Source organism: Nuphar pumila, chromosome 12 (assembly GCF_984573655.1).
Source record: "Nuphar pumila chromosome 12, dmNupPumi1.hap1.1, whole genome shotgun sequence".
In the NCBI taxonomy this organism is placed as follows: Eukaryota; Viridiplantae; Streptophyta; class Magnoliopsida; order Nymphaeales; family Nymphaeaceae; genus Nuphar; species Nuphar pumila.
The window spans coordinates 103434241-103501902 of NC_143260.1; the positions used below are offsets into that span (position 1 = coordinate 103434241).

Genomic DNA, 67662 nt, shown 5'->3' on the forward strand with positions numbered 1-67662 from the left:
TTTGGATCCGAACTATAACTAGATCTAGATTCGAATAGCAACCAGATCTGGATCCGAATAGCAATTGGATCAGAATCTGAATAGTAACTAGATTTAGATCCGAACAATAATTGGATTTAGATCTGAACTGTAACTAGATTTAGATCTGAATAACAACTAGATCAGAATATGAACTATAACTAGATTTGGATCTATATCTGAATAGCAACTAAATTTGGATTTGAACAGTGATTGGATCTGAACAATAACTAGATTTGGATCTTGAATAAGAATCAGAACAACAACAACATTTGGATCCTAGATAGGGATTCAAACAACTAAATCTAGATCCTGGATAAGGATCTAAACAATAATAAGATCAGGATCCTGGATAAGGATCCAAAGAATAATAAGACTTGGATCCTGGATAAGGATCTGAACAATAATAAGACCTGGATCCTGGATACGGATCCCAACAACAATAAGATCTAGATCCTGGATAAGGATCCAAACTGAAATCTCAAAACCCAAAAAAGAGAGGGCAGAGCTCGTGAGAGAGGGAGAGACAGTAGAGCTCGTGGAGAGAAGAGAGCACTCATGAAAAAGGAGAGGAGAGGAAAGAATGAGATGAGAAAAATGGGAGAGGGTTGGGGCTTATAAAAATGGGTCCAAATGACCCTAAAAGGGTCAAGTTCGACCTTAACTGAGTCAAATGGTCAATGGTCAACAAGTCAAGGATAAGGGCGGCTACTGAACCATTTTGGATTGTAATTGTCCATACAAAAACGTAGGGTATGGTCCAAACAGATTCGTCCTAAGTACTAAAAAGATAAGTTAAACCCAAAGCTAATATCCTAGATCCAAGATCCAAGATCTAAGAATAAAGTGATGCACAAGCTCAAGATCTAATGCCCTTGAGGACCTTTTCTTTTAAGACACCACCCCTTTATATAAGGACAAGAGTTTTCTCCAAAACCTTAAATGTGAGACTAAACTTTTGTAGAGAACCTATTACCCACAAACATAGGAAAAAATAAAAAATAGAAAAAATACATAGAAATAGTTTTGAGCCAAATTCCAACATAGTTCACCGTGGTTGGTTGGTGCATATGCATATATCCCTTGAAAAGAGGGAGACAACCACTAGATCGATCAATGAAAAAGTGGAAGAGCCAAAAAAGGAGTTGTGAAAACAAAAGAAGCTAATCGAGGGGTGAGACTGACTTATGAGGCTTTGTCTTGGGTGATGAAACGGGTTGAGCTCAAGCTTAAACGGGTTGAGCTCAAGCTTAAACGGGTTGAGCTCGAGCTAGCTCAGTCTGTTGTGCATCCTTAGATTTAATTTGCAATAAGAAAGGTTGATACAATTTTCATCTTTCATCAGAGGAAATAGATCTAAGGGTTTTGATCTGGATTGATCTCTCATTCACACGGTGCTAGTTGAGCTATCGATGGCTCACACTAATCGTGGTTGTGAGCAGGTCAAGGCACAAGACCTGCTAATCATGGAGAAGAATTATCAAGAGATGGGGTCGAACAACCAATGCAGTCGAATAAGAGCCTCTCATTCCATGCACGCATAAACATTTTTATGGAAGAAATTAAGGAGTTGACCGACAATGAATAAACTTGGTGAGAAGCTATCCAATGCATTGCCATTGGTTCCACATTGGACACTAGAATGCACATCATATCTTTTTGGAAAAAAATAATGAAATAGATAGGGTTGAGCTGGTAGCAAGGCTGGGTACGATGATGGGCGAGAGAGGGAACCTCGAGATGGATATCAGGAAAAGTGACCTCCGATTTTGCCCATGACTTCCTTCCATTCACGTAGCGTAGGTGACTTCATTTTTTTTTATCCAAGAATGAATTCGCCTGACCACAACGTGAAGGTGCCCACCCACCTTTCTTTACTTTCATTGGAATACTGCCCAATTCCATGATTAAGGCTTTAGGAAATAAAACAACCCTAAAGGTTTGGTTGGTCTGGTTGTTTCCCTGGTCATAGCCAGAAGCAGCCTGCTGACGCTCCTTCCACTCGATCCTTGTTCACATGACAGCATTACATGGGGCCCATAGCTACATAGTGCAAAGTCCACATTAAATGTTGTCATGTGATTGCCAGTGTCAAATAACCAAGGCACTTAGCTGCTCTTTGGATGCCTTCTCCACAAATAACCCAAGGAATGCTCTTTTTCTTTTTAAAGTACACAGAAAAAAATTAAAAACAAGGTAGGGAATGGGACTCCATTCAAGTCCTATCTAATTTCATAAACTCCTAACCGAACATTTTCGTCATCATAAACACAAAGATCGGTCAAGTTCAACCTCAACCAAATTATGGCTCTATTTTGTTTAGGAGGAGGAACCCTCACTGAGAACTGGGCCCCTTAATGAACTTGCTACCAATAAGGCAAACTCTGGGTGGGGCCCATGACCACCTTGCCTTACGTAGCCAAACTAAGGCTCTGGTTATTTCCCCTTCTTAAGGGGAATATGGTTTTAGTCATCTCTATCTTCGTACACCTCTTTGGGACTTCATTGATGCAAATCCTTTTTTATTGAATTGGATTCCATAGATGCGATCTACATCAACCATTTAGTAAGACCACCATTTAATTCGCAAGCATCCGACTTTGTGTGCAGGTTTTTTTGGGAATTCAAAAATCATAAGCTGACAAAACAAAATTTATAACTTCAAAAATCATAATTTTTTCCATAAATGAGGTACCATCCAAGAGTTTATTCTTATTAAATCAACTCAGATTTGATCAAAACAACTTACATCAAATAGATACGAGAGAGATATGAAGTTGGGGGATGGCAAAGAAAGTTTGTTTTGCCATGCCAAGGGGGGGCTCCACTTGTCTGATAGGAGTAGCTAGTGCACATCACCTTGTGTTAAGATATTGAAGAACCCAATGGTATAGTTGTATAACTGGTAGGGGTCTGCGCCATTGTTGAAGAACTGAGGTAGCCCGGCTAGCTAGTATTGTGCATCAATATTTTTGAACATAAATCCAGAATTTTAATGTATCCCAAATAAGCCTTGAGATTAATGTGAGTAATGGCTATCATAATTCAGCATATTTTCTAGTTATTTTATCTTTTCTATATAAAATAACTAGATCAATTTTGGTTTAGGCCTATTTTCAATTATTACATTGTGTATTTCTCTTCAATCTGACTACTCAACCTCGTAATTATCCTTTTAGTGCATAAATTTTTATTTATTCCTCAAAAAAAGAAAAAATTTCAAATAAATACCAAACTTTTGGATCTAATTCATTTGCACACCAAATTTTTGGGGGTTTCAATTATGCACCAAAGGTTTGTCATTGTTAGAAAAGTGATTTGGTGTCCTCACCGTCCACAATCTACACAAGGATCATGAGGTCCTTATGGGATGAAACAATGGACAGTGAAGATATCAAATCACTTTCTTAAAGTGATTTGACAGATCACTTATCTCTCACTATTCATGACCTCTTAGTTGTTAAGACAAGGAAGTTGTGCACGATAATTCAAGTACAAGATTTTGATGATGAACAACTGAATTTCAGTTAAGGCAATAAAACAAGATGACAAGAATTGAAGAATTCGTTGAACAATCTTTGAAGACAAGTGTGCAAATGTAAATTTCTTTAAAAGTCTTAGATTCTTGTAAGAGCCTTACTTTGACTGCATATCTTACTTGCATTTCACCTAAAAATACTTTGGAAAAACTTTTCTAAAAGAACCCTTAACGGAAATCTTTTTAGAAAGTTCTTTATTCACATTTTTTGGTTTATTAGTTGACCAATAGACTCATTAGTCGACTAATTTTTTTGCGCCAATTTTTCAAAGTAAAACAACAACTTTTTGATTAGTCGACTAATCGACTCTTAGTCGACCAGACAGAATGTTCAATTTTTGAAAACTTTAGCATAGTCGACTGAAAGTTTTTTCAATCTACTGATGATTTTCATCAGTTAACTAACTTTTCTTTAGTCAACTAAGATTCAAAAAGAACCAGAATTTAAATTTGTTCGGCTAGACACAGTAGTCGACTGACTTTAACTGTCAGTCTGCAAATATTTGATTTCTGTCGACTAATAACTATTTCAGTCGGCTAATATAACCATTTTTCGAAACTTTTAAAAGGTGCATCTTTTCAAATTTTGAAATGATTTGACTGTTCAAAACTGACTATTTTTTACACCCTTTCGTACCTCCAATGTATGGAATTCCTCAACTATAAATAAGATTGTTATTTACACTCAAAACAATCGAATTACATTGATTTGAAAGATCGGATTTCTTGTTTTTCACTCCTATTCATTCAAGTATTTGTTTTCTCATTCACTAACTATTTTCACTATGGTTTTTCACTCCAATTCTTTTTATGAGTTAGTAAAATTGTGACTTGAGTATTTCAGCAACCTTAGAAGCTTATTTCACTCCATTTGCATTCATAAGAAAGGCTTGTAAGTTGATTATTTTTTTCTGTAAAAGAAAAGGTCTCCATGGTTTAAAGGAGGTGTTTGCTTTCAGTAGGGTTGTTGCTGAAAGTGAGACCATTTTGGTCTGTTTTTTCTTGTGGTGACACAAGTGTGATAATGGAAATCTCAAGCGGGTTTTGCTTGGAGACTAGATGTAGGTCTGAAAGACCGAACCAGGATAAAATTCTTGTATTCTTTGTGTGTGATTCTCTTCAAATTTCAAAGATGGAGCTTACAAGCACTATTCACCCCCCCTCTAGTGCTAGTTGCATCGATCCTACAGTACTTTCATTTGGTGTCAGAGTAATGTTTGCTATCTTTTGATCTTACCATCATCTAGCATGGCAACAACATCATCTTCTTAGCACAAAGAGGGATGCTCCTAAGTTCATCTTCCTCTCTTTGACAGAACAAACTATGGTTATTAGAAAGTAAGAATGACAATATTTCTGCAATCCATGGATCTTGAAATTTGGAGAGTCATTTTAGAAAGTACCAAGCACCATCAACTGATTTCAGCCTATGGATCGATGAAGCAAAGAAGATTACTTCACTCAACGCCAAAGTTGTGAATGCGCTATATTGTGCCATTGATAAAGTAGAGTTCAATCGTATCTCTCAATGTTCTACTGCAAATCAAATTTGGCATACTCTTCTCGTAACTCATGAAGGTACGTCAATGGTAAAGGAATCTAAAATTGACCCTTTAGTTCATAAATTTGAGTTATTTAAAATGAAGCAAAATGACTCAATTTCTGACATGATAACTAGAATGATCGATATTACTAATACTCTCAAATCCCTTGAGAAAGAATATTCGCAAGTGGATTTAGTTGGAAAAGTCTTGAGGTATTTAACTTTTCAATGGGAGAGAAAGTCCACAGCATTAGTGGAAGCCAATGATTTAAACACTCTTTTTCTTGAAGATTTAGTTGATAATTTGATGGCATATGAAGTCCAACTTCAAGATAGACAAGAAGAAGAACCAAAGAAGAAATCTCTTGCATTCAAAGTCACTTCAGATGAAGATGAAGATATTGCCCTTATCACTAGACAATTCAAAAGATTCATAAAAAAAAGAAGATTCCAAAGAAAGGTGAAAAAATTGAACCTTTAAATCCTGATGAAGTCAGATGTTTTAACTGCAAAAAGGTTGGATATATCAAAAGAGATTATTCACTTTTCAAAATTAATCCTAAGGACCAATTCAAGAAGAAAAAGACATTTCAAGCAAGTTGAGATGAAAGTGACTCTTCTTCCGATGAAGAATCAAATGAAGAAGTCGCCAACATGTGCTTTGTAGCACAAGAAGACTCGATAAGTCAATTTGATTATGATGACTTATTAGAAGCTTTTAATGATTTATATGCTAAATTCAAGAGTCTAAGTTCTAAAAAAAAAGAGTTGAAAACAAAAAATTTGACTCTTGACTCTAAGAAGAATTTATTACTTTAAGAGATGAAAGATCTCAAGAAGAAAAACTTTTCTCAAGTATCTAAGATAAAAGAAATCAGCATTAGAATCAATGTCTTACAAGAAGAGATATCTAGTTTGAAAGAAAAATCTAATGATTTTCTCTCTATAGTGACTAAGTTCACTAATGGTCAAGAAAATCTAGAAAAACTTATTGGTTCTCAAAGATGTTCTGTTAACAAAACTGGATTTGGATATAGTTTCTTTGATACTCAAAATAGACCAAACTATGTGGTAAAAAATTAAAGTCAAAATTCTCAATCATTGGTTCAAAGAACTCAGTTTTCTAGTCATATATATCATGGTAGAAACATATCACATCATGATACTTTCAATGCATATAAGCCTAGACATGATTATCCATCTTATCATTCTAAAAATGCTAAATCATTTTATGATAGAAAGAGTAATTATTCTCAAAGAAAACCAAAATCCAAATGAATATGGGTTCCTAAGACTAACTCTCATGGACCCGAAAATAAAAAGGGGTCAAATGCTTTGTCTTCGAATTTTGTTATAGGTACACAAAATAAGGAACAAGTGGATCTTGGACAACGGTTGTTCCAAACATATGACTGAAAGGCCAGTGTTATTTTTCACCCTTCAAAGTAAGGATGAAGAAACCGTCACCTTTGGTAACAATAATAAGGGAAAAGTAATCGGTATTGGTAATATTGGTAATCCAAAATTTCCCTTGATAGAAAATGTTCTTTTAGTAGATGGATTAATGCATAATTTGTCATCTATTAGTCAATTATATGGCAAAGGTTTTCTTGTCTCTTTTGAACATGATTTATGCTTAATTTCTGATTCTTGTTCTAAAAAGACCATCTTTAAAGGAAAGAGAAGGAACAATGTATATAAACTTTATCTTGACAAGTTACTCACCTTCAATGAAAAATGCCTTATTGCTTCAAATGAAATTCAATGGTTATGGCACAAGAGACTTGGACAAGTTAACTTTAAATTAATTTCTAAGTTATCCAAGAATAATCGTGTCAGAGACTTACCTAGAATATCATATAAAAAAAATCATTTATATGATGCTTGCCAAATGGGTAAACAAATCATGAGTTCTTTCAAAGCAAAAGATATAGTTTCAATAAATCATCCTCTCAAACTTTTACGTTTAGATCTATTTGAACCATCTAGAATTCAAAGTTTGAATGATAGTAAATATGCTTTTGCTATAGTAGATGATTATTCTCGTTTTACTTAGGTGATTTTTCTGAAAAGCAAAAACAATGTTCTTTCTGAATTTTCTAAACTATGTAGAAGAATTACAAATGAAAAATCTACCTCTATTATTATTATTCGTAGTGATCATGGAAAAGAATTTGAAAATGAATCTTTTCTAAAGTTCTGTGATTTACATGGAATATCTCACAACTTTTCTTTTCCTAAAGCAGCTCCCCAAAATGGAGTTGTTGAAAGAAAGAATAGAACATTGCAAGAATGTGCTTGAACCATGCTTCAAGATAAAAAATTATCAAAATACTTTTGGGCTGAAGCAGTAAATACAATATGTTATGTTTTAAACAACGTTCTTATTCGACCTCTTTTACATAAAAACATGTTTTGAATTGTATTGTGATTGTATACCAAAGATCTCATATTTCAAAATTTTTTGTAGTAAGTGCTTCTTGTAAAATACCAAAGATAATCTTGATAAATTTGATTCAAAATCAGACGAAGCAATATTTCTTGGATATTCTTCTAGAAGCAAAGCTTATCATGTTTTTAATAAAAGAACTTCTTACATTGAAGAATCTTTACATATTGTATTTGATGAGAATTGTGAGCAGGTTATACCTCTAAGCGAAGGAGAAGAAGTTATACCTCAAGGAGAACCTTTGATAGAAAGCACTTCATATGAAAATATTCCTCAAAATCTTTCACCGGTTTGGAAAGAACTTCCTAATCATCCACATAAGCAGATTATTGGAGAAATAAAGAGTGGTGTCCAAAATAGAAGGCAATTGAAAGAATATATTGCAAATTTTGCTTTCATATCGAAAATAGAACCAAAGAATATCAATGAAGCTTGTGATGAAGAATTTTGGCTTTTGGCCATGTCTGAAGAACTTAACCAATTCACTCAGAATGATGTATGAGATCTAGTTGATAGACCAAAGGATCATCCGATAATTGGAACGAGATGAGTCTTCCAAAATAAGCTCGATGAGAACGGTGAAGTCATTTGAAATAAAGCAAGGCTAGTAGCACAAGGCTATAACCAAGAAGAAAGCATAGATTTTGATGAAACCTTTGCACCAGTGGCTCGATTAGAGTCAATTCAAATGATGTTTGCTTTTGCTAGCTACATGAATTTTAAGTTATACCAAATTGATGTTAAGAGTGCATTTTTGAATGGATACATCAATAAAGAAGTTTATGTAGAACAACCTCCAAGCTTTGAAGATGAGAAATATCCAAAAAGAGTCTATAAATTAAAAAGAGCTTTGTACGGACTCAAACAAGCACCAAGAGCATGGTATGAAAGACTACGGAGTTTTCTAGAAAAATCTATTTTTTTCATCGGTTGGGTAGACTTCACTCTATTTATTAAAAATCTAAATTCAAATATTTTTATTATGCAAATTTATGTTGATTTGGTTCTACTAATGATTCTCTTTGCAATGATTTTGCTAAAGCTATGCAGGAAGAGTTTGAAATGAGCTTGATGGGTGAATTGAACTACTTCCTTGGACTTCATATAAAATAAATAAAAGAAGGAATCTTCATCAACCAAGCCAAGTATACAAAAGAACTTCTTAAAAGATTTGACATGGACTCATCTAAATCAAGAAAAAATCATATGGGTGCAACTACTTTTATTGATAAAGATGAAAACGGTAAAAATGTAGATACTAAGCTCTACAAAGGTATGATTGAATCTCTATTATACTTAATTGCTAGTCGACTTGATATAATGTTTAGTGTTTGTATGTGTGCTAGATGTTAAGCTAATCCGAAGGAATCTCATTTAATTGTTGTAAAAAAATCTCTTCGATACTTAAAAGATACTTCAAACTTTGGATTTTTTTACCCAAAATCATCTTCCTTCGATTTAGTTTCATATAGTGATACAGATTTTGCTGGAAGCAAATCTGATCGCAAGAGTACTAGTGGAACTTATCACTTCTTAGGACATTCCTTAGTCTCTTGGTTTAGTAAAAAGCAAAATTTAGTATCACTCTCAACTACTGAAGCGGAATATATAGCGGCTAGTTTAACATGTTCACAAGTACTATGAATGAAACAAACCTTAAGAGATTTTGGTTTGAATTACTCCACAACAACAATTTATTGTGATAACACTAGTACTATAAATCTTTTGAAAAATCATGTTTAGCACTCAAGAACTAAGCATATTGAAGTGAAACATCATTTTTTACGAGATCATATTTTAAAAGGAGATATTTTTTTAAATTTTATACCCACAAATGCACAACATGCTGACATCTTTACTAAACCACTCAAAAACAAAGATTTTATGAGAATTAGAAGAGAACTAGGCATTTGCTCATTATTAGATTTATAATTTATTTTTGAAATTTTCATTTTTCTTGAAAAAATGTCAAAACAAAACTTTTCAGTCGACTGACATTTATCTATTAGTCGACTGATAGTTGGTTATTTTTTTTTTAAATTCAAACCCGATAATTTACTTGTTTTAAAAACAAAGGGTAGTCGACCCTTTTCTTTTAAAAGCCCCATCATGTTTCTCTCACTCTCACTCTCACTCTCTTCTATAGCAACTGCTCTTTTTCCCTCTTTTCTAAAACCCTCCGTGAATTGGCATCCCTCTTCCACTCGCCGGATGACATCGCCACTACACCGTCGGATTTCTCACAGTGTCCAGTCCTTCACTATGGCAACGCTCTTCTTTGGCAGGTTCATCTCTTTTGCCCATTTCTTGACGACGATGCCTCGTCAGAAAATCGCCTCCGGACATGCTTCCCCTTCCTCATCCACACCCACAGCTAAGGCACGACATGGATTTTCTCTTAGTCTTCTTCGAAATCCTCTTATGTATGATAGGTTTGGATCTATATCTGCCCTTCCGATTTTATTTGGTCGAAATGTTCTTTTTCATGTCTATGAACGATATAATCTCAAGGCATTGTTTACAGGAATTTTACATATTTTTTATGCTTCTTCCGATCGTGATTATTATCCTTTATTGATCCATTTATTTTACACAAATTTGCAAATAGATCATGATACATATTTTCTTTCCTCTCTCGTTAGAGATGTTGAAATCGAATTTGATTACAAACTTCTTGGAAAAATTCTTAATGTTTCATTTTTTGGCACTCTTTTTAATTCCATTGAACTTGAGGATGAAAAGATTTTTGATCAAATACTACTTTCAGGCGCTCCTCATTGTGCACCTTTTCAAAATACAAATCTTTAACCTCGCGCACGAATTGCAGAAAGAATTCTTGCTCACAATGTTCGTACAAAGACATGATCTTTTGATTATTTTTTCACTGATCTTTTTATTGCTCTATATGTCTTATTTGGAAATATATCTGCAAACTGGGCACATGTCTTCTTTACTACTTTATGAAAGCAAAAACCTTTTCTTCCATATGGCTTAATCCTTACTCAAATCTTTAAATATTTCAAAGTGCCTCTGGATACTGAAAAGTCTGTTACTCAAAAGAAAATCTTGGATGAAATTGTTCTTAAACGAATGAAACTTTCCTATTTAGTACTTTCATCTTCTGGATCTCTTGTATCTTGTGAACCATCACCATCTCCTATATTATCTCTATCTCAAGGCAAAAAAAAGAGTTTCTCTACTGAAAAAGATGATGATGAAATTCTAAAACGCATTGAAGCCTTAGAACTTCAACAACATACATTTCGTGAAGATGTTACTCAACAAGTTTCATCTATTCAGTCTGATATAGCTGAAATCAAGAAGATGCTCAAGCAACACTTCTCTTGAACTTTGTTTACTGATATTGCTTTGATAACTTTTTTTTTAGTTGTAATATTTTGAACTTGTATTTGCATTTTGTTTATGCTATAACTCCACCTACTTCTTTTGATCATGACAAAGGGGGAGAAGAACAACAATATGTGATATATGGGGAGAAGAAAAATAATATACATGTGCACAATGTGTGATATATAGCAATCAATATGCATATGTGATATATATGCTAACTTCTTATGTTTTGACAGCATATTGATAGGGAGAATAAATTCTTTATCTATTTATCAATGTTTTATCTGTGACTAGTTTGTCATCATAAAAAAGGGGGAGATTTACTAAGACAAGAAAGTTGTACACGATAATTCAAGTATAAGATTTTGATGATGAACAACTGAATTTCAGTTAAGGCAATAAAGCAATATGATAAGAATTGAAGAATTCGTTGAAGAATCTTTGAAGATAAGTGTGCAAATATAAATTTCTTTAAAAGTCTTAGATTCTTATAAGAGTCTTACTTTGATTGCATATCTTAGTTGCATTTCACCTAAAAATACTTAGGAAAAACTTTTCTAAAAGAACCCTTAACGAAAATCTTTTTAGAAAGCTTTTTACTCACATTTTTTGGTTTATTAGTCGACCAATAGACTCATTAGTCAACTAATTTTTTTTGCGCCAGTTTTTCAAAGCAAAATGTCAACTTTCTGATTAGTTGACTAATCAACTCTTAGTCGACCAGACAGAATGTTTAATTTCTGAAAGAATTAGCATAGTCGACTGAAAGTTTTTTCTGACTACTGATGATTTTCATTAGTTGACTAACTTTTCTTTAGTCGACTAAGTTTTAAAAAGAACCAGAATTTAAATCTGTTCAGCTAGACACAGTAGTCGACTGACTTTTACTGTCAGTCTACTAATATTTGATTTCAGTCGACTAATAACTATTTCAGTTGGCTAATATAACCATTTTCTGAAACTTTTAAAATGTACGTCTTTTCAAATTTTTAAATGATTTGATTGTTCAAAACTGACTGTTTTTTACACCCTTTGGTACCTTCAATGTATGAAATTCCTCAACTATAAATAAGAGTGTGATTTACACTCAAAACAATTAAATTACATTGATTTGAAAGATCAAATTTCTTGTTTTTCACTCCTATTCATTCAAGTATTTGTTTTCTCACTCACTGAGTATTTTCACTCTGATTTTTTACTCCAATTCTTTTTGTGAGTTAGTGAAATTATGACTTGAGTATTTCAGCAACCTTAAAAGCCTATTTCACTCCATTTGCATTCATAAGAAAGGCTCATAAGTTGATTGTAAGTTGATTATTTTTTTCTGTAAAAGAAAAGGTTTCCTTAGTTTAAAAGAGGTGTTTGTTTTCAGCATGGTTGTTGCTGAAAGTGGGACCGATTTTGGTTTGTTTGTTCTTGTGGTGACACAAGTATGATTGTGAAAATCTCAAACGGGTTTTGTTTGGGGATTGGATGTAGGTCTAGAAGACCGAACCATGATAAAATTCGTGTGTTCTTTGTGTGTGATTGCTTTGTAAGATTCAAATCCCTTCAAATTTTAAAGATGATGCTTAAATGCATCGATCCTACAATACTTTTATTAGTTTGTCTTTGAGGTAACTATTGTTAAGAAATTATTTTACCTTTTGGCAATTGAACTTGTCTTTTCTTTGTACTTACTGTTTCACCTTTTAGTATTAAATTCAAATACCTCTTAGTTTGTCGTTGAGTTAACTCTTTAGTTATTGTTAAGAAGTTATTATTTTACCCTTTTGCCAATTGAACTGCTCTTTTCTTCCTACTTGATGAAAATTACCGTTTTTACCTTTTACTATGAAAGTCAAATACCTCTCATTATCCATAATTACTATCTTACCCTTATTGCAAATGCATTTTTGCCTTTCCTCCATGCTAACTAGCCTTAGACTGGAATCAAAACGGGTTAAATATGAGCTTAATTAGATCCCATATGAATTCATAACTTCCTGTGAAGTTGTGATGATTGAGTGGGATCTGGATCCAATTTTAAACCCGTTCTCAAGAATTCATGTTTAACCGGTTAAGAAAATAAAAACCCAAGCCAGATCCTTATAGTTTGAGGAATTTACTTTCAATTAAAATAGAAAGTCAAGCTGGATATTTTGACTAAATTCATAACCCAAATCCAACTCGCATATTACTTGTGCCCTACCCATTGATAGTCATATCCTTCACCTTAGTAATAAAAAGGGTTGAATATGGGCTTGGCGAAGCCTTGACCCAAAATTAGATCCTTATTCATGAAAACATGTATAGATTTGGATCCTATTTGTCACCGTTAAGCAAATACATCCATGGTTGATGTTGGGTTAAGATCCCCTACTAAATTACCAACTGGGGCTCCGCTTGTCTGACAGGAGTAGTTAGTGCATGACACATTGTGTTGGGACATTGCAAGTTCGAATCCCAATGATATGTGATTGTATAACCGATAGTGGTCTCCCTAACCCCAGCTTTCTCTCACCAAAAAAGGTGGTGGCAATGAAATTACCATGTTGCTCTCACAAGAAGAAAATGCACTTTTTTTTTATGTTCAGTACAAATTTTATTTTTCTACTTGTAAGAAATACCAATTCTTGTTTATTGTCATTTGATTGTTGAATATTAAAGCAAATAATTTTTTTTATTTTGTCTATGAGTTTTGCTGTTTGTAATGATGATAACCCGATAATGACGAGCTAAAAGAGTTGAGGTGGTTCGCCGAAGTAAGATTGTTTCTACTTAAAAAATTTATATAAGAACTCATCACAACCAGTCTGGGTGGTGTAGTTGGTTATCACGCTAGTCTCACACACTAGAGGTCCCCGGTTCGAACCCGGGCTCAGACATTTTTTATTATTGTCTTTTAAAACAATTATTTCATGGAACTGATGCAACTTTTTTAGAATATTCTAATTGCAGTAAGGAATAAATAAATGGTAATTTATGCACTACTTTTCCACAATAATGCTAAGAGTAAAACAAATACAGAAATTCTTCAATTCTTTTTTCTAAGTATCATGTCATTAGAAAAAATAACCAAGATATAATTTTTTTGAATTACATGGCTCCCCTCTGAATGTATCAGTATATTAACCCCTAATATCTATATGGGTTTCTGTTAGAACGATTTGAATCCATATCCAGAAAGGTCTATCCAATTCGTTATTTGCTTAATGTAATTGTTTATTATATATGCACATATTTTAGGTAAAGTGCGAATCTGAGTTGGATTCAGGTGCAACCAAGAGTTGGCTAGATCCACCCGAATCGGGCAGGATCTGGCCAATCAAAATCAGAAATTCAAACAGTAGTTCTGAATCCAGATCCGAATCCAAATCAGATCCCATGAGGTGAGGTTGAATCCAAATCTGAAATACATGTGGTGATATTGAATCCGAAAAAAAAGGAAAGACAAGCTACTTACATGTAAAAAAAACAAAACAACCCAATCATATTTTGATTCAAATCAATTCCAGATCTGACTTAACATACAAGTCCGAGTAATCTGATTAAAAAGATCTGAATCCGATCCAAATGCACATTCTGAGTTTGCTTAAAAGATCCAAATCCAGAAGTAACTATGTCGGATTCAGATCAAATATCTGATCCGTTTGCAGCCTTACTCCACCCAGACCCATTTTTGATAATCTTTCATGAAGCAATTAAAATCCTCAAGCGTGACCCACCTGACAGGTGGACCAAATTTGGATCTGGATTTGGTGGTTTGATCGCGTCCAACGAATGCATAATTTCAGGATCATGTAGGGAAAAAATGGCATGCCTTTTCATTTGCCACGTGTAAGTTTTTATTAATTTCTTCCACAATAACCTTCATATTCTGTTCTTTTTATCCTACATTCAGACGTGGCAGAAAACGGTTTTGTGCTTGACTGCTACGTATCCATTCTGGTCAAGTCTGATATTTAGTCAATCAGACTCTTGCAAGTGGGTTGGATTTGGTTAGATTATTTTCCGGTATAGATCAACTCTACTACATTGGATCTAATCCAGGTCCGTACTTGATTCTTGTCTAAATATGCATTTACATGATCCAGATCCTGTCCGACCCGTTTTCACCCCTAACTTTTGAACCGTTTCCATATCTATGTCACAAAGACACGTCGACACAAGGAACCCTAACGTGGTTTCGACTTGTAAGCTTGAAATTTGTTTAAAAAATAAGATGTGATACGGATTGTTTTAATTAATCAACAAAAAACTTGTTTTTGATATTTTAATATAAAAATGTATTTTTATTGAAACAGTATTTAAATTCATTTAAAAATAAAACAATACTAAAGTATGACAACTCGTGTCCATGTCCACGTGTGCCATCGTGTCTTCAAGTATTGTCATAGACACGACCCCAAAATATCGTGTCCCCGAGACAATGTTCCATATGATTCGTTCATTCAAGTCCAGATTCATGGTCGTTCGATAGATGGTCTTGGTTCAAATCTCATGGGTGTCGCCCTTTGAGCAAGCCTAAGTGTGGTGACTCCCTAAGGGTAAGAGGTAAGCCCACAAAATTTTAAGCGGCCAGGACAATGATTGTATGGTAGGCAGTGCCGACGATATGTATATATATATATATATATATATATTCAAAGTTTAAAATAATAAAATTTGGGTCATAAACTTGCTAAGTCAAGCTCAATGTGACAAATACCACGAGAAATACCATCAGATAGAGAGTCTCTAACACCCCTAAATATTTAACTAAAAAAATTAGAATAATTATTTTCTTGTAAAAATATTTGATTAATCTCTCAGTCAAATAATTTGGGCGAGTTACAAGTGATAACACAACTTTAATATCATTAGGCAAAATAAAGTCTTGTCTTGAATTATTACAAGTCATACAGATAATATAATTAATGAATTCAGTTATAATTCCTCAGGACATCCACAGAAGATATGATCTCATGACACCACCCACGGTGATGCCCACAATTGCTCTGATATATTTATCTGCTACCTGAAAAATAATAATTAATATGGGGTCAAACTACTAGTTGTCTGAGTAAGAAGCATAATATCAATATGAATGTACTCAGTGTAATGTGTACAAGTATATGTGCAACACATTATAATAATGATAATAAAATAATAAAATTCATGTAGGTTCTATGAGATTCATCCAATACAACCAACTTGTGGTTTGGGTACATAAAAAAAAAACATTACTGTTATGCATCTCATAAATAAACCACAACTATATTATAACATATGCATTATCAAGCAGTGTATGTACTTAATAATATTTAAAAGTAAATTGACTTTATGTTTCTCTTATTAATTACCCTATGGATATGCACAGGCATTCGACATCGTAGTGGGTTGAGACCGCATGAAAGTCTGCTATGTTTTTCCAATTAATACCATGTTGTATGGATACCCAAAGAGAACAATTCGCAACCCAGAGAATACTCCCAAATGGTAAGAACTAGAAATATGATGAACCATGAACACTTATGCAAAAGACTTAGATCTACCACCTAGGACATATTGGTAGTCTTGACCCCCTAACTTCGAGGACTAAGGACCAGGTGAGACACCTTACTCTTACAAAAATATATTATCCTATAGAGTTTGTACCATCTACCATCTCCAAGGTAGAACATGGATTCGATGACATACACCGACTTTCAGGTGTATCCAAAACCCTGAGAAATTGGTAACATATACCGTCTTTTAGGTATACCCAAAATCCTAGGAAACCAGTAACATATACCATTTTTCATATATACTCTGATTCCCGCAGTTTAAGATATATGTGCATATATTGAATTTTGTTTGTTTCTTCATACAAGTCATTGCATCATAAGAGATTTTCAGAATCTCAATCGTATACTCAGGGTGAATCTCATTATTCTCTTCACTCTTACCTTTTCTTCTAATTATGCACACATGGTAACCCCTTCAACCCTCTTCCAAGAAAATCATGAATTTGGAAGAAGGAGGATTTCCTTCCTAAATTGTATCTTGACCTTCCATTCTCTTTTCAAATTCCAAATTAACTCTTATAGTAAAAATGTTTGCTAATTAGAAGAATTTTATTCATGTTTCTGAAATAAAGATTTCAATTTCAAAAACCTTAATTGAGTTTCTTATTTTAGAATTTTTGACTAGCTTTTATTTTTCATAAATAAAACGTATACTCTTGCCACTTAATTCTAGATTTTTGTCAAAAAGAAATTATAGTGAAAAAAATAAAAATCCATGTGCATGAGGGATTTGAACTTGGATCACTCCCAAAAAAAGCAATGAATATCACAACTACACTATTGATCATTTCATCACAACTTAAGTCTCCATTAATTTATTTGTATCCATATAGGAGTTATAACGTTATAGTAGTTTTTTTTGTCAAAAAGAAAATGTAATGCCTTTTTACTAAAACCGTGCGTGAGTGTGTGAGGTGGAATTTGAACTCCGATTACCACTCAAGGAGGAAACACACCTCACCACAATGTCACTTCATGTATTGTTGCAATTATGTCTTCATAAATTTATTTATATACTTAATTTTTTTTTCTAATGGTTCTTGGATTCGTGTTGGATCTTCATAATAATTTGGATCTTATGAAACTCCTTAGTTGGATTTCAAATCTTGATTGGGTCACACGCTATTTTAGATCCATTAAGAATCCAGTCAAACTCTAACTGGGTTTTAGATCCATCCGAGATTTAAATTCACTTGCTATATCTAAATCTATGTGTTGGATTTGATATGACTCTATTCAGATCCAAGATCCATTTGGATCCAAGATATTTAATATAATATTATATTATCCTCTATATTCTGAAGAAAAATTTCCTTATATTTATTTCTATTTTTTTTTTTAAATTTACATCCTTTTTCCATTAAAAAAAAATTTGTCTCCAAAATTCATTACAATAACTAAACAACTAGACTAGGGTATCTTTCCTGAATTTCAGATCTAGTTTTTTTCTTGTATGTTCTTCAATGAAAATCTTTCAGGTAATTTCAAGGGTCAAATCTATTTTATTTATTCTATACATGTGTATATATATATATATTTCATCACTAAATATAAATTCTCACTTATGACTTATGCAAAAATTCTTATAATGCTCATCTATGTAGTATCCTTATAACTATACAAGGGATCAAAGTATGCGTGTTATTCTAAATGAAAACTTTAACCCAAATAAACATTTAAATCTTGTGTCTCATTTAGAGTATTTAGAGTCCTATTCAGGATATCTAAAACCCCTTTCCGAATTCATAATGACATTGCCTTTATCTAACATGATGTTAAATATGACCTAAAGATTTTAATTGAGTCTAATATTATTCGGTATTCAACTCATATCTAAATTTTGATTCGTTAGATCTTGTATCTTTGGTAGGATCCAATTAAAGTTTGGTATTGGATTTAGGATCTGTCTTTAAATAAGTAAAGTCTACATACGACAAAATGTAGATATTAATGCATAACACTATAAGAATTTAAATTAGTCAAATTCAAGTGCTAAAACTTATAATCATTCAATTGAAATTCAAATCCAAAATATATATTTTTATTTTCAAAAAACATAAATAGCAAAAATTCTCAGTTTATATATTTATTCTAGTTCACTATCCAAAGATTCTTCATCATTCATCCTCACTTAGCATTGTGGTTGCTGCCGCAACTACTAACGGGGCTGGCCTTCCTTGGTTGCCCGCTCTCTGCCATTTGTTTGCCTTCTTTGGCTTCCAGTGTGTTTAGACATATTTTATTTGGGTAGCTTGTGAATTGCTTGAGGTACTCCCTCTTATTGCTTGTGCGCTTCGGCTTTGACTGAGCATCCTTCACCTCATTTGCTGTGTTACTGAGGAGTTCATCCCTCACTTATACATTTTGTAAATTCATGGAGTTTGAGGCTTTAGTGGTGAGATTCTCCATTGTGATCCGCTTTTTAAGATCGGCCTGCTTCTTGCGACACTCACGAAAGAAGTATCTTGTCTTGTAGTAAAAAAGGTCACCTGTATCTCGAGGGCACAATTGTCCCTTATGGACATGATGTCCCTTCTAATAATAATGTTGATTTAGCCTTAACTATGGATTGTCCCCTGTTCGCTTGTACTTGTTAGCGAATGTGGTAAACCTTTTTTCACTGTTCTTTTGATACTTGCTGGCCTCCAATCTTCTTCTTGTGATCCAGTGAACGGTTTTCCCTGTAAATATCCAAAAAAAAGATTCAGATCCGAGTTCAGAAAAAAAAATCTGTGGCTGGCGGAGACCGAAACAGGATCTGGGTCCACCATGATCCGGTACAACCACAACCCGTTTGAGGTCGGCGCGTACAAAGCGAAAAAGAAGAAAAATTTTAAAAGTCCAAAAAATAGAAAAAAAACTGCTCCGATCGTCTTTGGAGTTTCGGATTCCGAACGTTTCATTTCCTTCCCTGCGGGAAGATTGAACGATCGATCGATCGATCGAGTAGGGTTTCTTAAGGGAAAGATAGAGCGGGAAAGGCCAATCTAGGGTTAGGGTTTTTCTGCCTTCTGTTGGAGGATCGGCTAGGGTTTTTTGGGTTTTTTCTCTCTTTTGTTGGAGGATCGGATTGAGTTTTTTGGGGTTTGGAGGATCGGCTAGTTTTTTTTTTGTTTTTTTTTTGGGTGGGGAGGGGGGAATTGAGGAGATGGATTGGGGGAATGTGACGGCGGAGGATCTGGCTGAGGCGCTGAGGGAAGTGGATTGGTCGTCGCCGCCGCGGCCGCTCACTGAATTCTTCTCGAGGTTCACTATCCCAAGATCCTACGCCAAGTGGAACAGCCGCCTCAAGTGCAATCTCTACTAGTAAGCAACCCCCCTGTCCTCTCTCTGTTCAAGTTCGTCAGGATTCGTAATAGTTGTGTTGATAATTTCTTTATTGTTGTCAAGCTCAGTGAAATTATTGTTTCCGACGTTTGTTTCGCAATTCACATCCGTGGGGAATCGTAAAATTTTCGGTTATACAATCTCTCTTGGTTTTGAACCTCGGGAATCCATAATTGTTGGGTTGTAATGCTTGGTTTCTTTATTGTTATCGAGCTTAGTAGAATTAAGTAATTTTTGTTTGTTGTTTGTTTGAATTTTCCACTGTGTTATCTCGATTCTATGTGGGTTTCTTGTTTTTGGTTGTTGTTGTTGTGGAAGTTTGGGTTCGGATGGGTGATGACACAAACAAGGAAAAATTTGCGTAATCTTGGTTGTGTTTTGTCGCTTCTCTAGCGTTGTGTTTATGGATTATTTTGTAGAGAATTTGGGAATTGGCGTTTATTGTGGGAGTCATTTAGTTAGGAAGTGTGAAAATGTTGTGGGATGGGTTTTATCTTATGAGCATTTATAATTTACTATTAAGTTTGTTGATAAATGATCGGGTTTAAGGACCTTGGATTTGTACATATCCGCTAGGATTTTTATCTTCTTCTAATTTCTTTTCAGTGACGTGGATTGCTTTGATTTCTTGAGTTTCATCTGTTGGTGTTCTCTCAAGAGTTTATGATGTGGTCTACTCACAGTGACAAAAGTTCAAAACAGAAAGATAATAGCAGTTGAGTTCTCATGAGAATTTGGAACTTTTATCTTGTATTTTTTACGGACAAAATATTGATAGATTAATTAAAAGATTAGGAAAATGTAAAAATAAAATAAAAATAAAATAAAAATAGAAATTCATAAAAGATACAATACACCTTTCCCTGGGAAATAGCCACGTGAGGTTTACTTTTAAATAATAATATTGCAATATTTTAGACGTTTAAAATGATGACTAAAATATCTTTTCTCATGATATTTTCAAAATATCACCGATGCTTGTCATTATGGTGGTAGCAAAGAGGCATTGCACTTTGAATCAGTGCCTCTCGGACTCTCCAACTTCTATAGAAGCGAATATGGTTGCAGGATATACACATGCTCTCTATGTCCAATTTGTCTTAATCTACCAGAGTAGGAAGTAGCAACACTCTATCTACTATAGTGTTCCAATGAGCAGTTGCTACAAGTCACATACTACTCTGTTGTAAGATTGCAATTTCTAAGCTTAGAATTACAAGGAAACACCTTCCTTAATGGGACCTTTTGTTGCCTTTAGGCTTGTTATTATAGACAGAGATTTGTTGAGGTGGATATAGCTGTTTAAATCAAGTTTTTCATTTGCAAAAGAAAAATCAGGTTTTGGAAAATCAGGCACCAAACCTGTATGGTGAACGGTTGTTTTTAGTAGTTGGTTCAAATTGATCAGTGTCATGTTGTTATAAACACGTTAACCAAATTCAGGAATTGTTTGTATAATAATATCGAGATCCACCAGGAGGTTGCATGGAATGACTTATATAACATAGAACACCAAATTTGCATAAAGGGGCTAATTTGTCCTGAAGTTATTCACTCAGGACCGCGTTTACCTAGTTGTGTGTGTGTATGCATGTGAGATAGTGAGAGATTTTTTGTCTTCAATTTGCTCAAACCAATTAGGCTTTCTCATTCTTTTTCTTTGATAAATCCTAGCTCTACTTTGCTTTCATACTTAACTCTATATGTGGTCCTCCATTCTTCCATACTTTACTCCAACTTGTGGAAGAACCTGATTTTTACTGTTATCCCTGTCCTACCTCTTTTGTGGTTTTGAGGCCAAACCAGCCAGTTCAAGCAGTTCAAATGTTTTTTATTTTAGAAAAAGTGGTTCCAAATATAGTTACCTTCATTTTGACTATAAAATCTCTTTCTACTTATGCTAGTATGTACTAGGTTAGGTTTACAGTCAATTTGTTGTTTAGCTGATAGTTTTTTTTCCTGGTCGACTGAACTTTTTATTTCTAATCTCGCCATTCTTTTTTATGCCACAGGCATGGAAAGTCGTTCATCTGGTAATGCCTTGTGTCTTTTGACTTGTTTTTGCACTATTCATTTTATGATCTGCGTGACTTTTTCATTCAATCAACATGCTTTTGCTTTATGATGATATATATTTATTTTTTCTTATCTTGAGTTTGCATACTTTATGAGTGATGCTTTAATCATTATGGTTGGTTGACTTCTGGTTTCTGATATTGCATGCTTTGCAGCTATCGGACTAACTACTTCATTATGATAACATTTATACTTGGTAAGATTAGCATAATACTCTCTCTCTCTCTCTGTAACTTAGATGCTTTGTTTGACATGAACTCCTACTAACTCTTGTTTTTCTGTTTTCCATTTGACTGTAGGGATGGGGTTTCTTAGGAAACCAATTGCTCTTGTGGCTGCTATTTTGGCAGGTTTAGCTATTGCCTTCTTGAACGATAGGTAACTTTCACCTCTCTTAGAGGTTTCCTTCTGTTTCCACTTTGCACTTTGGCTCAAAATGAACTTGACATACTTGTTTCTATTGTTCTAGTGTTTCTTGTGTCAGAAATGTTGGTTTCAAGGGTTGATCCAGTTAATCCCTTTTAATGTTGTATGAGTTTGTCCTTTTTTCACCTTCTAAGGTTTTCATCTAAATCTCCTTTTGGCCATTCTTTTGAGTGAATCTAATGTTCATCAGTTGGAATATGGTACTAGCATAATTTAGGATCAGATTTTATCCTACTTATCAGGCAGGCTATCGAGTTGTCTCTGAGAAGCCATTTTGGCCAAATTGTTTCTAGTAGAAAAATACCAGAACAAGCAATTTCCTTTGTACCTTTGGATATTGAGTTATCATTTGCATTTATTATGTTACATGGTGAAAATGTCAACGATTCTTGTATGTCGCATAATAGGTCCCATTTTTCTACTTCTGTTTGTTTCATTTCATTTTGTGGGTAGCAATTTATTTAGGCTGCTGATTTCCTGGATATCACTGACACATTAAATTTACAGCTTTGCAGTTAGTTTTAATGAGAAGGTGACAAGAACTATGAGACGATTCTCTCCACATTTGGCTGCAAAGATGAGACCCCCAATCACGTAAGCCTTCTTGTCCGGTTTCTTATTTGCACTTTCTTCCATTTGAGTTCAAAAGTTGGTTGTTCTAATGCATGAACAAGGTCATCAACTCTTTATGGATGCTGCAGCCCTGTTATCCGTGGACGTCCATCTGTGAGGAGAACAATACATATCTGTGGTCGACCTCGTTGGATGTTTGTTCTGGCTCTATCAGCTGGTATGCAAATTATGAACTGTGATTTGGTTAGATGAAGATTTAGTTGTTGGAGCAAGTTGAAGAAAACATTAATCACTTAACTATTTGAGCTCTCTTGTTCTTTTTGCAGCAAGTAGTACCCTGTGGTTTGTTTCTTGTGGTATCATCACTGTGCTATGTGCATTTCTTATAGGCCTTCTAGGTAATGCTTTTGTATCCTTTGTATTTTTTGACTTGATCCTTTTTTTATTGCAATCTCTTATAACCCTTTACATTTGAACAGCGACTTTTCTTCACGCAAGCTTCAGAACACCTAACTTGAAAGCTCGTTTGAATACATTCCGTGAAGAATTCAGGGCAGTGTGGCGGAATTATAGCGAGTTGTAGTGTGAAAATACACTCAGTGGCTTATATATCTATGTAAGTCACTTCTTGACCATGTTAGTTTGCATTAGCATGGAAATTGGTTAAAAGAGTTATGTACATTTCTTTCTTAGATTTCATTAAGAGCTTTAGCTAGGATGCATGTAAAATATTATTTTATCCATGTATCAGTGTTACATAATGTTGGCTGTTAGTGTGGTACAAAATTTTCTTCATTTTACAAGGATGATGGCACATCATTTTGCTGGTTATCTGGCATTACACTTTTTCAGATGCAAATATTTATCAGTATTGTCTGTTTGTCTGGGTTACAATAAAACATATGCATATGAAATGTACTGAGTTCTAGTTTTAAATTTCAAACAATTCATTGATAAATGCTATTTTTTACATACGAAATATATTTTTATATTTGGTGATAATACACTTAACAATCACTTGCGATTTTGATTGCAAGATATTTAACTGCTTGATGTACTGCTCTGGTTAGGGACACTGCCTTTTTCTCATGGTTGGAAACTTTTGCTTCACTTATTTTGGGCTTTTCTTTTCTCTCATATTTTTCCTCCAATATTATCCACTTCAAACGTTTACTCTCAGATGCTTGATATGGCATGGGTCTTATCTGTGGGCTATGAATACAGTAATTTTGGCTACTTATTCTAGGAAAAATAGTCTGTGCTTGTTCACCCATCTTATTAATTTTTAGAGAGTGTATGAACTGGTTCTGCAATGCAGGTTATTTACTTGTGAATTTGTTTACAATGTGTATGAGCACATAGCTATGTCAAACCCCTTCTAATGTATATCTTGCATTCTACAATTGTTCTCATGCACAAAGCCAAACTAATGCTTTTACCCTTTGTTGGATTTACCCCATTTCATGCTTTGACATTTTAGTTGTTTTGTGAAGGCTCAGTTGAATTGTTTGGTCGACATGGTGTCCGTGTTGATTGATTTACTCTTTTAACTGGTGGGTTCTGTAATGAAACAAGAACAAGAGCAAATGAGTCTCTCTTATAAGCTTACAAGACCACAACTAAATCACAATGGACTGCTAATGGGTCAATGCACATCACCCACACAAGGGTCAAGAGGATGAAAAATAAATGCTCTTTGTATTACAAATGCTTGAGAAAGTATAGAGAGATACAAGGGGAGAACCCCTATTTATAACAAGAGAAACAGAGAAGGGGGCAGCCCAACTAGCTGTTTGGCTGGCTCCCAACGGTCGCATTTGTGACTGTTGGGAGCAGCTCCAACAGCTAGTTGGAGTTGTTCCTATCATGTACAACAAAAAATATAAAAAGATAAAAAACAAAAAATAAAAGGACGCAATCAGCCCCTAATGGGCTGACCACTATTATAAAGTAAAATGAGTGAAACACCTTTGATGTGTATTTCGGTTTACATACGTATGAACATATATATATACACACAATCTTAACATCCCTCCTCAAACTCACGGTGTAACAACCGAGAGTTTGCCATGTAGGAAGTGAAAGCTAGGTAACAAGAGTGCTTTAGTGAAGAAGTCTGCCAGTTGATACTCAGATGGTACATATGGCAATGTGATGGTCTTCTTTAGAAATTCCTCATGAACGTAGTGGCAATCCGTTTTAATGTGTTTGGTCTTTTCATGAAATGTATGATTGCTTACCATGTAAACTACGCTCTTGTTGTCGCAATATAATCTTGAGGGTTCTGCAATGTGAACTCTCAAGTCTTCTAACAATTGTCTCAACCATACTAATTCAGGCGCAGTTGTTGCCATGGCACATTACTCTGCTCCAGTGGAAGAGAGTGACACCTTTTGTTGCTTCTTGCATCTCTATAATATTAGAGAATTACCTACAAAAACACAATAACCAGTCATTGAGCATCTATCGTTCACATCCCTTCTCTAATTAGAATTAGAATATGCAATAATTTCTAACGAGAAAGAGGATAAAGGAAACATCCCATACTTTACTCATATGTACTGTAGTGAGAGCATGCTTGAATTGACTAATACATTTCGTAACCGAAGAGTTTTTTCATGTGCTAAACTTAATCTTGATGCGGGATCCATGTAAACTTTCTCATTGAGATTACCATTCAAAAAAATATTTTTTACATCCATTTGGAAAATGGGCAATTTTTTAATTGATGCTATAGAAATAAGAGTTCTTACAATAGTCATGTGAGCGACTGCGGCAAATGTCTCATCATAGTCTATTCTATATTCTTGACTATATTCTTTGGCTAATAGTTTTGGCTTTATATCTTTCTAATGTCCCATGACTTTTAGTTTTAATCTTTTAGACTCATTTGAATCTTATAGTTTTCTTCCCTTTAGGGAAAGATTGAATTTTGGCTTTTATAAAGCTTCCAATTCATCATTCATTTCTCTAATCCATTCTGGATAATTTTTTTGCATCATGGTAAGACGATGGTTTTACATATAAGTGCATAGCCATTAGACATATTCTATATTTGGGTTAAAAAAAATCATATGATACAAATCTACTAGAAGCCTTTGAAATTCTCATAGATCTTCTAATACTAGAGGAATCTAAATCTTGATTTTGAGAATGTCTTTCTAAAGCACATGGATGATGGTCTTTGGTACGTCGAGTATAGATTTGAATTTGACTATGAGGTTGGTCTATATTATCAAAATCCTCATTCTCATTCACATGTGCATCATGAGTGTCCTCATTGTCACTCTCATACACATCATGAATGTCATCACAACTTACATGCTGATTGACAAAGTAAAAAAAATGAATAGTCACAATGTTCTTGGATTTTTTCTTTTCCAAATCCATTTTCGTTTTCAAGAAGCATGACATTTTTTGAGATATATAGTTTCATCCTTTTAATTTCATAACAACTATATCCTTTTTGATTTTCGACATAACCTAGGAAAACACAAATACAAAGTGAGACCAGCTCTACTAAGCTTGGAAGCCCACTCTTAAATGGAGACAGGGGTCAGTTATATGTTATGGTGTGCTAACAGTGCTTCATGACTGTAAATCTATGGTTGACATCATCAGAGGTAAGGGAGACAGTTTACTTTTTTGGCATGACACATGGTGCGGGGACAAGCCATTGTCCATTAGATTCCTTGAGTTATACTCCCTAGCCAATCACAAGAAAACTTATTGAAGGACAACATGATGGAGACTTGATGGTTCAATTCAGTGGACCTCTCAACAGGTTGGAATATCAACAGTGGTTCGACTTGTTGCAAATGCGCTCTTCTCATCACACAACCTTTTTGCCAGACATAATAAGCTGGAGATGCGAAAAGCATGGGATTTTTTGTCTCCTCCATTTGTGCCTTGAGCTATGCAGAGCGTAGTCCATTTCCAAAGCAGTCATTGTGGGGTTTTGGACCTTTCCTTAGAGCCAGGATACTTGCTTGGCTTGTATCACTGCAAAATAATCTTAAGAAGAAAGGAATCCAATTGGATAGCTATCTATGTGAATCATAAGAGGAATCAATTCCTCACTTATTTGCACAATGTGAAGCTTTTCGATGGATCTTAAACCTGGAGTGACCTGGAATCTCGCACTTGACTGAGGAGGTCGATCCTATTCGAGTTCTCATTCTTGGGCCTTCGTGTGCTCAGCACAACAGTAAATGGTGTTGAATGGAGCTTGTTCTCTGACCATGTCAATTCTGTCTAAGATTATTAAGGACGTCCTTGTTTTTGTATGCATCAAGTGGCCAGGTTGTGACAACAGGTGGATCAGGGAAAACAAGCTGGGATGTAATCCTTAGTCGATCCATATAGATCAAGGTTTTACAGTACCATATCATTACCCATATCGGTCAGATCCAAAATAAGATACTCATCGTATCGTAAAAAATCATAAATTTATAATAATTAATTTTCAAAATTTTAAAAAAATCCTGAAAAAAACATAGAAAAAATTTCAAAAAAAATCATAACACATGAGACAATGATGAATTGCACAATATACAACTATAACATCACATATGAAGCATTTATGTATCTATGGGCTGCATAAGATATCATAACCAAGTTTTTTAAAAATAACACATGAAACAATAACCAAGTTTTTTAGAAATATACCATCAATCATCATCATTATCTTCTTTTTTTTCTCCTCCGACATTCACATCATCTCCAATGTACGTGGAGTCTCCATCATCTACGTCTTGAGTTCCTTTTACGTTTATCCCCTCTCTCTTGCGCACATATCAGTCCCCAAATCGCTCTCACGAGCCCTAGGGTGTGTGGATACCTTTCCAATAGCTTCTATATAAATGAGAGAGTCGGCCCTCAAGAGGTCTTTAAAACCCAAAAAGGAAAAAAGACGATTTGGCACTTTTTTAAGTGCGCCAATACTTCGTATCGTACGATACACCCATTACAAATACAATATGCACTCGTATCATGATACGAGTGTGTATCGTATCAATATTTTTCATAGTAACAATACATATCGTATACATACATTATTTTTCTTGGGCATTCTGAAATCACGTGCGTGACTGTGGTGCAAGAAATGGTTAGGGAGTTCTGTTTTTAATCTGCTGAACAATTGTAAAACCTCTCTCTGGGTTTTGTACTCTGCTTTTTTTCTGGCAATGCAACACCTCATCGTCTGGCTGGTAACTCTATTCCACCGTGTTGCTCTTTCTTCTCAATAAATTCATTCTATTCATAAAAAAACAATTATATGCTTGTTTCTTTTTGTAGGCTTTCCTCATCAATAATGACAAAATAAATAAAATGTTGTAAGGCATGCATGTGAAGGCATTAACTTTCTGTTGTTTCATCTCTTTGATTGGTAAAAATTGAATTGAGCTCAAGATCCATCCCCCCCTCATTAAGATCTTGTACCTCTGGGAAGCTATCTATTTATGAATTCCAGTCACTATGTTTCTGGTGCGGCTCATAGAAAACAGTTACGAAGACCAGCTTTCTTCTAGTTTCTGTTTAGGGTTTGCAACAACCAAAACTTAATTTTTTGTTGAAAGAAGGGAATTTCTATTATTAGAATGCAGACTGCATTTGACCTTTTGAAAGATTTGTAATGAAGTATGCAGAAATGTGTAACAAGAATGCTTATTCACAAGGTCCAATAATGGACAAGCACTAACGCACAAAGGAGAATATAGAAATAGTCCACTAAGGGACAATACAAGAGGCCTTAAAAATGGCTACACATAAAATATAGACTTTATTGAATGGGAGCTCAAAGAGCCATGAAATACAAGAGAGGGGAATCCCCTATTTATACAAGAAGAGACATAAAGGGAGCCATTGGGATTTGGGGGCTCCCACATATTGTCGTTGGGAGCCCCCAACGGTCATATGACCGTTGGGGGTCCCAACGATTATATGTGAGACCCCCAATGCTTTGAATAAAAAACATTTTAAAAAAAGGAAAAGATAAAAAATAAAAAAATAAAAAAATAAAATATCCTATTTAACAAAAATAGTTGTTTCTAAAACAGCTATGTGAAATTACAAAAATATCCCTATCGGGTATTTCACACATTATATATATATATATATATATATATATATATATATATATATGTGTGTGTGTGTGTGTACATATATTTTAACAAGATTATGATTTATATTGATCTTCAACAGCGTTGGAGGCGGATTACACATGAATTATAAGGTGTTAGAAGACTTTTTAGCTGTTTTTTTTTCCTGTTTAATACTGTGTACTTAATGCCATGAGAAATTTCCAGTGTCATCTTGAATCTGTAGGTCTCGAGGTTGACTGCTGGATTTATACCAAGTATCCTCTTATTTTATTTAATATAATGCATCTTAGCTGGTTAAGATCATAAAATGGTCGCTGTTGCTTTGTGAGTTTTGTATGCATTTGCTAAGCTAGCAAAATGCAAGCTCTCCTAGATTCTGAAATAAACCAACTGTATTACGAAAGGACTAACTTCACATGGTTTTGCCAAGCTAAAAAGTACTCTTTTCCATTTTCTGGCTTATATATTTTTAGAAGAAAGCTTATCGTCGGAAGTCTATAAAGGTTAGAAACTTTGGTTTCGTGCTTCCATCTGCCATCTACATGATTTGAGTATCTTCCTGAAAACTCCTTGATCCTTTGTCCTCTTCATTGAAATCATTAGCTCTGTAATTTGAATTTTTCATGAGAGGGCTGGTGTTGCATGGATGGCTGCTTTGTGATACATTGTAAGGGTAAAATGAGAAATGTAGATGTAACCACCCATCTTCTATCTTATCTATCTAGAAGTGCTTCCCCGTGTTTACGAGCTAAGCAATGTCTAGGCGGCTTGTTGAATGTAGTTGCTTGGAATGAGATATTGACAATTTAAAGTATTCCATGTGATGGCAAATTTGTAAATCCTACCAAATCAGAGAACCTAGAATAACACCAATGATGGCTATCAGGCAATTTTCTGAATACATGTCAATGGGTCCATAATGTTAAATGCAGTGAAAGATTGGAAGCAGTTATCGGCAGGGATCTTTTAGGTCATGTCTAACAGCCAATTTTGGACACTGCAATGCATGCTGCGAGCATCATCACTTTCTAAGATACTGGGAAAAGAGAAAGGCTATTATGTACCACGTGCCAGCTCCGAGGCTGAAGGCTGTTGGTAGCTAAGGCACATTAGACATCAATGTGGCATTGCAGTTGCATATTCAGATTTGTTATTCACCACATTGCATAAAGGCACATTAAACATCAATGTAGCATTACAGTTTCATGGTTATATTTGTTCTTGGTCACATTGCATAAGGACAGATTCTTGCATCTAAAGAGATGAAGGGTTTCTACACTGGAGCTACTAAACCTAACATGAAGTTGGCTGGCAATGCCTTTGGATTTGGTTTCTCTGCGACTGTTTGTGACTCCAAAATGATGGGAAGCGGTTGTTTGAATTTTAATCATGGGTTTTGAAGACCATACATATATTGTTGGCTTTTCGTTTCTTTGTTTTTTATTTAAAATTTTGTAATTCAATTAGTTAGGCAGTTTGAAGTTCATCATCAATTGGACGAGGCATGTTTGGGATCTCAGTCACCATAAAAAAAAAGATCTTCATCGCTGTGCTTGCATTTGCCATTCATTCTTTTCTAGTGTTCACCTTTCTGTTTAATTTATTTCATTTTGTTTCTCCTTATTCTTTTTCAGGCTCATTAGGTCACGAGTCATGACAATGGCACTTGTTTGAATCTTCAGTAATCTGTGATCACGATGAATCACTACAGGAGGTTATGAAGCCTGCAAATATGTACAGAGATGGTCTGTAAGTCATGGTCATGTCTTGGTAGGATAAATTTTCTGTAAGATTGGTTTGATTAATGAGCAACATGATCTATCGTACTTGGTTGTATTTCCTTAATTTGTCAATTATTAACCAAAAGTAATTGCTTATATTAATTAATGGCATGGCCATCTATCCAGTGCATGTTGTCCTTTACTACAGCCAGTAGATACTCTGGATTGGCACACTAAAACTTTTGGTAAGTGGTTTAGTGTAGTGTGGTTCTTCTTCTTGGGTATTCTAAACCTGAATGGAGTGTATGATTTCTTCATTCCATGGATCTAAAGAAATGCTATAAAAAAACATCTTCAGAGTTCTTTATGGTTTATCTAATTTAACCATGTTTGAGTTGGATTGTTGATTTCAATGCTGTTGTACATGGTGGGGCTACTTCAAACCTTGTTTCGAAGCAGCTCTCTTGAGTGTTGGACAGAGTCACTATGAGGAATGCATCTGTTGCTGTTCATAGCAAGATGAATAGTTCTCGTCATTAAGATGGTTCTGGCTTTTTTAATTCTGTCAATCCTAACCGCTGCATTTCAGTTGAGATTTATTTTGGAACTTAGGTTTTTGTTTTGTTTGAGATCTTAAGCTTTTGATGAGAGGTGAGATTTTGATTTCCATTTGTGCCTCATTTCTCACATGCAAGCAAACTTAAGAAAATGGGGTTTGTGGGATTCAAATCACATTTGTGGCCATTTTACTCACTTTTCATGTGATTCTAGATCGCATTGTCCACCTTGTGGTTTGGAATCTTATGATTTTCATCCAAATCAGGTGATCTCAGATCACGAGATGTAAACAAAGGCGCCTAAACATAAGTTGTCATATTTGTGGTGAAAGCTATCTAACATGTATATGTTATGTAACAATATCAAAGGGGGAAAAAGGGGAGTAGGATCCAATGTTGTGAAAATCTGTTTCACTAGTGAATCAGTTTCTTTAAAAAATGAAAAAAATCTAATCGATCTTGAATCGGCCCTTTTTTACTGTCAGATGGCATTAAGTAAATAAAAAACAAAAAAAAACTAAAAAAAAACTAAAAAATTAACCCCCTTAAAATTATTTAAAAAATATAGTAAACTTATTAGACCTTGAATCGGCCCTTTTTTACCGTCAGATGATATTAACTAAATAAAAACTAAAAAAACTAAAAAAATTAACCCCTTAAAATTATTTTAAAAATATAGTAAACTTATTAGACCTCGAATCGGCCCTTTTTTACCGTCAGAGGTTCACACATTTTAAGAACATTCGCAATAATGATATGCAAAGGTCGTAAAGGATGTTCTACATTTTGAAGACATTCACAATAATGATATGCGGGGAGATCTTTCCATATTTGTGAATGTCGCATTCCTATTAAGATTTGAAATTTGTCAATGTAAAAAAAATTTAGAATATTGTTTTACTGACTTTAGACCGGAACTAGTTTATATAAACCTTATGAGATTAGGGTATGGTTTTTCTTGTGAAAGATCCAGTCAAACCAGAATCTGAACCAAATACCAACACCTCTTAGTAGGATTCGGGTTTGAACTCACTCATTTTGGTGGGCTCCAACCCGTTGTCAACCCTACCTGTGCATACACACAACAGAGCAGAGCTCCATCTTGTTTCAAACCAAATCTGACCTATATGGTTGGATGCAAACAGTGTATATCCAAACACAAATGGCATATCATTATTGTGAATATGAACTTTTTTTAACTAAATACTCACGATGTACGACCTCCGAAAATATGATAAGAACTTCATAGCCATTAGTGTGAATAACGTTAAAATGCACAAACCTCTTTTAACTATACGTTTGCATATCATTATTGTGATACTATGTTCTAAAATTTCATAAATCTTGGCTCATATAATAATTAGACCTTATGACTCTGACCTGGATAATCCATTGGACCTTTTCTTTTGTTACCAAACCTTGACCCTGGTGGATGTGGTAAAAGTTGGGATTGAGTCATACCCAATCCATTGACACTCCTAGTTTGAGCCTTTGAGGGATGAACAACATTTTTAATAAGCTAACAAAAAAAAATACATTTTAAACTCTATTAAAAATTCCTTTAAATATTATATTATTTGAAAACATATATAAAATAATGATCGTACTATTCTTAGAGGTTGGTAGTTAAACAATAAACATATATAAGCATTCCTTGTCATCCTACCCCTCTCCACCCTCGTGATGAAACTCGAGTTGGATCCAAGTTTCATACGAAAATTCATAAAGCATACCTGGCCCATATCATATTCGGACCTTAAGTCTCCTACCTGGATAATTCATTTGTTTCCAAACCTTGACTCTATTGGATCCGGTACAAGTTGGGATTAAGTCATACCCAACCCATTAACACCCCTAGTTTGAGGGCTTAGCAATATTTTTAATATGAGAAAAAAAAATACATTTTAAACTCTATTAAAAATTCCTTTAAATGTTATGTTATTTGAAAACAAATATAAACAGGAATGCTTTTTATTATGCTCATTCCTCTTCCTTTTTACTCAAGAGGACATTTTACAATAAAATTATTTATTAGAAAATATAAAAATAGAAAAACAATAAAAATATAAAAATACAAAAAAATAGGAAATTATAAAAATTAAAAGTGTTAATGCCATTATAAAATCATGATATTTTAAAAAATGATGACGTGTGAACATCTTTATTTTGTTAGGATTGTTTCATTTGTTGAACATATAACAATAAAATTATGCTATTTTAATTACTTTCAAAATATCACTTGCATTTGTTACACTGCTTATGGTGTCAACATGCCAGGTATCGGACCCATCAGTCTGTACCCAAACCCACTCACGTAACTAATTACCAAATTTGAGTTCGGGTCGGGTAAAAAAATCTCAAACCTGGATCTATATAATTTAAAGAGCTTAAGGTCCACTAAACATATAAAAACAAGTCAAACCAAGTCTGATTGGATATCTAAAAAAAAAAAACATAATCCAAAACCAGGTCTGAACATTATTCGGGTTAGGTTCAGGTCAACCGGAACAATATTCGGGTCAGCATTTTTTGACCCATACCTGAGTATTCAAATTCGGGTAGGGTTGGGTCGCTCAGACAATGAACTCCAGACTTCTAATCCATTTACGGCCTCGCCATGTAGTGATTGGCGAAGTCACAAAGACACGGTAAGACCGAATATGTGACTCGAGTTCAGACACACATGTTTGATTTTGTTTTTTCAAAAAACAAGACACGGCAATGTTGATTTTCTGCATATTTTAATTAATAAAAAGCTATTTTTTGATGTTTTAAAATATAAAAACATAATTTTAATAAAGCATTGTAAATAAGTAATCAATAATATTTAAAAGATTAAACTAATGTGTGCACTTGTTATAATTATGGTTGTGTCGTACCGTGTCCGATTCGTGTCACTTATGATGCCTTTAAACGAAGTGTTATTGTGACATTGGTGTTGGGGGACAAAGCACCCAGAGGGGCTCGCGTGGCTTGAACTTTGTTCTGGGGACGTACACAACTGAGCCCAGTTTAGGAGTGTCAATGGGTTCGGGTTTTACCCGGACCCTACTCATACTAAACCCTATAAGGTCAAGGTTTGGTGGTAAATACGAAGGTTCAATTAGAATCCGGATCAGACTTGAAGGGTTCGACTAACTTACAGAGCTGGGTATGGTTTGTGAAATTTCATACTATACCCAGGCCCGACCGGAGTTCCGACTAAGATCCTCAAATTTTCAATGTAAAAAAAGTTTAAAAAATATTATTTTAATGGGTATGATCTGGGTCTGGTGGTTCATGTAATTTTTATAGGATCCGGGTATGATTTTTTTATCTCGGGTCTTATTAAACTCGGGTCCAGACCCGGTACCAGCATCACAAATCTGGTATGGATCTGGTTCTACCTGAGTCCGAACTAAACCCGACCCGTTGACACCCATAGCCCAGTTGCCTCTGCAAAGACTAAAGAAGAAAAGAAAACCGATTCTCCGGAACCAAAAAGTCAGACCTGGGCGAACTACCGCCTTCCTGAACTCCACTCCGCCGATCGGCGTTTTCCATGGGAACTCGCTTTCCCTGATCGGAATTTCTAGGGCACAACTTGTGGAGACATCGGCCGTCTAAAGAGGATATTTTTGTTGCAGAAGAGGTCGTCCTCTCTGTAATCTTCTTCGTGCTCGTTTCTCTGCAGAATGCCCGCCATGGAAGAGACGTACACGAGCCTCCCCACCAGCCGTTTGCTCGGCTCCGTGCCGGTAAGCTCATTCTCTTTCTTTTCTCACTCCGAACGGAAGTTCTTCGTCTTCGTCGATCGATCGATCGGCGGAATGCGCGAGTTAGGTTTTGTGATTGTTGTGTTGCGTGGAAGAGATCGATGGATTGTTTGCTTGATTCGTCTTTTGTAGCGATAGGATTTGATGCTGTGAAGTTTAAATTTGGTCTGGTTTTGTTGATTCTGGAATTCGGCTTGCGGTCGGTTTTCGATCGCTGTTGCTTATCACAGTGAGTCGTAGAAAAAAGGAACTAGGACGAACGATTTCGATGAGTTTTTTGCTTGCTTCTTCTTGTGTAGGGATATGATTTGATGCTGTGAAGTTTAAATATGGCTTAGTTTTCGATCGGTTGATAGTGAGTTGTGGAGAGAACGAACTAGAAAGAATCGTGCGGTTTGTAGCTTTCTCTTAGGATTGAATTCGAGGAGGGACTCGTCTTAGAGGAGGAACGATGTGGAGAATAGGGAAGGGAAGGGGAAAATAGAGGAGTGTAAGGGTCGGAAGAGGTAGAAGCAAGGTAAAGCAAATGAAGAAAGGACGGATGGGAAAAACGGAAAATTTGATGATTTGCGACTGATAGTGGCACTATATACTGTCTGATCTATGGTTCAACCATTCTAATGTAATATGTTGTGCAAGTATGAAGTGAAGACTAAACATGCTATTCTTTTCGAGCTTTTAAGTTTTATACATGGAGAACGATGGAACTAGATTGATTCTGAAAAAATGAGTCACTTTTTCTCGAGGAATGTAAAATTAGATGGTGACAGTGCGGAACTACAAAGATAGAAAATTGAGAGGTTCTTTTACATTGCTTGTAAGCAGGATCAAATTTACTTTGAGTCAGAAATGCAAAAGCATTTTATATAAAACCATTTTACTGTTTCTAGTGGCAAGGGATACAAATCCTTTTTAGTTACTCTTGCAAGGTGTTGGCCTACATGCCATTAAATTGGCCTGTCATATGATTGTATGCGACATTTGGAAATGATGCTTGTTGTCAACATTATTTTTCAAACGGATCTGGGTTGAGAAAAAAAAACATTTATCTTCTTATCTGAACATGGGCATGGTTTATGTATTTGCTAAGTTTATATATTCTTTGATGAAATAGAAGGATGCATAATCCTGTATCCAACACAATCCTTCCCTGTTATTCAAGTTCTAGAGTCAACCGTATGTACATTTTTTTCTTTATCTAGAATGAGGCAGCACGCAGGTGTTGCAAACCTCAAAAACCTAGTCCTGTTTAGTGCCATGGGCAACGACTGTATAGAATAGACCTGGACCTTGCCATATCCTTATCATTTTTCTTTATCTAGAATGAGGCACCACACAGGTGTTGCAAACCTCAAAAACCTAGTCCTGTTTAGTGCCATGGGAAACAGCTGTATAGAATAGACCTGGACCTTGCCCGATCCTTATCATGTGTTCTTTCACCATCTTCTGGGGATTACAGTTGCTATTATGGCAGATATTGTTGTCCTCATGGGGGGTCTTTCAGAGGTTCTAATGTATCTTGTATTTTAGAAGCTCTTATGTTATTTATTTTCATCATTTTCCATAGGGTAGGTGAGAAAGCAAAAGTGATAGAACCTTGGGGATATAAGATTTGGTATACAGAAATAAATAGGAATAGGAATGGAGTAGGGATTGTTATGAGTCGTGAGTTTATAGATAATGTAGTTGAGGTCCGTAGGAAGGGTGATAGGATTTTACTTATTAAATTAGTATTAGGTATTAATATTATTAGTGTTTATGCACCTCAAGTAGGTTTAGATGATTCCAGTAAGCGTCAATTTTGGGAAGATTTAGATGGAGTAGTACAAGAGATATCTTATGGAGAAAAACTTTTCATCGACGGTGACCTTAATGGACATGTAGGCATTAGTAGGGATGGATTTGAGAGTATCCATGGAGGCTATGGTATAGGAGAAAGAAACGAAAGTGGAGAAAGGATTTTAGATTTTGGTTTGTCCTATGATATGATTTTAGCTAACACTTGGTTTAGGAAGAGGGAATCTCACCTAGTAACATTTAAAAGTGGGATTAATACGAGTCAGATAGATTTTTTCCTACTTAGAAAGAGAGATAGGGGTTGTTGCATCCATTGTAAGGTTATACCGGGAGAAAGTGTAGCTACACAACATAGAGTCTTAATTTTAGATCTTAGAATTAGACAATGCCGCAAAAAGGATAAACATAGGATAGATCCTAGAATTAAGTGGTGGGCACTGAAAGGAGCTAATCAAGGAATGTTTGTAGAGCAGGTAATTAAGGAAGCTGATTGGTGTCTCGAGGATGATTCAGAATCATTGTGGAATAAGATAGCGGGTGACATGAAAAAGGTGGCTAAGGAGGTATTGGGTGAGTCTAAAGGCGGTGCACCGCTAGGTAAGGATACATCATGGTGGAACGAGGATGTCAAATTAGCTATTAAGGTTAAAAGAGAGTGTTATAGGAATCTGAGTATGAGTCATGATAATGAGAATTTGGAGAAATATATGATAGCAAAGAAGGAAGCTAAAAAAGTAGTTCAAAACGCAGTGATAAGGTATATAAGGATGTTTATGACAAGGTGGATACCAAAGAGGGAGAGAAAGATATTTATAGGCTTGCAAAGATGAGAGATAGGAAATCGAGGGATCTGAGTATGGTTAGATGTATCAAAGATGAAATGCAAATGGTTTTAGTCAAAGATGATAAGATTAAGGAGAGATAGAAAAATTATTTTTATAAGCTATTTAATGAAAGTCATGCTCAGGATCTTGGAAACTTCTCCATTCCTTTTCATGAGATGAATCGTAACTTCATGCGCAAGATTCAAAAGAAAGAAATTGCAGAGACTTTGAAGAAAATGAAATCAAGAAGGGTAGTTGGCCCAGATGGTATACCTATCGAGGCTTGGAAATGCTTGGGAGAGAAAGGTTTAGAATGGTTGACAAATCTTTTTAACAAGATTTGGCGGACAAATAAGATGCCTAATGAGTGGAGGAAGAGTACTTTGGTGTCTCTATATAAGAATAAGGGTGATATACAAGATTGCACAAACTATCGTGGTATAAAACTCATGAGTCATACTATGAAACTTTGGGAGAGGGTGATTGAGTCTAGGTTGAGGAAGGTTGTCATGATATCGGAGAATCAGTTTGGTTTTATGCCTGGAAGATCAACTATGGAAGCTATACATCTTCTTAAACAACTTATTGAGAGATATAAAGAGAGGAGCAAAGATTTGCATATGTTTTTTATTGATTTGGATAAGGCATACGATAGAGTACCTAAGGACGTTCTCTGGTGGACAATGATGAAGAAAGGTGTTTCTCTCAAGTACATTAGTATAATTAAAGATATGTATGAAGGAGTAGTAACCAATGTCCGCACTTGTGGAGGGGGGACAACCAATTTTCCTATAACGGTTGGGTTACATCAAGGATCTGCTTTAAGCCCTTTCCTATTTGCTATAGTGATGGATGAGCTTGCGAGATCAATTCAAGAAAATGTGCCGTGGTGTATGTTGTTTGCTGATGATATTGTTTTGATTGATGAGTCTAGAGCTGGGGTTAATGCTAAGTTAGAATTATGGAGACAGACATTGGAAGCAAGAGATTTTAAGTTGAGTAAGAGTAAGACATAATATATGGAATGTCGGTTTAGTAAGCAACGAAGTAGTGATGAGAGTGTAGTGAAGCTTGGTGAACAAGAAATACCGGTAGATGATTGTTTCAAATATTTGGGATCTATCATTCAAAAGTATGGAGAAATTGATGGAGATGTAAATCATAGGATAAAGGTTGGGTGGATGAAATGGAAAAGTGCAACTGGAGTGTTGTGCGATCGTAGAATGCCATTGCGGTTGAAGGAAAAGTTTTATAGGACTACTATTAGGCCTGTTTTGCTATATGGTACAGAATGTTGGGCTGCCAAGAGACATCATATTAAAAAATGAGTGTAGCTGAGATGTGTATGCTTAGATGGATGTGTGGAAATACAATAAAAGACAAGATTCGGAACGAGGAGATACGTAAGAAGGTAGGCGTTGCATCCATTGAAAATAAGATGAGAGAGAATCGTTTACGGTGGTTTGGACATATTCGGCGAAGGCCTAATGATGCTCCAGTTAGAAGGATGGAGAAATGGGAAAATATATTAGTTAAAAGAGGTCGGGGTAGGCCTAGGAAGACTTGGATGGAGATGATAGGAAAGGATATGAATGCTTTGAACCTCACCGAGGACATGGCATTGGATAAAAATGATTGGAGGAGAAGGATTCATGTGGAAGACCCATAATGATTTTCTTTTTTGCTTCATATCGCCGACCCCAATTGTTTTGGGATGAAGGCGTAGTAGTTGTTGTTGTTGATTTTCCATAGGGTAGATCTGAATGCCAATATTGTAAAAAGATGGGAAGAGCTGTGTAAATTTTAATATCTTAGTTATGTTACAACAGTTATGCAACTACAACACTATCTGAAGAAATGCCTAAAATGCCATAAACCATCATCTGCATTGCACATATTTACGATGTGATAAAACCACCAAAAATGCCTCTGTTAGTCATGAAAGCTGCTGGCCCTCCTTTTGGGACTTGGATCTCTGCATCGCTTGCAGCTTTTGGCATGCTGCATATGATACCTTGCAAAACTGGGCCTGTGCTTGTTAATATATATTGCATAGATAGAGTCTAAATCTTTTGATCTCACATCCCCTAGGCTGGTAAATGAGCTGAATGAGCCGAGCCTAGCCTTTTCAGGCTCTGCTCATTTACCATATAAGTCGATATTTAGATTTACTTTTCACAAATTTTAGCCAAAATGAGGCCAATGAACCTTGTTCTTATCCATACTTAAGTTGTCACCTTGATGAAATTCTATAATTTCCTATGTAGTTTTTGAAGTTACTGTACTGCTTTGGTTTATCTGTTGCTCTTTGAATCAAAATTACAAGAGGTCCTTCTATATGCATAGAGATTCAGATCCTGGAGGGATTAAGATGAAAAAGACACCACGAGCTGAATAGTAAAAGCTTCGAGACGTTTCCGAAGGTTAAAATTAGGCATAAAATTCATTTAATAGGGCCAGTGAAAAATGAATTCTGAAGCATTTGACCTTTGATTTAATGTCACATGGTTGAAGGGAATCTGAATATTGGGTTGAATAAATACTCAATAGGGTAGTCAATTGCAGCTCAAGGGTCAGTAGATGCCTGAGACCTGGGATGCTGTGGCTTGCAGGCTGTGACCCAAAGTGCACTTCCTAATAACTTTGGAAGAAGCAAAAGAATATTAGGTATGTAGTGACTAGAGTATCAAACATGCTCAAAATTCATCCTGTAGTATACTTTTTTGACTATATAATTTGAAACTATGTCACATAGGTGCAGGTGTGGATGCGGGTGCGGCGATGCAGCACTTTAAAAAAACTTGGGTGCGGGGTTGCATGGAGGGTATATATATATATATATATATATATATAAATAAATAAAAAATTCACTAAAGATAAAGAATGAAAGTTTGGGTCTAGAATCTGGACCTGCTTTGTAACATGCACCAGGATTTTCTCAATAAAACCCATATACCTTATGAATTCACCCAAGGAACCCTAGCTGATATCATCACAGACCAGATACTTTTGATTATTGTTTAAGCTTAAATTCTGTTTCATATTTTTGGCCGAATGCATTTTCTTAGCATTCTCAACATTCTGCTTTGTGAAAGCTCTTTATTTATTACCTTTTGTCCTCAACTTATTTATAGGCTGCAGTTTCACGAGAACACAAATCTCCAAATTATGAAGGTAGATTTGTTTTATCAAGTTTCAACATTTTGATGTGTTAAATGCTGTTTCTGTTATTTTCCTAGATTTATTCATAATTGTTTCCAGACAGCATCCTTTGTTCTGGTTTTCATCATGATATATTGTTGTACAATTCTTTTAATCACGGATTAAGTTGCTCATCTACTTGAGCACTTCTAATTGTTGTGGTGATTTTGTGAATATGCCTTCAGTCTTTGCTAATTCCTAGAATTCATTTTCATCGTTGGACACCTATACAGTTCCAGAAGCAAACTTGCAGATATTTCCACCTGCTAATGGAGGCCACCAAGGAAATGATCCTGGAACTTCATATGGTATGAGTATATGCCTTATTTCCTATTCTTTTGGTATACATATTAGATTGTGTAGATTAGCAGTTGTTTAACATGCATTTCAAGTCAGAGCACTGGTTTGCAGTAATGCACATATGCTATATAGGTTCATTTTTGTTAATTTATTTGTTCATCATATGTGCCAAAAAATTTATAATTCTTTCCTTCATGTGTAATCAAAGAGCTGTGAAAGTGCACCAAGGCAAATAGAGTGTGAAAGTGAGGGAATAATACCATAAAAATATTATTTTATTAATAATAATGCTCACACAAATCACAAATCACAATGGGTTTGAAATCACATTTAATTAGATACAAGAAGGCATGAGCTAGCTGTTAGAAGTGTCTAATGGCTAGTTCAACTACTATATTACAAAAATAATAAAAAAAGAAAATAAAAAACATAGAAACAAAAATACATGTTTTACATATTATATATTTTATATATACTATACATATGTATATACATACATATATAGTATATATACATATATAAATATACAATATTTAACACACACATGCTCTCACTGAAACAAGGCATGTGTAAAAAATGTTGAATCGCAAAATAGAATGGATATTAAAATAGGAATATAATGTAAGAGGCCAAAAGTTAATAAATACTGGTATTAATATTCCAGAATTTTCTTTGATGATTCCTTTTTTCTTCGAGGAAGAGGAAAATAAATGTTGAAAACCTCAAATCTTTGGTTAATCAGCTAAAACTGTGAATATATGGTTTCAATATGAAGCCATCAGGATGCTTGTAATTTTGGAAACTACAGTGCTGACCTTACATAATGAACTTAAAACTGAAGCGGCAGTCATGGACACAACTAACTGATATGAGGCTCCAGATAATCCTTTTGACCCGACATTGAAGGGTGCTGAAAGCTAGGAAGTCTGTAAAAGTGATTGAGGTTTGGAAAATGTGTCTGGGCCAGAGTTACCAGAAGCGCCTAGGTAAGTGGGGAAGCGCGAAACGTCGCGCTTCCGAAACGCACGGGGAAGTGCCATTTTTAAATGGGAAACACTTTTCCCTTTTATGGAAAGCGCACTTCCCTTTAATGGGAAACACACTTCCCTTTAATGGGAAGCGTGCTTCCCATCACGCTTCCCCCATTTTTTCCAAATTTTTTGTATTTTTTATTTTTGTATTTTTATTTTTTTCGCTTCCCCCTCGCTTCCTAGGTCGCTTCCGGTTCGCTTCCTAGGTCGCTTCCGAGACGATTCCTGATTCACTCCTAAGTGGTCCCACGCTTCCCACTTCCTAAAATTTTGAAAGTGCCTCGCTTCCCCCTCCCGCTTCCTGTATCGCTTCCCGCTCCCGCTTCCTCAACTGGCAACCATGGTCTGGGCTCATTTTCATGCTTAGAAACATGACTTATCACATCTATTTTTCTCCCCACCAAGGTAAACTGGAAGCCTAAAACTTGGAATGTCAGGTTTGAACTTTGATGAGCTTTTGTAAATGGAAAGCAGAAACTTAATGGATTTATGGTGTCTATGGCTTGCAGAACCCATAAGGTTAATGTGCTATCTTGAAAGAAAGCCTGGCTTTGGAAACTGAGCCAATTAATAGTCTGGGTCAATTTCAATCCCTTAGATCTTTTATCCATCATTCAACCATCAGAGTCAACTTGTGCTTTTTCCAGCATGAATTAGTGGAGGGTGTAGCCGCTTTACTTATATGCTTTGTTTCCTACGTAATCAATTTCTGAGTTAGTGGTGGCACTATCTCAAGTAGCATTGCCATGAACTCATTTACTATCCCTTTTGTTGTAGCCACCATGCTCATGTCCCAGGGGCACCCAGACTTGGGTCTAGGGCGCTTGAAAATTTGGAGTTTGTAAGACTATGGAGTTTTAGTTGCAAATGCTAGATAGCATCTAAGATGAGGTGGGTTTTAGTTTTATATTTGTGGCAGGAACTTGCGACTAGCCATGGTTCTTATTGGCTCAGCTGTGTAAACAATCTGGTCTGGAGCCAGGCAGTGCTGGACTTATGGAATCACCTTTGCTCATGCTCCACCCAGTTACATGTTGCCTTCCTCCATCTGGGTGCTCATCCTGTGCTGGGAACCCAAAAGGCCATCAGGTGCTTGGCCAATGTCCACACTAATGTTGACCTTGAAGTACTGTTGTATGAGAAAGAGATGCATTCTATACTTTTTCAAAATTGTTCTTATTTTTGTGTTAATGATATTTATGAAGGTGTAGGTGAAGCTCCTGAAAGCAAATGGAAGGGAGTCTTCAGCATTTCAACTTACAGCCCCTACTTTGATGTGGACACTGATATTGTCCTTGATAGAATTGCAAATTCAGTGTATCCACTTCGAGGAAACTTCTTTAGCAGAATTGAAACCATTCCTGATCTGTGAGTTAATTTTCTTAAACAGTTTCTTTCCAAATTTAATATGCATGCTGAAAGTATGGATTTTTCAGGATACACATTTATCCGTCTTATTTTTGTAAGTTAGCCTCCTCAATTCCATATGTCAATTGTCCATAAGAATGATAACTACTATAAATGTAATTTCACTAGATATGTTTTTTGCAGCATTTATGTATTGGTGTGTGACTTTCATTCATGTGCAGCATAGAGTACGTAACTTTCACGATTTCTTTTATGTTTTGCAGGTCTATATTTTGCTAATATGAAATTTCTGGAAATTTTATTTCCAACTTGAAAGGATGCCACTGCATTCCTTGAGCAAGTTCCACAGGGTTCAGTTGTGTGACTGTGTGCTTTGAACCTTAATGACATCTGGGATAAATGAACCTGATTATTTTGGAGTCTCGCTTGGATTCTAAGCAATGTTAAAAAATCATCATCTAGCATCTGATTTTTGGAAAAAACTAAATAATCTACTATAATTGTAACCCTTAACAAGCTACACTAGGCAGTTGGCATGCATTTGAAGTCATGATATTATTCTTGTGCAAGCTTTACTGTTTGCTTGCATTGTCACAAATAAAATTGTTTGGTGTATGAGACATGAGTAGGCCTACTAATAATCTTAAATAGTTGAAATTTTTTGTTTATCTATTTAAGTTTCTATGTTTAGGAAAGCAACCAGTGGATGTGTACACAGGTTGTTTCCCGTGCTAATTTTGGATGAGAAACAGTGTCAGAAAAAGCAGATGTTAAAGGTGATTAGTGTGAAAAGTGCCAGCCAAAAGCAACAGTTCCCTACAGGTTATTACTCCTAATGTGTGCAGGGAATCTATAAGATAGATACTCTGAATTGTAAGCCAAGTGGTACTCATGCACTTGTAGGTGCAATGAAAACTCAGGTGCTCCTGGAGTGGTCATGCACGAATATAACTGACTAGCATATATTTCTGTCAATTAAAGATGCAGTGATGTTCATGCACATACTCTTCTGAGCCCTGAAATGCTTTTCCCTTTCTAATCTCATTTAGGTGTAGTCGATTGGGTAAAAGTCACGCCTTTGAGGAAAAAAAAGTGTGAAAGTCATGCTAATTATTTTTCTAAAACAAAATTAATGCTGTATGAATCAGGTATGGCCCTGTCTGGATATCCACTACCTTGGTTTTTGTACTAGCTGCAGTTGGAAATTGTGCCATGTATCTGATGCACAAAAGAGAGGATTCTTCAACGTCATGGAGCTTCGATGTAAGCTACATTAATTGGGCAGCATGTGCTGTTTATGGATATGTGATCTTGCTCCCACTTGGGTTCTATTTCTTGCTTCAGTACTTTGGATTGAATTCAAGCTTGATACGCCTTTGGTGTATGTGGGGCTACTCCCTCTTCATCTTTTTACCAGCTTGTGTAAGTGAAATCTTTCTAAATTTCCTCTGTATATCTGAGCCACTGCCTGAAAAATCTTCTGATAATTTCTCTTCTTGATCAACTGTTTCAGATTCTGTTGGTTATTCCTGTTGAGTTTTTGCGATGGATCATTATCATTCTAACTGGTGCAACGTCAGCTTGCTTTGTTGCTCTGAATATAAAGTCTTATATAGAAGGAAACAATTTGACTTTGCTGGTTATATGCTCCTTGGTGCTGCAATTTGCGTTGGCCCTGTTTATCAAAATCTACTTTACATAAGACAGAAAGATCAGGTTATCTTTTTTACTTCCCTTGGTGTTAGTCTTTGGATTGTTTTATGATGGTCTGTGATTTGTAGTTTGAATGGTGAAAAATCACTCTCAGGCATGGATATGTATCTTGATATATCCGTGCATCCTAAGAATTTTTTGATATCTGTAGTTTTTTTTACTCCTGGTACTCCACAATGATCAGTGGCCATATGCTACAACTTGGAAATGCCCATACATCCTTGTAATATACCTAGAACAGTTATCCTGTGGTTTACCTCCAGAACACTGTTTTATAGTTGAAGGCTTTATTCCATGTAATCGACTGCATCACCCATTGAAAATGATCCCAGTCAAAACCATAGTAACGAATCTCGGTTTTGGGATTTCCTTAGCAAGGCATAATCTCGCGGTATTTTAAAAAAATGTTTTTCTCAATAAAAACAACTAGAGAAATATGGATACATTTTCTCGATTTTAAAAATATATAAAAATATAATAGAAAACATAAAAAAACATATATAAATATTGCATTAATAATGCAATAATATCGTCATAAAATTGTGTTATTTTTAGAATAGGCATCTATTTTGAAAATATCGCATGTTCATGTTTTTTGGGGGGATTATATCAGGTTTTTAAGGTATTATGATATAGTCACGATATTTTGAAAATATCGCTGTTATTTGTCACCCTAGTAAATACATAGAAGTTTTTATCTTCACTGCAGAAAAAAAATGGAAACCTTGATGACCAGATCACATCACACTGTAGTCTTACCTACTGTTGCCAATTATACTTGTATGGTTCCTTGCCAAAGTCTTCAGCGTGCGTGTGTTTAACCAACTTTTCAACTTACAAGCATATTCAGGCGTTTCTTTCAAAAAAAAAGTAAAAAAATCATGCATGTGGTAGCTCACTCTATTAAAAGAGTAAAGAACCTGCTCTATATGGGAGGTTATAAAAGAAAACTGGTATGCTAAGATAATCTTGTTACGTAACCTGATTAAACTCCAGAAAGGCAGAAAATATGGATATCAATGAAGGGTTTCAAAATTGTAATTGAACAAACCACAATAAGTGGTAACTATGAAGGGGTTCACATTGTAACTGAATAAACCACAATAATAGGTACTTGTCAGTTATCACATCCCCAGGGCAAAAATGAAAAGGGAAACATCACTGTGCACAAAAGAAACAGACCAATCAGGCCCTCAATGTGTACTTCTTGCCGGTGAAAGCCTGGAACTTGGGCTCTTCCTTCTGTGGCCGTGGCTGATTGGTGTGTTTCATGGCAACCTATTAAGAAAAGAAGTATCATTATTGTAAGTGAAAGAGTTAGACATAAGATTTTCCTTTTATGCTTTCTATAAAGCTTATTACAAGATATGTCTATTAGTATTTTGGCTACCTTTCACACTATCACTTTACCTGTTGTGCTTCTCTTGTATTATGGTTTTTATTTGAGCCAAAGAGAAGCTTCCCTGAAGTAACCCTTGATAAGCAAGACACTTTAGTTCTTTGCCAACCATTGGAAGGCTCATCTTGGCTTTCTTTAGGATTTGAGTTAGAGGCAGGCACTGTTGTATGAATCACAGGCTTCCCATCTAGCCGCCTTGCAATGCCTGTAAATGGTTTGAACCTTGGCTCTGGTTCAGATGGTTCTTCTTGCTCTGCAAAAGAGATGCATAGAAGTTCATAATTAAACTTCATAAGAAAATCAAAACACTACTAATCTTCATTTTTACCATCATGTTGAAGTTGGGAGTACATTTCATAAATGTAATGAATCTTTTATACTGCAGTCACAATGTCTCTTTTTTATTTTTAAACCAAGCTAGGAATGGTGGATATGGCATTTTGTGTACAAAGAAAGTTTTATTCTAATAAAGGCGCCTAGGCAATGGAATGCCAAGTAAAAAATAAAGCCTGTATTTAACGAGGGAGGATCAGGTGCAATGTGATTGCACATTTTTAGTGTGCTGCTGCATTTGATCACCCCCATCTTTGGGATACTGCCTTTCAGTTGCGGGGAACAGCAGCAGATGGAGGGTGATCAGGTGCAGCGGCACACCATAAGTGTCCCGTCACATTGCACCTGGTCTTCCTTCGTGTTTATTTAATGCTATTTTGGAAAATAAAAAAACAGTAGATGTTATTGTTGGAAAAAATAAAAGAGTCTGCAGTGATAGATGCACCAAATCTGTATGATGGGGAAAGAGCAAAAACCTGCACCAGGTGCATTGCTTGATGAGGCAGGGGATGCTAATCTTTCTTGCTCCTTACAGTCAAGAGGAGGAGCAAAATCCACCTCACAGTCTGTTTCAATGATGTTCACTGCTGAAGCTGGCTGCACATCTACAGTATCTATGTAATACTTCTGGTTGTTATAGGCAATCATAATAGTGTCACCGGTAGTTAAGCATGAGAAGTTACGTAGCTTCATTTCCAAGCTGCAGAAAACAAGAATTAAGTGATCACTCAGGGCATCACCATTCACATTATGATGCAAGTTTAAATGTAATTAAGAAAATAAACATGCAGGCAAGCACATGCCCCACACACACATACACAGAGGCACATGCAAATGTATCATGACAAAGATATAAATTGCAACATATAAAGAAAAAAACACAGATTTCAACACATTGATCACACTTACATGGCCTTTAGGTTTGACATGTCCAAAAAATCTTTGGTATGAGGTTGCAATTTGACATATGTTCCTTTTGCAAGAGTAGCATTCCTCACATGCACAATATCTCCCTCTTGTAAATACATGTTTTCCATCATCTATTGGTTGCAGAAAGTAGAAGTAAAATAAGATAAGAAACAGATATAAATGTTCTCAAGAGACACATTATTTAAATTCCTAGATATCAAGCAAGCTAAAAAAGACTTGCACAAGACCTCTGGACACCAGACTAGCTGGGTCGATTTGAGGCATTCAAGTTGAAGGACATCACAAGTTCGAGAGGTGTGCATTCCCTTGTCGCAAGGTCAAAGCCAAGGAAAAACTACCCCCGAGGAGTACTGGTGGAGTTCTATATTGCGGACACTGAAACAGGGTCATGGGTAACATGGCACCTCCCAGCTCGCAATGAGACGAGCGAACCAAAAATGGTGTTTTCGGCCCACAAAAAAGAAAAAAAAAACAACTAACAAAGATGTCCACTCAGTGATGCATACCCAATGTGGCAGGTATATCATGCCTTCATCAGCAGTGAACTCCAGCACACCACAATGCGAAACTCGCTCAGAGAAAGGATTATGAAGCTCAAACAACATTGGGTAATCAATGTTTAGATATGCTGCAGGTTGAACATCATTAGTAACATAATTAAGAGATCAATGAATTTAAACAAAAAGGATCCCGTTGACATAGGATGAGTTCAATCGGATGGCTCGGATCAGTCCATATCTAGGTAAAAATATGAACCAATCTTAGCCGTTGATTGGAAGGCTACTATTGAATGTAGGATGGAACCCATCCTATGTCAAATGATGGGATCCGTACTCGAATTTAAAGTATCTAAATGTCAATTCAAGTGACCAGTTTCCTTACCAAGGCTGTCAAGAGCTGAGGTAGGCATTATTACTGCAATCAAAGATAAAAAGGAGAAAGAAAGATAAATGATTGATAGGAGTGAGGAGGCATGATTACTGGAGAATGAAAAAGGAGTAACAAATGAAGAGGCTTCAATGAATATATAAGAGAAGACTTACTTTTGTCACCATTCTCCAGATGAGACTGCAATAGAACAGAGAAGAAACATCAATTAATAGAAGGAATAAACCACCAAAAAAAAGGATCCTTCATGGAAAAACAACAGAAATGAACACTGTATATATGAAGAAATATAAAAAGGTGTAGCAGCAGATGATTCCAAGGGGCATACAAACATGAAAACCAAGCACGTAATGTACAAGAAGCACACCAAAAATTGCTGAGGGAGTTGCACATTTCATCAGTGTTTTGCTCTGTTCTAATAGAATTTTGCTTCATTTTCAAAATAAAAACAGTACAACAAGCAACACACAAAGTAATTTGGATTTCAAAATGTGAAAAGAAAGTAGGTCGGGTTGGTTTTCACAAATGAGAGGGCTTTATTTTCACATAATCAATGGCTCATTAATCTGACCCAAAAGTCTTGAAAATAGATGCTGCTATTATAGCAAGGAAAACATTGCCCAAAAGGAAAAAACCACTTAAATTTTAGGACTTACAAGTGCTTAAAATGAACTATAAGTTCTTATACAAAAATGTTAGTTTCAAATGGGAACAGGAGTAACTGAAAGATTAATGCAAGAGCATACCTTGTTGATTAAAGATGCCGGATAACAGCGATATGTCTGTTGAAATGACATTCCATGGTAATCATAGTTCTGCAAAAAGATTTATCCAATAAGAAAACTGCCAGTCCAAAGTTATCTTGGATATTAGTCAATGCAATTTGTCAGAAAAAACAACATGAACGCTACTCTGTTTTCACAACATTACTAAGAGGAGCCATTTGTGTCGTGTAGCATCAAGGCTCACAAAAAACAAATGCATCTGTTATAAAGAGCAGTAGTACATGTCCATGTTAGGACAACTTCCACTACAGCGACCTACATATGCTGTTTACTTGTTCTAAGCCTAGTCTAAAAATCAATTAGATTTATAGTACCCATGACAGGCCTGATCCAACAAGTCATGCATGAAACTGGTCAACCCACTTGGTTGTGGCATACTTGATCTAGGCCACATCAAGACACCCAGTCAATCAATCATGCATTGAATACGCTTTGCAAGAACGGTGGTATGACTAAAAGTTGCAAGGTAGGTATGGCAGGATGAGCCAGTGCGATCAAGTTTCTTCCGGTTCTAAATAAAAAAACAATGAAAAAAATGAAAAAAGAAAAAAAAGTAAAAGCAATTACTATCAATTACCATTATTACATCTACCTCACTATTTTCCTTTTCTTGAAACATGATCTCACTGTTTTCAATTCAAATAGAAGGAAAAAAGAAAAAGGTATGACAAATCCAACACTCAATCATCCTCAACAGCACTGGAAAATAGAGAAACCATATACATTTTTTTTCTTCTATATCACAGTCATGCATGATTGATGGACTAAACTTATACATGCTGTCATAACATAAAAAGAGCTACTAAATCAGAAACTAATTGTTGGTAATCCAGAAACAGTAAGAATATGCATAAAGAAGCCAAGATTCCACATACCATCGTGTCCATATCGAAGTTATGAATCAGCGAACAAGCACCCTAGAAACAAAACACCAACATCCAATCATTGAATCAATCACTAGGCAAAAAAAAAACACACACATCATGGGTACAAAACCCTCCAAAACTATAAGAAACAAATAATGAAGATCGTAAAAAGTCTTCAAACTTTTTTTTTTCAAAAGAATGTAAGTCTTTGACTGCTTAAAAGAAAAACCATAAAGGCTAAAAAGAGAAAGGATAAAAAACAAAGAGAATCCTGAACTTAGGATTACCACGTAATGGAAACTGGAAGAAGCTCCTATTCAGTGTGTAAAACTTTTAGCTTCCATGCACCAACCAATGCACTTATTTATAGGGTGGTGCCTCAGTTTTGCTGTTTTATGGGAACTAAGCAATCAACTAGAACTAGGAAAGGAAACACTTATAGTATCTTAGATAGAACAAGACGGGTTTCCAAATTCTAAGTGAACCTCTCTCTCTCTCTCTCTCTCTCTCTCTCTCAACCCACATTATTGTTTCCAATTCCAAGTGAAACTCTTCCCTCACCATGATAACAAAGAACCCGTCACTTATTGGGCCCGCCTTCCTGCAAGGTAAAACTCCGGGTTGAGAACTGGACCACCTTGCCTTACGTGCCCCAACAATGAATCCATGTCAAAGTGGACTCTTTCTTAGGTAAGTGAAAATGGATAGAGCTTGGGAGGATCCAGATCCAATATTCTTTCTCGGGTTTAGATTTATTATTTGATCTAATTCATCTTTTGAATCAGAATTAAGTGTTTTTTATCTGGTGATTTCATATTCAGTTTGGACTTGAATCAATGTTTTTATATCCAATTCATACAGATATTTAGATCGTCCAACCTTTTTTTTTTACTGGATCCGGTATTTTCATCAAACCGGACCAGATGCTACAACCTCTTCGATTCTATCCCTAATCTTGACCCAAATTTGGATCCATAGTTGTGATTGGTTCTGCAAACAACTATAATCTGACACGAGTCCAACTCATTTCCATCACTAGTTCTGACTTTGGCAATTCCGGTATGGATTGGATTAAGTTTGTGTTTAGAAACCAGGTCTCTATCATGTCTAGTGGGCCCAGTTTGCTAGTTTAAATTACTTTCTATGTTCTAGTGATATACGTTAACGGGTCTGATGTAATCTGGCATCTGACCTGAATCTGAATCTGAATCCGATTAGTCGGATTTGGCATTGAGTTTTGCATCCAAGTCTGACACCAAATCCAAAAAAATCCGAATCCGATTATGTCTAAATATCCAATTTTAAGCTAGGAAGATTCAGATTCGGTTTTTTAATATCCGATCCGACTATGTCTAAATATCCAATTTTAAGCTAGGAAGATTCGGATTCATTTTTTTAAGATCCGATCGGACTTCAACTTCAAATCTGAATCCGATCATGTCAATTCCGATTAGGTCGGACTTGGTAATGATTAAATCCAACCGGTTTATATCCCTATCACATAGAAAAATCAACAGGTACAGGTTGTCTAGTTGGATTCATCTAGCTACCCAGATCCAAATCAATAAATCTTTGGATGATCCAACTTTATCCCGAGTGCATGTCCAAGCTTTAATGGCAGACATGCTGGGTATCCAGTAAAGTCTGACACGGACTCCTTAAGTGGTCGTGGGTGCATACAACCGTTTTGGTTTTGATCCATCAGCATTTGCTGAAACACCACTAGACCCAAATATGTGAACTTGGGGCCATCGAATCCAAAAATTGGATAACTAGTGCAGATATAACTCTAATTAGGCTACTGTACAATGCAATCATCTGGTTACAGTATAGAGCTAGCTAATCACATTCAAAGCTAGTGATATGTCTCCCCAAGTCCAATTTCCCATGCTATAACCAATGTATTCAGGTCCATAGGATCATATTATACGTACATCTGAACCGATCCAAACTGTTTGGTGCTGCAATTACTGATGCAAAAGGGTCAGATTTGGTTTGGATGTAGGCTTTTACTGAATAAGACCTAATAAGATTCTACCTAATTGGATTTGGATTCAGATAAAAAGGAATAGTGCCAAATCCAAATCCAACTAGCTCAAATGGTTGGATATACTTTTGCAGATAATGTTATTTGGATACCTGGAGGGATTAAGATCCAACCAACTCGTCTGAATCGAAGTTTTCATAAAACTTCAAATGAATACGTCCACGAAGACCCTATTCTCTCTCTTGAAACGTTGGAAATGAGGGGCCGATCCTTCCAGTTACAATTCCGACCAAGCTGACTTAGGACTCTATCCTTAGCTAATCTCCTAGAGTCCAGATTTACAAGAAAACAAGACTCTCTTAATTATTCTTTTATTGGATGTTTCTAGATGATTCTTGATCTTACTTGACGGATCTTGACCACAAAACTTGGATGGAAGACTTCTCCATCGTATGAAAGTCTTCTTGAGTCTTAAATAAATTTTGATGAGTCTTGGACTCTTCTTGAACCTTGATCTTCGTGGACTCTTTGATCCTGATTATGGGTCTTCACATGATTTGTTTATTTAATTGATTTAGAATACTACAAGAGAAATATCATCTGACTTCAGCATCTATGGTGGACCAGAAGCTAGTCCTGTATTGGGTATTCCAGCAGCAGCTTCTTTTCATCATGAATATAATTCAATGGCTTGAACAGTGAAAATTGTAGATGGAAGGCAAGCTTCCAATTCTTTTAGGGATAAACAACAACAACAACTACGCCTTCATCCCAAAATATTTGGGGTCAGCGATATGAGCCAAAAAAGAAAATCATTCTGGGTCTTTCACATGAATCCTTCTCCTCCAATCATTTCTATCCAATGCCATGTCCTCGGTGAGGTTCAAAGCATTCATATCCTTTCTATCATCTCCATCCAAGTCTTCTTAATTAGGCCTACCCCGACCTCTTTTAACTAATATATTTCCTCATTTCTCCATCCTTCTAACTGGAGCATCATTAGGCCTTCGCTGAATATATTCAAACCACCGTAAACGATTCTCTCTCATCTTATTTTTAATGGATGCAACGCCTACCTTCTTATGTATCTCCTTGTTTCAAATCTTATCTTTTATTGTATTTCCACACATTCATCTAAGCATACGCATATAAGCTACACTCATTTTTTGAATTTGACGTCTCTTGGCAACCCAACATTCCGTACCATATAGTAAAGTGGGCCTAATTGTCGTCCTATAAAACTTTTTCTTCAACCGCAATGACATTCTACGATCGCACAACACTCCGGTTGCACTTTTTCATTTCATCCACCCAACCTTTATCCTATGATTTACATCTCCATCAATTTCTCCATACTTTTGAATGATAGATCCCAAATATTTGAAACAGTCATCCACCGATATTTCTTACTCACCAAGCTTCACTATACTCCCATGACTACATCGTTGCTTACTAAACCGACACTCCATATATTTTGTCTTAATCTTACTCAACTTAAAACATCTAGCTTCCAATGTCTGTCTTCATAATTCTAACTTAGCATCAACCCCAACTCTAGACTCATCAATCAAAACAATATCATCAGCAAACAATATACACCATGACACATTTTCTTGAATTGATCTGGTAAGCTCATCCATCACTATAGCAAATAGAAAATGGCTTAATGCAGATCCTTGATGTAACTCAACCGTTATAGGAAAATTGGTTGTCACCCCTCCACAAGTGTGGACATTGGTTACTACTCCTTCGTACATATCTTTAATTATACTAATGTACTTGAGAGAAACACCTTTCTTCATCATTGCCCACCAGAGAACATCCCTAGGTACTCTATCATATGCCTTCTCCAAATCAATAAAAATCATATGCAAATCTTTGTTTCTCTCTATATATCTCTCAATAAGTTGACTAAGAAGATGTATAACTTTCATAGTTGATTTTCCAGGCATAAAACCAAATTGATTCTTCGATATCATGACAACCTTCCTCAACCTATACTCAATCACCCTCTCCCAAAGTTTTATAGTATGACTCATGAGTTTTATACTACGATTGTTTGTGCAATCTTGTATATCACCCTTATTCTTATATAGAGGCACCAAAGTACTCTTCCGTCACTCATTAGGCATCTTATTTGTTCGCCAAATCTTGTTAAAAAGATTTATTAATCATTCTAAACCTTTCTCACCCAAGCATTTTCAAGCCTCGATAGGTATACCATCTGGGTCAACTGACCTTCTTGATTTCATTTTCTTCAAGGCCTCTGCAATTTCTTTCTTTTGATTCTTGTGCATGAAGTCACGATTCATCTCATGAAAAGGAATGAAGAAGTCTCCAAGATCCTGAGCATGACTTCCATTAAATAGCTTATCAAAATAATCTTTCTGTCTCTCCTTAATCTCCTCATTTTTGACTAAAACCCTTTGCGTTTCATCTTTAATACATCTAACCATACCCAGATCCCTCGATTTCCTATCTCTCATCTTTGCAAGCTTATAAATATCTTTCTCGCCCTCTTTGATATCCAACTTGTCATAAACCTCCTTATATACCTTATCCCTTGCGTTTCGAACTACTTTTTTAGCTTTCTTCTTTGCTATCGTATACTTCTCCAAATTCTCATTATCACGACTCTTAGATTTCTATAACAGTCTCTTTTAACCTTAATAGCTAACTTGACATCCTCGTTCCACTATGATGTATCCTTATCTATCGATGCATCGCCTTTAGACTCACCCAATACCTCCTTAACCACCTTTCTCATGCTACCTGTTATCTTATTCTACATTGATTCTGAATCCTCCTCGAGATACCAATCAGTTTTCTTAACTATCTGCTCTACAAACATTCCTTGTATAGCTCCTTTCATTGCATACCACTTAATTCTAGGATTTATCCTATGTCTATCCCTTTTGCGACATTTTCTAATTCTGAGATCTAAAATTAAAACTCTATATTGTGTAACTACACTTTCTCTCAGTATAACCTTACAATCGATGCAATAACCCCTATCTGTCTTTCTAAGTAGGAAAAATTCTATCTGACTCGTATTAACCCCACTTTTAAATGTTACTAGGTAAGACTCTCTCTTCCTAAAACAAGTGTTTGCTAAGATCATATCATAGGACAAACCAAAATCTAAAATTCTTCTCCACTTTTGTTTTTTTCTCCTATACCATAGCCTTCAATGAAAAGCTTTTCTCCATAAGATATTTCTTGTACTACTCCATCTAAATCTTTCCAAAATCGATGCTTAATAGAATCATCTAAACCTACTTGAGGTGCATAAACACTAATAATATTAATAATATTCATACCTAATACTAATTTAATAAGTAAAATCCTATCACCCTTCTTATGAACCTCAACTACATTATCTATAAACTCACGACTAATAACAATCCCTACTCCATTCCTATTTTTATTTATTCCTATATACCAAATCTTATATCCCCAAGGTTCTAGCACTTTTGCTTTCTCACCTACCCATTTTGGTCTCTTGTAGACATAAAATATCCATCTTTCTCCTACACATAACATCTACTAACTCTACCAACTTATCAGTTAAAGACCCTATGTTCCAAGTGGATAACCTAATTTTATGGTCTTGAACTATCTTCTTTACCCCCACCCGTCCAACAAAGTGAGGGAACCCTTGCCTATTTGACACCACACCCGGGCATCGGTGTGATGCGTCGCTTCTGGGCGACGACCTAGCAACCCTTGCCCATTTATCACTGCCTTCGAGCCTATAGAGTACAGGGCGTCGCTTAATAGAAAGCGCCCCAACGAAATTCTCATATTGGTTCATATTCATAGGCTGTGACTAAGTTTTTATGCTGGCTGTCACTGGCCTACCGCAACCCTCCTCCTTTATCCGGGCTTGGGACTGGCAGTGTATAACTAAATGGTTATACACAGGCAGAGTTTCCAATTCTTTTAGGGATGGTCTGGCTTAATATTCCCATGAAAATTGGACGCTCAATAGATTTTCCCTTTTCATTCATTTGCTTTCACTGTTATCGAATTTGGATATGAAGTCACTTTATATTTTATAGTGAGAAATCAAAGCACTAAGAGATGACTTTAAGATTTGTGGAACTCTAGGAAGCAGAAAGCAATGTGAGAAAACTATTTGGAAGGCATCCCTCTACTAAATTGATTGTAGAGAAATGGATAATGGAAAATGCTTTGACAAATGGAGAGGATACTAGTTAATTATGTGAAAAAATCATTATGGTATTCATATCATATGCAGCGTGGCTGCATGGTGGGCATGCAGCAACATGATTGACAGCCACCCATCTTGGCATTTCTTAAGATGACCATCTTGAGAAATGCCACGATGGACAGAGATGCATGTTAAGCATGCAGTGCCTTTGCATAAAAAATGACCTCATCATTAAGTCATTTTGTTTAAAAACTTAGATCATTTTATATAGGAATAACATTGACACCAGATGCACAAGCAACTGATTTAAATAATAAGTATGGAAATTGAGGTTCTCAACTGATGGGAGCCATGGGGTGAACATGATTACAGATAATGAATGATTACAGACCATGCTAGTCACCAGTAGAAATTATGCTTCCACCTATCATAGTGAGTCTTAGATAAACATTTGCTTAATTCTCACATCACTTCTTAAAGATCACTCTAACCGCTCTGGCTTAATGATTCCTAAAAATGATCCAAGAATACAGAACATATATACTCCTAGTTTTATGTTTATCTAAGACTTGCATATTTTGTCAATTTAAAATGTCCCATGTGTATGTTCTTGGGTTTGTGGTTGCTAACTCATTATTTTTCCTATGAAAATTTTCCGAGTTCTCACACAGACTGCATAATTACTGACAACAGTGAAGCTGCAGAGTTATTTTTATAACAAGTTGACAGGTAACAGATGATGTAATTGTGTTTCTTTGCCCCTATCTTGGGGCATAAAACAATGCACAATGCCTGTTTTATGTGTTGTTTTGTTATCACATATGATGACACCCATGTAACACGGCAGGGGCGTAGCTAGGATTCATGTGAGGGAGGGGGGCGCAAACAGGGGTGTAGCAAAAAAAAATTGGTGTGATAGTCTGGGGTTCGGGGGCAGCGCCCCCGAAAAAATTTTTTTTTAGATAAAATAAAAAATGGCTACAATTATTAATAAAAATCTATTTCATATGGACAAATCAAACTAGTTGCTGTAGTCAGGGCTGGGCTACAAAAATGGATAAAAATCTATTTCATATGGAATCAGGGCTGGGCTAGGACTGGGCTTTTAAAAAAAAATTATTTATTTTTTAACTGGGCCGGGAGGCAGGACTGGGCTACAGCCCAGTTCTGCCCCCCATAGGCGGAGCTGGGGGGGGGACAGGACTGGGCTGTAGCCCAGTCCTGCCTCCCGAAACACTTAAATTTTTTTTAAAAGCCCAGCCCTGATTCCATATGAAATAGATTTTTATTCATTTTTGTAGCCCAGTTCTAGCCCAGCCCAGTCCTAGCCCAGCCCTGACTGCAGCAAATAGTTTGATTTGTCCATATGAAATAGATTTTTATTAATAATTGTAGCCATTTTTTATTTTATCTAAAAAAAAAAAATCGGGGGTGCTGCCGTCGAACCTCCAACTATCAAACCAGTTTTTTTTTTCCTACACCCTGTTTGCCCCCCCCCCCTCACATGAATCCTAGCTACGCCACTGCTGCCCCCCCGCCCCCCCAGCTCCGCCTATGGGTATGCACAAGCAAGAAATAATTAGTTACCAACATTTTTCCAAAATTGTGTATAATAATGCCTTCTAGAGAGCATTATATCTTTAATTTCACATATTGAATTCCTTATATTTCTGTGAACACCAGACTCCAAGTCCTTTTCTTCTACATGGGTTGACATAATATTTTCAAGGCGAAAACTTTGATTGAGATTTTTTTAAGTGTTTTTTTTTTTACCATTATAAGGCATCAAGTTTTTAGTTATTCTAGTAAATAGGATTTTACTAGGCCGATTCTATGCATATTTTTGCTCCAATCACCTGGTTTATTTTTTGGAATAACCATAATTTATATTTTAATGGATTCAGGCTTATCCATATGCCTACATCTTACTGTGGTGCTGATTATTATTAACCAATTGTGTTATACTTTATTTTTCAGAAGAGGTCGCTGCAATGAGATTTTGCAGTTCATGATAAATGCAGCCTCCGCTAAAACCTGGAAGGATTTAGGGATGAGGAAATATGGCCAACACTAAATCAATGAATACTAATTGATTAGAGAAGAGAAACTTTGGTGTTTAAATATTACTCGAAAACCTTTTTCCAAACAAAAATTTAAATGAATAAAAAAACTCATTTTGTTTTAGCATGTTACATACTATAGAAAAAATTACGGGCAGTAGCACCCAACTAGGTTCTCTTATTAGTCCAAACCATGTGAAAAATATAGAGGCTCCCTAGATTAATGTTCTCAAGTCACCATTTTTTTTCTCTGTAATAATTGAATATAACAAATAGAAAGCCTTCTGCATATATGTAATAACATGTCAATGATCAACTGACCAGATGGATTTCTGATAACTTTCAGGAGTTACTTGGGGATGGACCAATCAAATATATCAATTTTCCTTCACTTTGGACTAGTTGGTGCTTTTTGGAAGCACACTGTCATTGTGGCCACCCCTTCTTACTTGCATCAAGAGTTCTGTGTAGTTTTTTTTGCAATTAGTTGGAGAATAGGTTCTTTAACGATCTCAACCTTAATTTGCCCACGACCCAAGAGAAACCAGAGGAAAATATGCCTATAAAAGTTGTATACTTATTAGGCACCATTTGATTGTTAAACAGTCTTCATTTTGAGGAACTAGTAATCCCCTTTTACATACTGTTGAAATGCTCTTAAACATATGCTTTCTTGCATGCTGGGTAGCTTTAGTAAGAGCTCAGCCAGATGAGAGCAACCTAATACAGTATCAACCATTGGTTCTAAGCTTTGCTGCACCATTGTTTTGCATATCTTTGCTCTTTCAAAGATCTGACCCAATCTAGTTGGGATAAGGCTTGATGATGTTATTTCAAAGATTTCATGTTATGCTTACCTACAAATGAATGCCTCTGGTTTGACAAAAATGGCAAAGATTAATGACTGGTTTTACCATAGGCGAACAGTCCCGCAGCTTCTTATTTGTAAATTTTTGTTTTTTTGAAAGGCAAGTTGGGGTTAGGCTGACCCCTACCAGAACAACAGCGGCCCCATGTGGCAGAGGGATTCTATCCTGGGCCTTCAGCTTGACACATGACCCGGTTATTTGTAAAATTGGTTACATACAGTATCTCTGGTCTGCTAGCTCATGAACAAGCCTTCCTTGGATTGCCAAATTTCAGGAAGACTTGGGGTGACTTGATTCAGATGTCATCCATGAGTTGCTGCTTTCATCCGAATGGCCAATGACTCTAGAAAGCAAAACTTTCCTATGAAGTACGCTGCAATGTTTGGAGAGGAAAGGTGTGTGCTTAGATACATTCATATCAGTTCATATCGGACATCTTACAATGACTGTTATTGCGTCAGAACTTTTCCTTTTGTCTTATTGACAGATTAGGCAAAAAGAAAGTTCTGTTTGGTTGCATACAAATGTGATTTGGAATCTCATGCAAATGAGAGAATGAATCTCATTGCACAGCTAACCAAACATGTGATTTAGAATCTCATAGAAATGAGAGGATGAATTTCATTTGCACAGCTAACCAAACATGTGATTTGAAATCGAATACAAATGAGAAATAGAATGTGATCTGAAATCACATTTGAAGTGAATCTCATGTGATTCCAAATCACACGGTGGAACATGTTTGCATCTCAGGTGATTTGGAATCAAATGTGATTTGAAGTCATGATTTCAAATCACATATTCCACCATGTGAGATGAAATAGCGAGTCACTTCCAATTCACATTCCGTTTATCATTTACATGAGATTCCAAATAGTATATTTGGTTAGCTGTGCAAATGAGACTCATTCTCATTTGCATTGTGTGTTTTGAAATCACATTTGAAGTGACTCGTGATTCCAAATCACATGCCTTCAAATCACATTTGATCTCATCTCACGTTATTCCAAATCACATGAGATGCAACCAAACATACCCCTTGTAATTTGCATGAGATTCCAAATCACATGTTTGGTTATTTGTGCAAATGAGAATTCATTCTCATTTGCATGAGATTTCAAATACCATTTGATTGGCTATGCAAATGAGATTCATTCTCTCATTTGCATGAGATTCCAAATCACATTCAAATGCAACCAGATACACTTTTTACCAATTAGTCAGGACAAGCCAATGCGTGTGTGTTGGGGGGAGGTGGCAACAACGTGTTTATTATTTTGACTCTGCAGTCCAATCAAAATCAGGTTCACAATAGTTGAAGACAAATACATACTAACGCGGTATAATTGTGGAACAGATGAAAATGCTAGGCATAAGCCTAATAACATATGCACATCCAAATATGAATCGGATAAACAGCAACCACACAGCATTATCTAAAAAATTCAGATACATTAAGATAGACTACCCAGTAATTTCTCACAGGCATCTGGTTCTTGCTACGATACTTTCAGGTTACCCCCAAAAAACGTTGGCAAAGACATGGTACATGATGCATACATGCAGTCCAAGTCTGTAAAAACAGTGACCATCCATTCTACGGTTTATGTCTACTTCTTCATTTACCTCTGGTAGAAGCACATACATGGAGGATGCAAGATATCCGCACCAAAACACTTGCAAGTGCATCTGTTCATGTGTACAAGATGGAAAAGAAAAAGGCAAATTGCCTTAAGACACAAACATAAAATAGAGTAAAATGGAAGTACAACTCCCAACCATCAGAAGTTTCTTCAAACCCCAAGATAGACTTACCAAATGAAATGATGCAATCAAAACTTTGAAATTTAGGAAGAAATTTACATGGCATAGAAAAAAAAAGAGGCACTTCATGAGAAACTCGGAATTCATTTAAAATGACAGCATAGTAGAAGATAATAGGCAACTGATAGTTTCAAGCATTTTTTAAATCCTGTTTCCTCCTGATAGTAGTTTGTTAAATAAGATACCAACAAGTCGTTTTAACAAATACCCAAAAGGACAACTTTGTGGTTAAACAAAAAGTGTAATATGGCATACCACATGCAATTGGTTTTCAAAATATTAATCACCATCAAATATTAAATATAAAGGCTCATCAATATCAAAGAGTGAAAAGAAAACATGTTGGCACCTATGTCACACAGACTCCGCACCAGTGTCGACACGCCCAATACGGGTGCGGACATGGGTGCAGCCAGACACGGTCAACGAAGAGTCGGACTCGGTCAACACACTGAGGCTAAGTTCATCCACGTTTTAGACTCAGTCAACATTGACCGAGTCTATATTCATCCATTTTAGGATAAAAAACTAAATAAATAAACAGACTGTGCTGTGTGCACAGTCATATATATATATATATATATATATATATATATATATATATATATATATATATATATATATAGCTGAATCCCCGTGTCCAAAATTTTTGAGATTGCGCCACACCCGTGTTGCACCCGCACCCATGTGACATAGGTTGGCACAAAACAGTCACATAGCGTGAAATGCAAGTAATCTGAAAAAAAAGCGTGAAATGCAAGACCTTATGTGAAGTTGCAAATGCCAAAGAAAAAATATTGTTCTCAAACGAAAATAATCACAAGGTTCACCATAAATAACCAGCTTTCAACATGCCCATTACCATTAACTATCAGTATAAAAGGAAAAACAAGCAATCATTTGATCAGAAAAAGTTAGCCACACAGTACATTATGCAGAACCTATTACCAAAGTATCGAATTATCTCACCATATCCGGAGCCGAAGTTAACACAATTACTTGGTCATGATCTATATAAATGCTTGGAAGTTGGAACCCTATCATCAACATAGGGCTCCCTCTACAAAATTTTCAAATCTATTTATTCGTACAAAAACTCCAACATGAAATACAAAGACAGAAGGGAAATGATTGTTATCATTTAGAGCAAAAAGAAGAAACATCAGAGCAAATGATTGCTTCAAATGCTTCTATTTCTCAATGAATTTCTTCAAATTCGTCAGCCACTGCAGGTACTCTCTGCTATCCTTGTTTATCATGTACTCATGCAAGAAATTAGTTGTGCTGCCCTTAATCCCTCGGAGTTCCAGATACTTGTGGAAAGCTTTCTGCAGATTCTCATCCAAATCCCTAAACCAACCAGAAAGATGAACAATATAGTCAAACAATGAGTTCTCAATAAGCATTAAGAACTAAAAATAAACTGAATAAACACATACGAAAAATCTGGTCCTTCATAGGCAAGCTGCTCTTCAGATGCCTCCGGTTCCTTAACGGACATGCTATCTATAGTGACCTCATCTGGATATGCAGAACAACAAAACTCCAAACAGGGACCATCTCCTTTGGAGACATTCACCACTAGAGTGAGACTAGATTGACCAGATCTTTCACTGTCATCATCGCCGTCGCCGTCATCATTATCCCCTTCTTCTCCAGTCACAAGATCAGGCATATGAACTTCCACAGTGACAAGTTCATCAGCATATTGTCTTTTTAGTGAAATGGTTTGTTCACCAGGATTATCTTGAATTTCAAAAGGAAATCCATCTGGAATCTCATCTTTCTATCAAAAGAAGAAAAAACAAATACATTTATTGAAACATATAACATAATCACTAGAATCATTGCACCAACAACTATAAGAAAGAAATGAATTCAAGCATTTAAAAGATGAAAACAGCAGATACAGAGAAAATGAACATTGCTCACTACATGATCAAAAGTTTATTACTCTGGTTTCTTCAATTCCAACACTGGAAAACACCTCAAGTGTTTCTACAGGGATTGTGGTATCAACTTGTATGTCCATGTCCCTATCTGGGGAACAAAATGGGGCTTGTCTCTAAGAGAGACGGCTCAGTGGTTGGTAGCTCTGGTCATGTTAATCCATATAGTTACAAACAAATAACTATTGAAGGCTCATATCCCTCTCTGCCTCTCCCTTTGCATATTGTCAAGCTGGGTATCATCATTTGGTCGAATGGTAAAACAACAGAATAGTTCATCTGCTAGCAAGAAACATCTATTCTGACAAATCAATCACTGAGGCAGTTCGATTCTGATTGCTAGCATCAGAAACCATATAACTAACTACTCATAGTACATGTACAAATGATAAATGTCTTCCATATCATGAAATATCTAGGATGAACTTGAAAATCTAAGCAAAATAATTCAGTAACGCCCCTCGATTGCACCATAACTCTAGCTGAAAGACATAGGTGAGAGTTTTATCTGATCAATCTGACCCCACATATGTGTTCAACATGGTCGTTTGTTAAGAATTGCATTTTTATCGTGTTTCTTTGATGTAGGGAAACGATCTTTCGAATGGTAAAAGTTTTAATGTGTTGTGGGCCGTTGATTTTTGAATCTCTTGAAAAACCGAGTACACAACGGAAACATGCAATGTAAAACATTTGTTTCACTAGATAAACCATGTAGATTGATCTCTTAAGGGGAGTGATTCACAAAAGATCAAGAAAATGTTAAAAAGCAGGTGGTTTATACTAGAGAGCACTGTAGAAGAAAAGCCTTGGTTCCATTAAGGGGTAGACGAATCAGTGTCAGACTCATGGGCAAACAAATGAGTGAAAACACGATCAAGTGCCACGGAAATTTGGGCTCCATTTCCTTTTGCGAAGGGAGACAAGGCAAACAAATCGAATCCACGCCTCATTTATCGACATACGATCGAAGAATCGAAGAGATGAATAGAAAAAAGTCAGACATCGAAAACTACGTGAGATTTACCAGATCATGATAATCAGACTCATGGGCACACTTGATCTCCGACTCGATGACCTGAAGAAGGTCACCGTCCTCCCGCTTCTTGGCGACCGAAGAAAAGCACGGCGAGAAAGAAGGGACTCTTCTGCGAAATTGTTGCGTCAATCGAGCAGAACTCGAAGGAGCAACTAGGGCAAAGTGGTAGAAGCTTCTCTGAGTCCTCAGAGCCCTCAGAGCTAGAGGGGCTACGGTGGAAGACGCTCGGCAAAGGATGCTGGCGAGGGCCATTAGATGAAATTAGGGTTTGTCTGCAACTCTCCGTCTCGGAGAGGAGGAATAAGAGGGGTGCGAGAGGAGACGGACGCTAGGGTTTTGGGCGTCCGGAAGCGATGAATTAAAAGGCGTAAAGGGTTCAAACTTATAGGGTTTAAGGCGTCAAACTCAAGCCCGCGCAGCCCTTTTGCCATATTACTTATAAGTATTTACTATTTTATTTAGGTTTTAAGGCGTCGAGCGATGAGGTAACTCGTAAGTCAAAAAAAAAATCCCAAGTTACCCTCTTTCATCGGCGTAATCTGTACTTTGTTTATATTAAATTAAAATCTATCATTAAAATTTTAATTTTTTAAAATACTAACAAAACACACTAAAATTTTTAATTTAAGAAATAATTCATCACTAGTGCAAACATCTCATTTTTACTCTTAACTAGCCCTTTCTACACCTAACAATTAGTTCTTATTTGAGAAAATCATTTTTCAAGATTCACACTATGAGAAAAAATATTTAGAGCATTCGTAAATCTTACATGGCCACCAAGGCTTATGTCTACAACCAGTTTCTTAGAGAAACTAATATCATTAATTTTTTTTCTTTAACAAATAACATGATATTCATACCAATTTTACCAAACAAAAAAAGGTGAACAACCAATATGATGAATCATATCAAATCTGTATGCATAGATTATAAGTATATATATATACATACAATGTATATATATTTTTAAAATTCATAGTGAATTATATATATAATATTTTTTTGACATCATATCATGACTACAATTTTTTTTACAGCATAGAACAATATTTATGTATTGAATTACTGTAAAAAAAAATTACAACAATAAAACACTTATGTGCATATTTAAAACCCTATAGAATTTTTTTAACAGCATTAGAACACATATATGCATATTAAAAATACTACAGAATTTTTTTAATAGCATTAGAATACATATATACATATTAAATCATTGTAAAAGCTTTTTTAATAGCATTAGAACACATATATGTATATTAGAAACACTATAATTTTTTTTGACAACATTAAAACATATATATGCATATTAAAAACTCTACAAAATTGTTTTAACAACATTAGAACACATATGGATATTAAAAATACTACAAATTTTTTTACAACATTAGAATACATATATGCATAATTAATCACCATAAACTTTTTGACAACATTAGAATACATATATGCATATTAAATCACTATAAAAACTTTTTTTGACATCATTAGAACACATATGCATATTAGATCACTGCATAAGTTTTTTTTATAACATTAAAATACATATATACATATTGAATCATTGTAAAAACTTCTTTGATAGCATTAGAACATATATATGCATATTAAAAATACTACAAAATTCTTTTGACAACATTAAAATACATGCATATTAGAAATTCTATGGATTTTTTTTTACAACATTAGAATACATATATGCATATTGAAAACACTACAAATTTTTTTTGGCAACATTAGAACACATGCATATTAGAAACTCTACAGAATTTTTTTGACAGCATTAGAACACATATATACATATTTAATCACTGTAAAAACTTTTTTGATAGCATTAAAACACATATATGCATGGTAGATCACTATAAAAAAAAATTGATAGCATTAGAACACATATATCCATATTAAATTACTACATAATTTTTTGATAGCATTACAACACATATATGCATATTGAATCCGTGTAACAACCTTTTGATAGCATTAGAACATGTTTATGCTTATTAGAAACATTACATAAAAATTTTTACAGCATTAGAATACATATATGCATATTAGAAATACTATAAAATTTTTTGACAGCAGTAGAACACTCCCTACTCGACCCGAGATGGATGGATTGACACGACCCGACAACCTGACACTCAATGTTGTCAGTATGGGCTGATACTTATCATATCAACAAAAAATGAATATGATACTAACCCAAATCAGCTATTTTTTTATAAATATAAAATGCTTAAAATTAATTTTTAAATGTTATTTTAATATTAATTTAATAATTTTAACATGTGTCACTGTAACGACCCTAACTCATACCTCCTTAAAAATGCATTTTTTTTAAATCAATTACAAAAATATTCTCAGTGACCCCAGGGTCTTTGCAGTTTCACTTTCAATTGGATAGCCAAACACACCACAAGAGATCTTACATTTATCACCTCAAAACATAACTCATTATTTATTAATTATGAAAGAAAGAGTGTTTAACAATAATTGCAAGAGACATATAAGAGTTATTTAAATGACATGAAAGTAAATAAAAGAAAACTGAGTCACGTTGTCCTTCTGTGAACTGTCTAGCAAAAGTATAACAATCCTAACTCTCCCAGAAGCTAGTCGCTTCACTTATCCCCTGCGGCTGCGAAACCCACAAAAGTAAGGGTGTCAGAAATTCTGTGTATAGATCTCTTTAATGAAATAAATGAGCATAAAGAATACAGATAGGATTCATGCAATAACTTAGAGGTATGCATTTATAATAAATTCATAATTTACTTAAGCAATCATGCAATAAAAAATAATTATTAAGTATGAGAGAACATTTAATAAACAACAAGGATCACCATTTAAGCAAAACAACCATTTAACATGCTTTAGGGAATAACATTATGCATTTAGCAACATTTAACAATTAAGAAAACAAGTAAACATGCATGATCTAATGCATAGCAGAAATATGCATGACTTTAGTGCAATGCATGAGTAAATTATTATCTTTCATTATATTTGTCCTTTCATATGCATGACCCTATTAAATGCACACAATTTAAGTTTTTCTTTTTAATTACTGTTGCCTGCGGATACACTAAACGGGTAAAATTTTTCGAGGTCAAGTAGGGTTTCCAGGGTAACTTAGCACATAAGTTGTATTTTATTACTAGGTTCTAAACTTAACCCTTGATCGAATCACCTTTGGAATATTAGACCTCTACATCTAATGTCAGGACACTAAAGACCTTAATATTCAATAGTGTCACTTTCTTGGTATATCAAAACAACAATTGTGTCTAACACACTACCCACAGGTAAAGTGACAGACTCTCCCTAAAACCGTAAACATGAGAAAAAACCTC

General features: G+C 35.5%; 4 protein-coding genes and 1 non-coding gene across 5 annotated transcripts; 3 read left to right on the forward strand and 2 right to left on the reverse strand.

Moving 5' to 3' along the window:
* The first annotated feature begins 13692 nt into the window (after positions 1-13692).
* On the forward strand, positions 13693-13766 carry TRNAV-CAC (transfer RNA valine (anticodon CAC)). The gene has a single exon. It is a non-coding gene; the product is annotated as a tRNA-Val (tRNA).
* Positions 13767-19268: 5502 nt separating this feature from the next.
* LOC149821406 (PRA1 family protein A1-like) lies at positions 19269-30816 on the forward strand. The gene is made up of 8 exons (XM_089983679.1): positions 19269-19733; positions 21986-22026; positions 22130-22208; positions 22764-22850; positions 22958-23046; positions 23156-23227; positions 23309-23445; positions 30568-30816. Exons 1-7 carry the CDS (start codon positions 19576-19578, stop codon positions 23410-23412), a joined length of 630 nt encoding a protein of 209 aa, XP_089839805.1. The 5' UTR covers positions 19269-19575; the 3' UTR covers positions 23413-23445; positions 30568-30816.
* A 3899-nt stretch (positions 30817-34715) lies between these two features.
* On the forward strand, positions 34716-45521 carry LOC149821407 (uncharacterized). The gene is made up of 6 exons (XM_089983678.1): positions 34716-34948; positions 40722-40761; positions 41022-41096; positions 43325-43487; positions 44636-44909; positions 45001-45521. The coding sequence occupies exons 1-6, from the start codon at positions 34886-34888 to the stop codon at positions 45187-45189; spliced, it is 804 nt and encodes a 267-aa protein (XP_089839804.1). The 5' UTR covers positions 34716-34885; the 3' UTR covers positions 45190-45521.
* An 846-nt stretch (positions 45522-46367) lies between these two features.
* Positions 46368-50508, reverse strand: LOC149821408 (ubiquitin fusion degradation protein 1 B-like). The gene is made up of 9 exons (XM_089983425.1): positions 50411-50508; positions 49497-49565; positions 48906-48930; positions 48745-48777; positions 48369-48490; positions 47842-47972; positions 47409-47632; positions 46611-46852; positions 46368-46478 (listed from the first exon to the last, which is right to left on the reverse strand). Exons 1-9 carry the CDS (start codon positions 50420-50422, stop codon positions 46386-46388), a joined length of 951 nt encoding a protein of 316 aa, XP_089839551.1. The 5' UTR covers positions 50423-50508; the 3' UTR covers positions 46368-46385.
* Positions 50509-62334: 11826 nt separating this feature from the next.
* On the reverse strand, positions 62335-64667 carry LOC149821409 (uncharacterized protein At2g39795, mitochondrial-like). Its single transcript, XM_089983020.1, has 3 exons — positions 64292-64667; positions 62755-63101; positions 62335-62665 (listed from the first exon to the last, which is right to left on the reverse strand). Exons 1-3 carry the CDS (start codon positions 64553-64555, stop codon positions 62506-62508), a joined length of 771 nt encoding a protein of 256 aa, XP_089839146.1. The 5' UTR covers positions 64556-64667; the 3' UTR covers positions 62335-62505.
* Between the last annotated feature and the right edge of the window lie 2995 nt (positions 64668-67662).

Excerpts from the sequence above, each read along its gene's own strand:
- LOC149821408 (XM_089983425.1), bottom strand. Across the intron at positions 47,973-48,368 it reads TGATATACCTGCCACATTGG|ATGATGGAAAACATGTATTT; the intron begins GTATGCATCACT and ends TGCAACCAATAG. Across the intron at positions 47,633-47,841 it reads ATGTCAAACCTAAAGGCCAT|CTTGGAAATGAAGCTACGTA; the intron begins GTAAGTGTGATC and ends TGTTTTCTGCAG.
- LOC149821409 (XM_089983020.1), bottom strand. The coding sequence starts at position 64,555 with ATGGCCCTCGCCAGCATCCTTTGCCGAGCGTCTTCCACCGTAGCCCCT. Across the intron at positions 63,102-64,291 it reads AGTCTGATTATCATGATCTG|AAAGATGAGATTCCAGATGG; the intron begins GTAAATCTCACG and ends TTCTTTTGATAG. Across the intron at positions 62,666-62,754 it reads TATGAAGGACCAGATTTTTC|GGATTTGGATGAGAATCTGC; the intron begins GTATGTGTTTAT and ends TGGTTGGTTTAG.
- LOC149821406 (XM_089983679.1), top strand. The coding sequence starts at position 19,576 with ATGGATTGGGGGAATGTGACGGCGGAGGATCTGGCTGAGGCGCTGAGG. Across the intron at positions 22,027-22,129 it reads TATGATAACATTTATACTTG|GGATGGGGTTTCTTAGGAAA; the intron begins GTAAGATTAGCA and ends ATTTGACTGTAG. Across the intron at positions 23,047-23,155 it reads TGTTCTGGCTCTATCAGCTG|CAAGTAGTACCCTGTGGTTT; the intron begins GTATGCAAATTA and ends TTCTTTTTGCAG.
- LOC149821407 (XM_089983678.1), top strand. The coding sequence starts at position 34,886 with ATGCCCGCCATGGAAGAGACGTACACGAGCCTCCCCACCAGCCGTTTG. Across the intron at positions 41,097-43,324 it reads TGATCCTGGAACTTCATATG|GTGTAGGTGAAGCTCCTGAA; the intron begins GTATGAGTATAT and ends ATATTTATGAAG. Across the intron at positions 44,910-45,000 it reads TCATCTTTTTACCAGCTTGT|ATTCTGTTGGTTATTCCTGT; the intron begins GTAAGTGAAATC and ends CAACTGTTTCAG.